Source organism: Sebastes umbrosus, chromosome 1 (genome assembly GCF_015220745.1).
Source record: "Sebastes umbrosus isolate fSebUmb1 chromosome 1, fSebUmb1.pri, whole genome shotgun sequence".
NCBI classification, from domain to species: domain Eukaryota; kingdom Metazoa; phylum Chordata; class Actinopteri; order Perciformes; family Sebastidae; genus Sebastes; species Sebastes umbrosus.
In genome coordinates, this window is record NC_051269.1 from 10,481,384 (window position 1) to 10,541,417 (window position 60,034).

Below are 60,034 nucleotides of genomic sequence, written 5' to 3' on the forward strand. Positions count from 1 at the left end.
AGATTACATGTTCCACTTGTATCCGATGTTGGCTGCTTTTTGTCCGTAAAGGATCCTTTCCTAAATAGTAAGACTGAAAATCCGTTCTGTGAACCTGAAGGTAAGATTTTACTTGTATCTAGTTTTACTCTTGAAAGTCTTTTGAAAGTTTTATATTTTGATGGACTACATGAGGTAGAAAGTAAGGGATGCAAACTATCCGTTCCCCTGACTTTTCAGCAGCATCCCCAAAAACCAGAGCATTAAGATAAGTATTAGAGCAACAGATGAAATATTCTAATAACATTTTAGAGAGTTATATGCTGTCAGTATTTCAAAGATGTTTTTAAAATGTGAATCGTTTCTCAGGCTTGAGAGCCATACATTACAGAAAAAAAGTTTGAAATGTGGTTAGGCTATTGCACTGGGGCTTTTTGACGGTTTAAAATACGTTGTGCTGTGTTTAGCACTCCTACAATATGTACAACATGTAAGCATGTGTATTTCCCGGTGGTCACAGCTTCTAAGAAGCAGGAGTACATCAAATGCATTATGATGTGTAAAGAATTTACTGCTGTCCACTTTGGTTTGTTGACATTTGGTGCAGGAGGGGGGGAGTTTCCTGGCAAATGCTAAACACTGCTGAGTGGTGCTGAAATGATTAGTAAGTCAAATTGACAGAAACTCAATCATCAACAATCCATTAAATCATTTGTCAGTTATTCAATTCAATTCAATTTATATAGTGTCAAATCATAACAGATGTTATCTCAAGGCACTTGCACCAGACTCTGTAATTTAGAGACCCAACAAGAGATCCCCCATGAGCATGCATTGTTATGCAACAGTGGCAAGAAAAGACTTCCCTTTAATGGGTAGAAACCTTGGGCAGAACCCGGCTCTGGGTAGGCGGCCATCTGCCTTGATCGGTTGGGAGGAGTTATGAGATATCAAGCAACATTTGCTGGTTCCAATTTATCAAAATTTGGGGATTGGTTGAATATCTTTGGATTTTGTACGGTTGATTGTACAAAACAAGCAATCTGGAGACATTTTCTTGACCTCCTGTAATGGAAACATTTTATATACCACACTATTAAAGTGGCAGTAGGCAGTATATTTTTTGGCATCATTGGGAAAGAATTCTATAATAACCTTTCAGCATATTGTAGTTCAAGTGTTCTGAGAGAAAAATAGACTTCTGCTCCTCCTCATGGCTCTGTTTTCAGGCTTTAGAAAATCTAGCCCGTGACCGGAGACTTTGGCCAATCACAGGTCAATTCAGAGAGAGAGCATTCCTATTGGCTGTGCTCCGGTCATGTGACCGGCGTTTGGCGTTCCTTCAAGATATCTCAACATGGCTGCCGGGTCAAAAACTTTCTCACTTTACAGCTAAACCGTACACTACCGTACACTTTGGTCGGATTTCGCGATTGATTGACAGCCGGCTCTCATAGACAGCAAATGGACAGAAGATCCCAGATCAGCTCTGACTGCTTGTTTTCCTCCGTTCTGTGAAATCTTGAAGATGCCGTTAGGAGCACCGGAGGACACCAGAGGACACAGAGGAACAGGATTTTTTTTTCAGGTTACCTGTTTCATGTACTACTGTCACGATATAGCGACCGTTTTATAAAAATAACTTTTTTTAATGATATTTTCTCCAATCTCGCCTACTACAGCTTTACTCATGTTATCATAAGATAATCAACAGACTAATCTATAATAAAAACAATCATTGGTTGTAGCCCTATTGTTGTTGTTATCAGGGTGTTGTGCTCCAGAGTATATGCTGATGAATAACGTCTGATAACTCTGATTATGTGTTCACACTGACTCATTCTGAAAGCTTATAAGTGATTAATATTGATGCATGACTTGTGGTTCTGTACATTTTTACATGAGAGCCTGATGTTTGCTGTGGTTTTCAGTCATTTGCATGGATTCTGAGTACTGAGCTTCGTTCTGTAGAAGTAATTGGTGTGGAGAGGGCACTTCAACTTCACCATGTGCCATTGGTTAAGCTACTGCGTGCCACCATTGGCCTAAGTTTGCCAACTCCTGCCTTAGATCATGTATATTGTCTTATTTTGTTAAATGTATTAGTGACATCCCCCAGCTGGACTCACACCAATCAAAACCTCTTTACATATGAGCCGTACCACCAATCAAACACATTTAGCTCTCCCTCTGTCACTCACACTTACTCACAACCACACGGTCGCATGTTTGAAATCTCCCTCACAATGTGAGAGAACCATGTAGACGTACTGATTATATGCAGTTCTCAGGACTGTGAATCGTCATTGTGTAGCCACAAAGGGCGATTTAGACACTGTAGACAGCTGGATTTCCCTTCACAGTGCTCTCTGTGGGCGTTGTGGTGAGGGTGGGCGGAAGACGTGCTGCTGTAGCTGAGCGTGATAGTATATAAACTAAAGGTTACAGCATGGCATTTGATGACACTGAATACTGAAGTAGGCTACAGTAGGCATCACCCAGCACGAAAGATCTTTCTCTCCTTTGAAATCTGACAACCACAGAACCCACAGCTTAGTATGGAAAATACAGTAAACTATTCACCACCCTTAGAAGATTTCATGTTTTACTGTCTTAAAGGGGAACTGTTTATGTGTCTTGTGCAGCAGGCTACTACTGCACATGTGGGGGAAAAGTTGTGTAAACCTTTCCGTGGCTCTAGGGGGAGCTGTGTGCAATCTGATAAATCAGAAAATTGATAAGAATTTGGGGTGAAAGAAGTGATCTCACCAGACCTCTGTAGCCCACTCTTCATCTCTCAACAAAGAGATCAAAATCAATTACAAACAGAAATAAGCTACAAAGACAAATGAACTCTCCAAGAAAAGTTTTTTATTGAAACAGTAAGAAACAAAGAAAAACAATACTTTAGGTTTATATGAGTGTGATTGTTTCAGTTAGCTGACAATATGGTCTACAATAACAGTCGTCTGGAGGACAAACACAACTGTTGCCTAAAGTGACTATTTAATTAAATCAAGATATAAGCTATAATCACCTTTACAGAATTAATAGCACATACAAAAATAGAATAGCCCCTGCAACCTGTTAAAAAATGCATAATAGAAAAAAATATAAAGATATGTACAGTATATGCACAAGGGATGCGTGTTATCTATAATCACCTGGTGGCATTAATTATTGTTATTCAATGAGTTAAGTTGCAGCTATTTCTACGAAAACAGAGGGTGTGGTTAACGTGCTGTATGTCTTTGAAACCACACCGACTTCCTGCATTCACTGAAAGTATCTAGAGGAACTGCTTCCATTGCACAGAATACAGATAATCAGACTCATTTAGGTAGTTTAGTTGTACAAAAACCTTTATTCACACACTCTCAGGACATCACAGCACTGTTTGTACTCAAGTAATGTACTTAGGTACAATTTTGAGGTTGGCCTGCTTGTACTTTACTCGGGTATTTCCATTTTACGATACTTTATAATTGACTTCACTACATGTCAGAGGGCAACATTGTCCTTTTTTACTCCACTACTTTTATTTGACAGATACTGTAGTTACTTTTCATATATATATATGTACTTTTATTTTACTACTTTTATTTGACAGATACTGTAGTTACTTTTCATATATATAAACTTTTATTTTACTACTTTTATATATATATATATACTACTACTTTTATTTGACAGATACTGTAGTTACTTTTCATTTGAAAAGTAACTACAGTATCTGCCAAATAAAAGTAGTAGTATATATATATACGTATGATATGTATGTGATTTCTGTAGATTTAGATGTAGATTTAGATTTAGTAGATTTTCTCTGTAGAGTACTTTTACTTTTCATATTTTCACATTTTACTGCTAAAACATTTATACTTTAACTTGCAATAAGCAGTATTTTTACATCGTTGTATTAACACTTGTACTTAAGTAAAGGACCTGAATACTTTGTCTACTGCTGTTTTTAAGAAGAATTGTTTATTTCTTATTTCTTCCAAAGTATTCTAACAGAGGTCGCTGTCAAAGGAATCAATGAGTTGGAAACAAACTGCACATTGCCAGCCAGGTACACACCGAGCCACCTGTGATTTGAAGGCGTGTTTATCAGATTTCTTTGCAAAAACAGAAGTGAATAAAATAATGAGGGCATGCTTTCATAACTCCTCTGTCTACTGATCTGGGGAAAGTCTCCAGTGAGGTATAAACAACATGAAAGACTTCACATTTACAACATCAATCTTTCCAACGGCTGAAGCGAAAACATGAGAGGAAGTATCTTTCAGTGGGAAAAAGAGGCACATTTAAATCCACATGGGGAACTCCCCCAAGCCCACACATCACTGAAAGCATGTTTTTTTACTGTTCTCAGCTTTACAGATGTGCTACCAGTGGAAAAGAACTGAATGAACAAAACATGACAAAAATAGAGACAGAGAGATTACACAAATTATAGTAGAATGTTTTTCTAAGGCTCTCCAGCAGTTCACAATCAGTGGTTTTGATTGTTACTACCTTTACTACAATACTATTCATATCATACTGTATATTTCTCAGAAACATGTCATTTGCCCCATTAAACCATATCACATTATATAATGTCATAGGGCTTAAAAAAAAGCTTCAAATCATTTTTACATATGTGCATTTTAGCAAGAATGGTAAATACTATACGGTATTTAGTGGCAGGATCTCTGAGGTTATTATAAAAAGTAGTAAAAACTACCTACTTTAAATTGATCTAAAGTTAAATGACAAAAAATTAGATATGATTTACACAAATCTTTCACATTATTCACCCAATATTCTATTACAACGGAACAAAGAAAAGTCAAATATTGACGATACTGCAGATTGTGAATACACCTGCTACAACACAGACACAGTAAATAGTTTTTCTGATGTAGCTATTTTCTAATGTAAAACCAAGAAAATATAAGTGATCAGTCTGAAAAGATTCATATGATGATTATCTGATCTAAATATTCACAGTCTTAGCTAACGTATTTGAGATTTGAGACCTCAGTGCCCGCCTGGATTCAGTTTGAGAGAGGACAGACTGTCGTCGCCGCTTTCCTCCACTGGCCTCCGACACAAAGAGTCATCTCCTGAAAACAAACATTAAAACATATTAATAAAGAAAACAAATACTCTTTATATCCACAATTAATATAAAGATATTTCCTTGTCTTTTAAAAGAAATCATTTGGTATTGGCACAAAGTAAAGAATGAAGGAGCAAAGGTGGTTAATATCATGTGAACCATTAAAAAAAGAATAATGCCTTTCACTTTAGCATGTGCAAGGAGTTTAATGTGCAAAGGAATAAAATGACGGGAAATGTGCTTATTTGCTTTCTTGCCGAGAGTTAGTTGAGAAGATCGATACCTCATGTCCGTCTGCGTGGCAAATATAAAACTACAGCCAGCAGCCGGTTAGCTTAGCTTAGCAGAAAGACGGGAAACAGGATGCTGCTGGTTTTACGGTAACCTCACAGCAACTCCGGGAAGTTACCGTGAGTGGAAATAGTCCTGCATATATAAATAGCTTCATATTTGGCGTACAAACACCAGAATGGTATCAATCTTCTCAGCAAGAAACCAAACACCATGTTTCCCAAAATGTCATTCTATTCCTTTAAGTGCTTTACTCTTAATCCTGTGACATACTTGGTGCTGCTGGTTGACGAGTGATGTGCAGCTTGCAGGTCACAGCGGTCAGTACTACAAGCAGTCCAACAATTACCAATATGACGATGGCCGTACCTGGACAAGACAAGCAAGCTACAGGTTACTAAATATTACTTTTTATGAGCATAAAAAGATAGCAGCAAATGTTTTACCTGTACCAATGTTACCTGTCTCTGGAGTGTGGAGAGTTTGCCCTTTGGTGACTCTGTGACCTGGAGCAGCCGTGGTGGTGGTGGTGGTGGTGGTAGTGGTAGTGGTGGTGGTTGCCCCCTCATGTAGATGATGAGATGTTGAGGGTGGGATTCGAGAAAAAAATTTCTTTGATGTGGGGGGAGGAGTGACGTAAGTGTTACTTGCATCACTACAGCCCTCTAACTCTGCCTTACAGATGACGTCTGTGGTCTTTGTTCCATTTCTAATTACTCCACATTTACATCTAGAGCGAAGGATAAAGGATACAGCCGTAAATAACAGGTACTACTTTAGACATTGTTGTGATTCATTTTTTATATATAGTTTATATATTTATATAATGCATGTACAGAGTTTTAAAAACACTATGATATGATACAGCGGACATACTCTTTCCATTTTTGACAGATCGAGTTGATACGTGGGCTGAAATATCCATCTTCACATTCTGAACATTCTGGCAATGAAAAATAATGAATCATTAAAACGACCATTTTCTTTGACATACGTATGTGGTATGCAGTGTTGTGTGAGCCATCTTATGTACCTCTTCCAGGTTTTAGTCCAAATCCAGAGTTACATTTGCAAGTGGAAGAATCTATGTACCGGGGAACAAATCCTCCGCGACACTGACATTTTGTGTTTGTCTCTTTTGTGCACGTCCCTTTAACAAAACTTGTTTCTACAAAAACAAGAACAAAAAAAACATCAGATCACAGGAGACTTGAAAACCAGTCACTTCATTTGGAGAAAAGACAAAGAAGCTTTCTTCTTCAGCACAAAGGGAACCACATTTTTTACGAACCAATTTGATCAGAGTTAATAGATTCATTAGTAATTCCAGCGTGAGTGAAATAACATGTAGGTTTCTCAGCTATTGCTCACAGTATTGTGTTGTTGTTTTTTTTTTTGTAGAATACATCAAACCAAAGCTTCAACACTTACCCTCATCACACTTTGTACACGGTTTGCAGTATTTGGAGTAATTCACTCCAGGCTGGTAAAATCCATTGAGGCAGATTTCACAACCAGCTCCGTCAAGAGTTACTTGTTGACCTTGATTTGTTTGAAAGTCAAAAGCACATGAAGAAAAGAGGAAGTTGTAAAGCCAAAAAGTGTTAGTATATTCTACAGCATTATGCCGAATGAGGAGGATAATTACTAGAAAGTCATACTTTACCTTTTTGGCAAATCTTCTTAGCATCCAAATCAACAATGAGGTCATAAAAAGTTAAAGTGAATACAAGCAGTTTGAGCAGAACCATGTTCAATACTTGAGTGCTGACAACGTGTAACTGAATGTTTCCTGTGGGAATCGACACCTTATATAGACATCCCACACACATTTACAACATTACTCATTCACTGAGCAAAAACCCCATTTTCTTTACATTTAAGGCTTGATTTAATAAATAGGAGTGAGGACACTAATAAGCCCAAACTTATATGTCTTAATTGTAATACTTTGCAATCAGAATTAAAAACAAAACAAAATAAGGATAATAATAAGTTACAGTTTTAAGTTAGCACTCATGCATTATTCTGTCTGTGTGTTATCTGTTTTCAGATTTTAAATCAGCAGAAAATCTCGAAAATATCTTGAAAACTTTCATAAACATTTACAACATTTAATCTTGCAGCATAATCGTTGGACAAAACTAACCAACTGGACCTTAAGATAAGTTTTGTGTTGTAGTTTTTTTTGTCAAACTACTGTTTCCAATGTCAAGATCGGACTTTACTGTAACACTTAACATTTTAGTTGTTCTTATTTGCCATGTTGTGACTTGTTTGGCTCAATTCTTGAATGAGAATTATATATATTTTTTAAAACAATAAGCTCAACTCTCTGAACAATTAGTTTGCTGTCCACAACATATTATAATTTCTCATTCGTTAGAGCAAATTGCACTAGTTTTGGCACGTGTGCAAAAGAGTCAGTACAATTGTCTCCAATGTCATGCTGTTCAAAACTGATGAGTTGATTCTCAGTGAAATTGAGAGTCATGCTTTTCACAACTTCTAAACAATCTTTCAACGTTTTAGCCATCACATACAAAATTGTGCAAATTAACAAAATATGCCAGACATACATGTGTATTGCTTAAATATCCATTACATGGTGTTACGTACTGTGAAGAGGTACAATTATTTGTTGTTTTTTTACTGAACTACAGCAGGCTCTTTCATTGTTGCGGGGTTTGTTTTTTGGCCTAGATGTACTATTTACAGTACATGTAACACATTGCTAAACAATTACATTTACTGTATACCACACATGTACATATCCTTTTTCTGTGTACTACAGTATTGACTTTTCCCACTAAATGTTGTCCTATGTTAAAATGGGAATCTAAACAGCTCAGTGCGATACACATTCAGCCAGACAAAACTGACATGCTGGTATCGTACAGTAAGTAGTCAGTGTGAACAAAAAAAAGTAGAACAAAACAGTGATTTTTCATATGAGAAACATTTCCAGGCTCGCACGATGACAAAACAACTTTTCATTTTGGTGACATTGGCCAGTTTACTGACACAATAACTGGGTTTTGAAGCATGAATGAAATGTTTTGGGTGAGTTACGACCTTTTGCAGACATGCAATAGAGTTCTGATTTTCCATCAAACAGTTATGACTGTTGTACTTACAGTTTAGAGAAAGTTAAGACTGTTAAGACCGAAAAATGAGCCAAAGAAAAACTGTAAAATAGTGTGTTCTGTTTCGAAATGTTTTAAACAATACATGTATATTAAAATAAATTTCAAACTGCTAATTCATATAAAATGTTCTTGAAATTAGAAAAAAAAAAACATTTTATATAACAGACATACATGACACTTCAGTAACAAAATAATTAGTGCTTCTCCATAATAGATAGATAGATAGTATTATTTATAGTAGTAGTACTTTTCTGCCATGATGAAGGAGGATAAATGCTTCTTTCTGCACTCCACTAATGAAGTATTCAGTTCAAACAGCCATTACATTTCTGACTCAGCTTTTAACTTAAATATATATTTTTGATTATGGTACTTGACAAATAATTAAATACCAAAGTTAATTTTGTTGTTATGAAATAAATGAACAGAATGTTATCAGCTATAATAAAAAAAAGAGCCTTAGAGCTATTTTGGCATGTTTATTAACCTTTATCTTATTGTTTCAGGATTACTAGGAAAATAGGTAAGAACTTTGTGGTTTAACTCAATCGGAAACTATGCAGCTTCATGTTTTTCTGCCAGTAAGAACATGACATGGTACCTTTGCATATGGACTCAAAGAGCAGATGGAAATAAAATAACCACATATCCTTGATCATTTTGCAAGATACAACCACTCAAATGCTAGCTTGCTACTTGAAAACGGATGTTGAAAATACACCTCCGCTTTAAGCTGGCTGTTGCTCAGTGAAATAACAAAAAAAACAAAAAAAACAAAAAAAACTTTTAATTAGGGCATCACAAAATTCTTAATATGTCCATGTTCCTGTGACAGGTTGTAATCGTAATACAATATTAACCTAAACCAATATAACAAGCTAAAAAAATGAAAAAGTAACTTACATGATGTGATGAGTCAGGCTGAGCTATTTGCCCAGATGTTTATCAGTAGAAAAGCCCATTGTTTGTCTCTTTCTGACATCACAGAAGGTTTTAATCAGGCCCCTACTACTGTGGTTTCTACTGCAGGAGAAATAGTAATAATAAATAATTCCTGTATAGAAATAGTGTACAGGAATCTCCCTCTGTCTCTGTGCAGAAATGTTGAACCCGAGACAAAAGCAAACAAACTCCAAGACAGGATTCATAGCATGTCAGGGAAGTAAAACTTTCAACACTGTTCTTATAGTTTCACAACACAGCAAGCTTCCTCCCTTTGTGGCAACGTGATGATGTACCATGACACTTTTTGGAGTTGTGGTAACGTTTCACTTTGTTTTTCTGTATCAGTCAATGTATCTAACTAAAGTCAAATTAGTGTCCTGTTCATTTACTCTTTTCTTTATAGTTCAGTCAAACCATGATGTTTCATTCATACAGACTTCTCTTTAAAGACCCCCAGCTGTTTTCAATCACAATCACAACTCAGGTCAGGTTGGAGTTATGGTGGGAGTTACGCTGTGTCACCACACTCTGTGGACTAATACGAATGATAAAGGTGTCCCTGGTACTGTTGATCAACCTTTCAATTCAGAAGATTGTGTGGAAAATATTTATATCGGATGTACTAATGTACTGAAAGAGAAGTGCTCTAACAAAAATATTAGGAACACACTCAGTATATGTTTCTGTTCCTTCATCTAGATATTTTTGGTCTTCCTTATCTGATGATAGTGGGGGAAAGCTTGGGAAATTTATGATACTGTATTATTAACAAATTTAAGGAAAGTGTCTTTCAAGATATTGCATATAATTTACCCGGTAAAACTTGTGTTAGAAAGATTCAAGCTGGATATTGATTATAGGTGTGATTTCTGTGGACTTGAAGAAGAGAGTATTTCCCATCTATTTCTTCATTGTATATATTACAAGAATGTTCTGTAGCCAACTTTCTACAAAAGAAACTTAAGATGAATGTTGAAATAAATATGTTTGATGTAATGCTATATTTTAGTCAAGATGAAATTGGAAATAACATGCCGTATATCATACAATTATTTATTATTTTTGGAAAATTTCATATCTAAAAATGGTCAGGAACCAAGCAAACTTTCCTGCATTTTATTAATGAATTCAAACAATATAGCACCAAAAACAAAAAAAGCCATTAAGACCTCTAAATGATTAAATAATTATAATATTATATTTATAACATAAACTCTGGCATTATGAAATGTATATGTAATTATTTTTAGTTTTGTCTTCTTTTTTTTCAATTGTCTATATATCAATGAGCATGTGTTCAATAAAGAAAGAATAAAAAAAATGATAAAGGTATCAATAGACCCTTTTCACAGCACACATTTTGGCTCGTCAAAGCGGGAAAAGCATAGGTGTAAATAATCACATTAATGCAGCTAACTGGAGACCGAAGGAGACGTCAATCAAGCACAGTCTTTACACGCCCACACAATCTTAAGAAGCGGGCTAATCAGGCAGCATACTGTGTTGTTTGACTGTTGGTGTGTGGGGGCTTTAACACATCCTACTGTATATGCTTTCTCATGGGCATACACTTTTACATTCCCATAATTCTGCAGTAAGATGGAGCATATGTGGAATCAATGTTGTTTCTATTTACACACAAATATATGGAGTTTTTGTCTTGTTCCGTTGAATTGCAAAAAGTTTTAACAGAAGTTAAAATTGACATTACGACACAAGACTGAGAAGATAAATGAGCCAGCATTAGCAATCTTCTCATCCTCATTACCAATACACCGAAAACTACCTCCGCAGGCCTAGATAATGGGACTGCACCCAGGTTGAGAACACAGAAATGAAAACTGAACATTTTCTGTTTCTGCGTGGTGAGTAAAATATAGATAGCTTATACAGCTAGAAGTTTTTCTCCCTACTTTTTGCTGACGAGCAGGCGATAGTGATTAGAGTTGATTACTGTCTCTATAAGAAATGTCCTTTTTACCTCTTTCACACTGAAGGAGATCTTTTACATTGAAACGTTGTCTCGAAGAGAGAAATAACCTGTTGATTTGGAGCCTAACAGTGTGCAGACCTCCTTTGTGCCCTGCAGTTCAGTCAGTATAGTGCCATAGTGACTATAGTAGACCTCTGAATGCATTCAAAGCAGTATAATTTATTTGCTTTTGGGCTCAAAACGTGCCACTGACTGAAAGTAGGGTGTATGGAGGAGAGGTTTCATGCTTACCAGAATAGAAAGTTCACTTATCTGTGGCTGTGGGATTTGTATTAGGTCTTTTTGAACTGCGTATTTCTGAAATCTGTATGTAGGTTACCATTACCACCCAAACAAAGGTTGTATAAGATCACTCATACAGAACATTCATGGTCAATTACACCACACAATTCATTGTTCATACATGAATCTGCATCTCCCATATTCCCTCAGGTTGACACTGAACTCACTTACCTGAAATATGATACAAGTAACATGTGTAACATTATGTAAATAATAAAAACAATGAGAAGCACTCTTCATTACTTAGGCCACTGTATTCCTGTCATATTTAATCTATATATATATATATGTAAATATATACAGGACTATTATCGTAAAAAATATGTATATATAAGTATAACTTTCTGCTGGAGAACTGTTGTATTTATCAATTTATATGTTTTTACTAGGGCTGTCAAAATTAACACGAGTAATGTGTTAATGGAAATTCGCCCCTTATTTCCTTAATGCATTAATGCTAGAGTGAAGATACTGATATCATTTGAAACTAGAAAACCTAAAACCATTGGTACCAACCCTACTAGTTTGTCACGAAGGAGGCTAAATAACGATCCAAACTCAATTTTGGCAAGGAAAAACTGTCACGGCCATTTTCAAAGGGGTCCCTTGACCTCTGACCTCAAGATATGTGAATGAAAATTAGTTCTATGGGTACCCACGAGTCTCCCCTTTACAGACATGTCCACTTTATGATAATCACATGCAGTTTAGTGTAGTCATAGTCAAGTCAACACACTGACACACTGACAGCTGTTGTTGCCTGTTGGGCTGCAGTTTGCCATGTTATGATTTGAGCATATTTTTTATGCTAAATGCAGTACCTGTGAGGGTTTCTGGACAATATTTGTCATTGTTTTGTGTTGTTAATTGATTTCCAATAATAAATATTTACATACATTTGCATAAAGCAAGCATATTTATTGATAAGAGTATTAAACACTTGACAAATCTCTCTTAATGTACATTTTGAACAGATAAGAAATGTGTGAACAATAAAAAAAATATATATATATATATACATATATAAACTGGGAAAAGAAAGTTTGGAAACTTGTGTTTGGTTGATTATTTCTCTGTTGTTACAATGCTAATTGGCATTGTATTTTACATCGTTGGAAAGCCTGTTTATTTACCTTCACAATGATGTCCAACTTGTAAGGATCATGCATTTGTGGGATGAGCAGCACAGCTGATTATGTGGGGAGCGCCCAAGAAAAATTTGCCAAAATGCTCTGCCAATAGTAAACAGTGTATTCTCCTGTTGGAGTTGACTCTTGTTTTGAGTTGTTTGGTGGATTGGATGATTGAACTCTCTATCAGTAACAAGGAACAAACAAGACATATTGGCTATTTTACACTTTATTCATTTAATACACCGTCAGGAGCCTCAGTAGCGGTGGAAGATTCATACGCAGCCACAACAGCCTGGCACCTCCTCCTCATGCTGGTCACCAACCTGGTCACACGTTGCTGTGGGATGGCGTTCCATTCCTCAACCAGGATTCGTTGCAGGTCAGCCAGCGTGGTTGTGTTGGTCACTCTAACACGTACAGCACGCCCAAGCTGATCCCACAACTGTTCAGTTGGGTTTAGGTGTGGACTCTTGGCAGGCCGTTCCATTCTCTCTACTCCCACATTGTGGATGTAGTCTGTGATAACGCTGGCTCTGTGGGGGCGAGCGTTGTCATCTTGGAGGATGAAGTTAGATCCCAGATTGTGGAGATATGGGATCGCCATTGGCTGCAGAATCTCATCCCGATATCTCACTGCATTGAGATGGCCTTCAATGATGACAAGCCTTGTTTTACCAGTGAGGGAGATGCCGCCCCACACCATGACACTGCCCCCACCAAAAGCTGTTACTCCATCGGTGCAACAATCAGCATAGCGTTCTCCGCGTCGTCTCCATACTTTGACCCTGCCATCCAACTTTCGCAGACAGAACCTGGACTCATCACTGAACATGACATTCTCCCACATGTTCAGGTTCCATTGTCTGTGTGGTCGACACTGTTTACCATTGGAAGAGCATTTTGGCAAATTGTTCTTGGGTGCTACCCACATAATCAGCTGTGCTGCTCATCCCACAAATGCATGATCCTTACAAGTTGGACATCATTGTGAAGGTAAATAAACAGACTTTCTAACCATGTAAAATACAATGCCAATTAGCATTCCGAACTTTTTTTCCCCAGTTTATATATATATATATATATATATACACATACACTTGCTCTTTTATGAGAACAGTGTTGTTTCATGTGTGTAATTATCAGATCTCTCCAGGAGGTGGTGGACTCTGGTTGTCAGTGTTTTAAACAGTAGAAGAAGAAACTTCTCACGACTGCAGCTTCTGTAATGCGACATGTCGTAAAACCATCCTGATGAAATGCGGCACTCCTGAGCTGAGCAGTAGACTTGATGTTGTTTAGTTGTTGTTGAAAGAGAAACTGTCACATCAGGCTTTTACCCAGTAAGTGCAAAGCAGTTTCGGTTTAATAGTAGTTCCCCTTTGGCGCTTTTTGTTACTGAAACACGTCTTAAAACTGAAAATCCACATAATAACTGGGTGTTTCTCCTCCTGTGGAACAAGGAACTCCACTCACCGCAGTGTGTAGCAGCAGCAGCGGGTTCGTCTAGAGATCCAGACCCGAAACAAGAAGCGATGCTGGTCACCGTGTTCTGCGCTCCGAGGGACAGCCCAGAGACCACCTTCGCTCTCGATGTGTCCCCGGAGCTGGAGCTCAGAGACTTTATAGCACTGTGTGAGCTGGAATCAGGCATCCCAGCTGGGGAGATACAGGTAAGACCCACAGAGCTAACCTAGCTAAGACCCAGACTAGACCCAGACTAGACCCAGGCTCGCTGCCATGTAGCCACAGAGCTAACCTAGCTAAGACCCAGACTAGACCCAGACTAGACCCAGGCTCGCTGCCATGTAGCCACAGAGCTAACCTAGCTAAGACCCAGACTAGACCCAGACTAGACCCAGGCTCGCTGCCATGTAGCCACAGAGCTAACCTAGCTCAGAGCTAAGCTAGTTGCCGTGCTAGCATGAATCGGACCTTTGCCTTGTTGTTGGACGAGGTGTTGCGAAATCTTCGTTTATCAACAACAGACAGATATGTCAACGGTTATTAACGGTCACAAACTGTAGCTTGTCGGTGGCCGTAACCTAACTGGAAGTCAAACTAATGTAGCTAGTTAACAGACCGTTAAGGCCAACGGTTACACGAAGTTAACCTAACGGACTGGTGTTCTAACGGCTTTATCGAGCCGAATGTTTAAACTGATGTCAGTTGACGTCAGTTGACGTTAACGGCTCTCTAATGTTACATTAACGTTTATTCAAAATGTGTGTTGAACTCTACATGGATACAGTGAAGGTCACAAAGACATGTTAGCCCAACACACCTCTCACAGTTTGATGGGTTAGGGGCTGTGTGATGAGACTATTGGTAACGGTAGAGTTTTAAAGTTTATTGGGGAAGTGGAGCTCTCCGATGTCTAGTCCTAAAAACATTTAACGTTAGGTTAACGTTACGCAATGACCTAAACACATTAAATGTCAATGTTGGATTGGTGCAAAGTAACCCAGCCAACATGGGTATGTGGGCCCCACATGGGTTATGCTGGGGGTAACCGGGAACCAAGTGGGTATGGGCCCAAAATGGGCATCTTATCTGGGGCCCACTTGGATCAACTAAGTAGGTCCATGTGGCCTACCCAAGTGGGTTCTAGGTGGGTCACTAATGGGAAATTAGTGCATGGGCTCAGAATGGGCAACACAAATGGCGCCCACTTGGGTCGACTAAGTTGATCCCACATGGGCTCCCAATGTGGGCCCCCCGTGTGGGTCCTAGTTGGGTCACTACTGGGAAATTAGTGCAAGGGGCCGACATGGAAACTGTGGACAAACCCACCTACAACCCATATTTCAGGCCATGTAGGCCCCATGTAGTTCCCACATAGAACTTAAACCTGGGGCCGAGATGGGTTTTGGTTTATGTTGCCCAGATTGGGCCCATATAACACCCATTGTACCCATTATGGAACCCATGGGCAATCCCATGTACGGCCCATTTTTCAGCCCATTTACTACCCACATGGGCCCCACATACAAATGTTGGCTGGGTAATTTGACCTTCTAAATTATAAGGATTTGCTGCTTTTTTTGTACATGTTGTTGCATATACTTGCTTCCAAAATGCCTCACCTCCCTTTTGTAATTAATACAGCTTGGTCTGTTGTGAAATATGTTAGTGGGCACGCAGGAAACTGAAAGTGAAGGTGATACATTAACCTGAAACAAATACACTGACACCATGACAGTCACAGTAATATAACTTTGTTGTTCTGGGTTGTAAAGTAGTTATTGCAGTCAGGTAGACCAGTGAAATTATAGGTCTATAACATTTACAGCACAGTCTGGTTTACTTACTGAAAGGTATAGAGTTTGTAAAAGCAAGTGCCACCTAATGAGTTGTGGCAGTTGAGCTCATGAAATATCCTATCTGTGTTAAGCATGCTTCTCTTATTCAGTCATGGATTCTATTCATATGGACTGTTCTCGTGAACACGGTAAACACGACCCCGTTTGAAGGCACCAAAATATACAACGGAAGCAAGAATCTCTTAATCTTCTGCATGATGATATAAAATGTAATTCTGTATTTTCCCATAAACAGATCACATATGTAGAACAGCACCTAAAAGACACCACTCGTGCCTTGGGGAACTATGGTGTTAAGGATGGAGATGTGGTGGTTCTCAGGCAAGCTGACAGAAGGCCACCACCAACTCAGCCAGCCTTTCCAGGTAACACTCGTGTTTTATTGAGATTATGTGAAAGCTATAGATTTAGGTCTGTTGCCAAGTTCCAGTTAAGATCACAATTTCTGTACATGAAGGTCCCTTGAAATTATTCTAAGGGATTCTTCTGTGGTTTGATGTTTTTCCACAAGAAGACAGATGATGGGTTGGGACTTGACTTTGAGAGTTCAGAAATATTATTCACAATGTTGTTGACTAGTTTACTAGTCACTAGTTCTAGTTAGCAACCCTCTGACCAGCATCAAAAGTATGAGGAAAGTTAAATGCAGGTTACAGGAAGAGAAAGGGTTGATTTAAAAAAAAATATATGTTATACAGAGTTATACATCTAGGGACACAAGGCATCTAGCATCTATTTAGTGAGTTTTTGAACTTGCAAAATGTTAATAACTAGTTCACACTACTCCACTTTAGCCCTGATTTTCCACTCCCCGACAGCTTTTTGAGCTCCCCGACAAAAGCCCCAGATCAGAGGCAAATCGCCGTTGGCTCGCCACTCGCACACCGCCATTTGAGCGTCATATGTGAACTGCTTAAATACGCAAGCCGAGAGGCTCGCCGATGCCCCACAAACACAATTCCAGATATCTAGCATGCTAAATACCTGGACCTGTCGGGGACTCCGGCCACGAGCTACAGCCAGTGAGAGCGCAAGACACGAGTTGAGGGGAAACCTGAGGGAGGAGGGGTCACCTGTAACAATAGGAACTTACTGGATGTGTTGCATGTGCAACACAGAGCAAAGTTGTTGTTTCACCTTGAGGAATAAATAGTAAAAAAGAGTGTGGAAACAGGCTATATTGAGAACACGTGCCAACAATAACATCAGCATGTGTCTCACGTGTGGTATCAAATCATTTACCGTGTATTACTCACATGTTTTCGTGATAAAATGCTAGTTTGGAGACCTCATCGGGGATTCCTCCCAGTGAAAGATCTTGTAGTGTGTGCCCCCTGACGCCAGTCATCTAGTGTGAAAACCACAATGACTCAAAAGACTCCCGATTACAAGACAGCAAGTTTTATAGTGTGAACAAGTCTGCGATCTGACAATTTTGAAAGTTGTGTAGTGTGAACCTAGCTTAACCTCTCACCATTTGTCCTTTGTGCTCCTTAGGTCTGCCCCATATTGACTTTCGTTCCATCACAATCCCCGGCACCTCTTCCTCAACTAGTCAACGTGGTGCCATAAGACCGCAGCAGCCACAAACTTCACAGCAGCAGCTGCCACCACAGCCTCAGTCGCAGCCTCAGCCTCAACAGCAGCCGCAGCGCGCCACACAATCTTCCACGCCAACGGCCTTTCGCGGCTCCTCTCCTCAGGGGCTGGATGACCCCGCCTTACTCCAGCAGATGCTATTATCCAATCCACATGAGCTTTCACTACTCAAGGAGCGAAACCCGCCGCTTGCTGAGGCCCTGCTGAGCGGAGACTTAGGTAAACAAAGAAGAGTTGTTGATGTTACATGCCACGGTTTCTGTTGATGCTCTTTTACTTTTAATCAGATTTGAACCGGTCATGTTGTAACCGACTATTTCCTCAGAGCGTTTCACCAAAGTGCTGGCAGAGCAACAGCAGGATCGAGCCAAGAGAGAGCAAGAGAGGATCAGACTTCTGACTGCTGATCCTTTCGATTTGGATGCCCAAGCAAAGATTGAGGAGGACATCAGGTATGGGGCGGAGACCATAGGTTGTGTTGACCACTTGTGAATATTCATAACACAACACATAATACCCTTCGTCTTCAGCATGGTACAGCCTCAGTTTTTCCTTCCGTAACAAGATATTGTGGTGTAATAATATGTCATATAATGATATTTTCATGAATTTGACTGTACTATTTAGAACTAACATAAAGGAAAGCAGCATGTTTTCATTCTTTTTAAAAAGTCCCTTACTGTTGGATTTGTGCTCATTCCAGGCAGCACAATGTGGAAGAAAACATGACCATTGCGATGGAGGAGGCCCCAGAAAGCTTTGGACAGGTGGTTATGCTCTACATTAACTGCAAAGTCAATGGGCACCCTGTGAAAGCTTTTGTGGACTCAGGTAATGAGCATTAAATCCTGATCCCATTTGTAGTAGTTACAATTTTCTGGCCATGACCCGGAATGGTTCTGAAATGTTGGTGTGCTACGTTGTGGTTTAGTTTTTGTGTGTGGCTTAATAGATAAACAAGATAACAGTGTATTTAGTTTTGCATTTAATGTGCTCAAATAATAGACTGATTCACGCAGGTCTGCATGTCTGTAAATGATAAACGATTTCAGCCGCTTGTATCTGTGTATTCATTCCCCTTGTGATCTTTACAAGACCCGTATGACTCAGCCAATGTCGGGAAGAGTAACCTCATCCTGGAGCACAGAAATATGATCCACTTATATTGTACCGTCTGGATTTACACAGCATTGTATTCCCCTCTTCATTGCAAAGGCCATTTTCTATTTTTGTTTAGAGTAAACATTTTGTAGAGCCCTGACGTTCCTTGTTTTTAGGAGCCCAGATGACCATCATGAGCCAAGCGTGTGCTGAGCGCTGTAACATCATGCGGCTGGTGGACCGTCGCTGGGCCGGGATTGCCAAGGGAGTGGGCACCCAAAAGATCATTGGCAGAGTTCATTTGGGTGAGTGTTGGGTTTTTGTTAAGTAATAGTAATACACTCCATTATAACATCAGATTAGTTCCCAGAAAAACATTAAGGTAGGATACTCTCCTACTTACCAACAGTCAGACAAACTCTGCATGCCATTTGAAAACGTGCTGAATGGTTGGATAGCCTAGCTCAGTACAATTACTGTATGTCTTTGTGTCCACTTCCTATTTATGCTCACCCATAGTTATGGAGTATTTGATCTATTCCTTCAACTGCATCCATATTCAAGTCTCTGCATGACATTTCAGTGTAGTTTAAATTGTGTTGTCTCGTTGCGTTCATGTAGCTCAGGTCCAGATAGAGGGGGACTTCCTTCCGTGTTCTTTCTCCATCTTGGAGGACCAGCCAATGGACATGCTGCTTGGCCTGGATATGCTCAAGAGACATCAGGTGTGATTCCCTTTTTTTATCTGATCACATTTTGACATAATACAGGGCTTTCTATTTCCTGTTCTCTGTATACTGTAATGTACAGGAAAGTTGGAAGAAAAATCAGGGAGCATCATTTGTCCTGTTTTTCTTGGTAGTGTTCGATCGACCTGAAGAAGAACACACTTCTAATAGGCACCACAGGCACCGAGACTCGCTTCCTGTCTGAGGCGGAGCTGCCAGAGTGTGCCCGACTGGCATACGGAACAGAGGGGCGCGAAGACGCCCGTCCGGACGAGATAGCTGACAGAGAACTGGCAGAGGCACTTCAGAGGTCCATACAGGAAAGCGGTAAGAAACAGTCTCCCATCTCTGCACTTCAGCCTGTTTTTCATTGGGCTTGTTTCAGCTCTGTTAGAACCACATTTTGCATGTGCCACTTAAAGCTTCTTACTCTCAACCCCATTTTATGCAGTCATCTGAATTTTCAGTCACATGATCACTTCATGTCATCACCTCAGCAAATTAGATGTGTTTTAGAATAAGATGAGGTCTGGAAATTGAGAGATGTCTGTCAGCAAAAATATAAGCAGCACATGTAAGAAAAGAATCAAGCTTTTTAGGCTTAAAGGGAAACACTCGTGATTAGGTTTGGTTTTCGCTCGTTTCCTGTATGTAGAGTGTCCTTGGGTTATGTGACAGGGCAAATTTATTATAATGATTTGAAAGCATTTATTAGGGCTGTCAATAATAACGCGTTAACGCAAATTAGTTTTAACGGCAGTAATTTCTTTAACGCATTAACGCAACTCGCGATTTTTAGTTTGCAGCGGGCTCAGTTTTAAATTGATTGACAACCCTAGTATTTATATTTGGTGGTTATTTAGCTAACGCTTCATTAGCAGTCATTGTCTCTATATGATAGTTAATATAAACTATATATACCACAGAACAGTCTTCTGTATGCCTTTGATTAGTTTTTAGCTGCCCTTTGTGTGTGATGTTTTCGTCATTTACTATGTTTTTAAACACCTATATCGAGAGGAACTTTGAAGAAAACACTTCAGCACCGATGGCTCCGTTATCAGTGCTAATCAACAGTAGTGAGCGTGTCTTATTGCAGTGAGTTCAGCATTGACTGGTACATTTTGTCAGACTCTGTGTTAGCCAGCAGTGCAGATGGATCTCTGAAGGAGTGTGAGAACCAATACCAATAGAATAGTGCCAATAGAAATGTAGGTGGTTATTTGTATGAGCAGGACAATCACACACAGTAAGTCAGTAGGAGACCACAGCAACGCTACAGAAATGTATTTAATTCTTCAAAGGATAACAAAACTGAGACCCTTTCTCATAATTACAATTTCTGTATGAACAGGTTGAACAATGACTGAAAAAAGCCTGTACAGTGTTGACACACTAATGACTATCCCCCAGTGTTTCAAACAAAAGACTTGCAAGTTAAATCAAGTAGAGTTAAACTGTTAAAGTCACATTGTTTTCTCAGATATGTGAGATAGCTTTCTAGTGATTATGAAATGACAGCGGTCTCATAATTATGAGAGGTTTCTCTGTATTAATAGTTTGTAACTATAATAGTTTGTTTTGATTTTTGTCATGATATACTGTATAAGAATATTGTGATATATAAAGTTACATATTCTGTAATAGAGGAGTTTCTTTCCCACTCCTACTTGGGTATAAAAGTAACTGTCCGAGCTGTGAGCAGAAAGTGGTGTCGTCTCCACCGGTTGGAGGTGTGTTGTAACATTGGAGACTGTCAAAATCACGTTAAGTGTTTCCCTTTAATGCTTTTAAGGCTTACATTAACATTTGTGCGATCGCCATTGATACACTCAGTCTTTTATTGTTTCCATCGACCAGTCATGTCCGGTAATGGCTGCACATTGCAAATGGAATTCAGACAAAAAGCTTAGAGCAGTAGAGTTGCAATGAATTTGTGGGGCCATGTTGTGGAATGAGCAAATCCTCCACTAGAGAAGAGGCGTCAATCATATGTTGAATCAATTTTAGTCTTGATTTTAAGGGATTTTGATCAAATGTCTTACTGACGTGACCTCAATTTTCTGAGTTGTGACAGGTCATGTGATTACACTGTGACCTCTCGGTTAGAACCTGTTAGGCTCAAGTTGTTTTTTTGGATGACACTTTTCACATCTGCGCGTGTGAAAAGGCTGACAGGTTGGTGCATGCTCTGTGTGTGACCGCTAACTTTCTACCGTCCCTTTGCATGATGTGTGTGTGGTGTGTGCCCTAACCCCTGAGCAGGACAGCACTGATGCATTTGGAGACAGCTGGAGAGAGCCCGACCAACCAGGTACTGCAAATTCACAAGTCCATTGCGAGTGCTAAGTCCATTGCTATTTATGTTTTTTAATTTGCTGTTATTTTGCTGCTGCATTGGTTAATTGATGTTGTACTTTTGTTTCTACATATTCATGTATTTATTCTGAATACATATAACTGTTAAAAATAGGAAAAAAGTAGCACAAACTACGTATATATGTGCGCAGCAGGTATTCAAGAATTTGACATGAGTGCCTGTAAGGAAATTTGTGTTTTGGGTTGTTTTCTTAAATCCAAAGTCCACACACTGTTTCATTCCCAGTTATATTTTCTCTTACAATAGACACTGCAGATGGACAAACTACCTCACCGCAGCCCCCACCATTTACATTACCCAGAACCTTAGACCAAATGTCCTCATCCACCTCCTCTTCCCAAAGCCCTTCCTCTGGCCAGCCCCAAACCCTGGATCGCTCTCAGTCTGCCCCGGGCGCCATGGAGCAGGCCTCAGCACCAGGGCCATGCCATGACCAACCTGGCATCCAGGAGCTTCCTCGGCCTTCGTCCTCAGCAGAGGATGCTGGTTCTACGTCTCATCAGGTCCACCCTCACCCTCTGCCTGTTCATAGCAACTCCAAAGTGCCCCCTGCACCCAGTCCATCAGCAGACGTCCTCCGTACATGTACCCCTCCTGCGGACATGACTACAGTACCCCAGTATCTGGGGGATGAGGTACAGCCTGGCAACACAGAGGGGGATACTGAATCAGATGAGGTGATGAACAGCCCCATGCGCCCCCATCCAGAGGAACTTTCCCCCATTCAACCCATGGAGCAGGAGGCGACTGAGTCCGACACCGCCGACGCCACAGAAGCCTGTCCGGGTGCTCCGAGCCAACCGGACTCGGTCGAGATGGAGTCCCCAACCGCCTCCCAGGGCGTCGCATCCTCTGAGAGGGACCAGCCCGAAGGAGAGCACTGCTCCGGCTCTGACAGTATCCCGTCACTGGCGGCCGCTCTGATGGAGCTTCACGAGCTCCTGGTGTCCAACAACCGCGCACAGTCCCAAAACCGGAGCACCTCCTGCTCCCCCTCGCATCCATTCAAACAGGAAACAGACGAAGAAGCGGCTCCCGAGCCGCGTCAGCCGTCGCCCGAAAACCCCCAGCATATCCCCTCTACTGCCATCACAGCCGGTGCAGAACCAAGCGATGCCAAAGCCAACCATGCTGCTGCTGTGTCTGATGAGGGACCATCTAAGTGTCTTGCGCCTGACCTCTCTGGCCAGGATGAGCATCTGGGCGGGGATACAGCAGAGACTGTGGAGGGACAAGGACCACCACAGTGTCCAGATGGCTCCGGGGAGAGGAGGGCAGATAGATGTGGGCAAGATGAAGCAAATAACATCAGCAGTTGTCAGCCTGAGCCAGAGGTTCCTCCTGATCCCGCAGGGGACCTGGAGTTCAGGGAACCTCCCGAGGGGCAACAGGGGAGAGGGGTCGCAGACGGACGAGCCTCTGGCACCAACACCCCAGACACTCTCGGCCTCCAGACTGAGCACACTTTCCTCAGCCCTCTGTCTATGGCAGTGGGCTCACCGGAGGAGGTCTCCAGCACCTCCTCCCCCTCTTCCCCTCCTCTCGCTCAGGCTCCCCAGCTGACATCTCCAGCCCCTCTTCTCCCTTCTCCGCATCCCTTTATAGAACAATTTCCAGCTGAGCACATCCAGAGAATCCAGGCAGCAGGGTTTTCTGCCGGGGAGGCTGCAGAGGCACTGGAACAAGCCCATGGGGTCGTGGAGCTAGCCCTGCTGGCACTACTAGCCCGCAGTATCACTGTGCCCACCTAAGACTCATAACTACGTCATACGAGTCCTCAGCCTCCCACTCAGCATCTGTCTTATTTATACCTTGTTACTGATCCAGATGTCTCAGTCCCTTCTTAACAGGGAGCACGTATAAACACAGGGAAACGCTGTCTCTTGGTTTTGTCGTACAGAATATCCAAGAACAAACAAGGACAACTGGTGATAACTTTTCTGGATATTGCAGATATGTGAGGTGTGTTTGCATGCAGATGTTTTGGGTGGCCACCATTGGTTTTTAGAGATTTGGTATGGTAGATTGATTTTTCTTCTTGTTTTGTCGTCCAACATTGACACATTATTAAATGCCCAATGTATGATTGATTTTTTTCGCCATTAAACTTTATTATAATTTCCCCCTTTTGATACGTCACAAAAAAATAATATTGTTTAAGTTGTGGAACAAAATCTAAAAAACGGAGTAGCGTTACTCCTACTCGCCGTTCCCGAATAACTGTCTGGTGAGCTTTAGATTATTCAGCACAAATATGGATTATATGAATTGAAGCAATTTGCTGATGAATAAAGCATCATGTTGATTTTTATGTTTGGAGCTCCTTCAATTCACAAATCAGAGCCCAATGATGGAGATGCTAGATTGTGGGAAGCGCCGCAGTTTAGAAGTGTTGACCATTTATGATCAAGTTTACAAATCATTTCTCCAGATAAGTGGAAGCCCCCCTTTTATCCACGGTCGTCATCGCACTGAAATATCAAGTGAGCCACAAGTGCGTTTGTTGACGTATGATAGGAGATGGCATTTTTTCGATTCAGTATGTGTATTACAGAAGGTATCTTGTACTGTATGTATTATTTTCCACAGTTTGGAAGCTTTGCCATGTGTAGATTACAAAACCGTTTGTAGCTCCTGTTCAGAAAGTCCTTTTTATTTTGTGTCAAATCATCACTGTGTGTGTTCAGACCTTAAAAACATCCATTTTCATTTTGTAATTGTTAGAATATTGCCATGTCAGTACGTCATATATCAAGGATTTTAATGGCTTTATTTGAGTCATATACCAACAATGTTCAGGCAGATTGAATTATCTACTTTTATCTTGTATGAAATTTTAAATTGCAAATAAAATGGAACTAGTATTTGTACACTGCGTGTGAATTTATTTAGTACTTCCTGCAAATAAATGCAGTGTGATTAGAGCTGCATTTTAATAATCAAGTCATCACATTCTTCATATATATATATATATATATACACAGTGGTAACCACAAAAAAAATCAATGTGCTCAACTAAATCAACTTTTCCATGCAACAGGAAACAAACAGGAAATGCTACAATATGTGCACCAATGCACCAACAGGGTGTGAACAAAATGTTCAAGTGGAGTGACAGAAATGCTCTTCAGATTAACACAAAGCAAATGGAAGAAATTGTATTTGGTTCACTATCTGATTCTCATAAAGTTCCTATTGTTTCATTCATAATGAGAAAATCCAGCAGGTATTTTCATATTAATATTTGGGCGTAATGATAGATCATCTGTTATCTTGGAAAGACCACATTGAATTTGTCTGTATAAAGACAAAACAAAGAATTTACTTTCTCTGCCGCCTCAGGTCTTTTGGGGCGAGTAAACAAATTCTTCTTTTGTTTTTTACTTCTGTGCTTATGAGTTCTACAGTATTGTTATACTAGATGGTACAAGAGTTTGTCCACTACTTTAAAGTCAAAACTGCTCCACCAAATGAAAATCTGCTCAAAGATTGTAGGTCAACCCCTTGAGAAACTCTATGAATCAGCCTATCATAATAACATAATAAGGCTGGCTAAAACACCATCGTCTCTGACCTCCAACCATGTTTTGAAGAGTGAATATGAATTGTTACCATCAAATCGGAGATACAAGGTTCCACGATTTAATAAGGTTAGACTGAAGAAGCACTCTTTTGTGCACCAATCAATCCTAAAACTAAATATGGAGCCTAATCCCAGATCAAATGTACATTGAAGGGCCCTGAAATATTTTATTCTTTCCCTAAATGTGAGAAGCTCCTTTGTGTAATGCATTGTGGGAAAATGGTGTTTCTCAGGTATGCAAACTGACCTTTTTGAATATATTTTGCCACTTTTGTAATGTGGACACCTTACTTACTCAAAACCTGCTAAGAATTAGGGCTGTGACTAATATCAGTTCATCTGCCAATCGTCTTTATTTTATGAATCATTTGGCCTATCAAATGTCTGAAAACAGGGAAAAATCTGAATTTCTCAGAGCCCAAGGCGACATCGACACATTGCTTGTTTTGTTCAACCAACAGTCTAAAACCCTAAAACATTACATTTACATCCATAAAAGACCAGCAAGCCACCATTCATTCAATTTTGAACTGGGACACAACTAGACAAAAGAGCCACACCTGCTTCCTGTTTCAGTGATTGCTGCTCAGTGAAGCTCAGACTGCATCTGACGACGGTGTGGCTCTGGTGCAAATGAAGAATGCTTCAGTAGATAAACACATCCACTGTTGCACTTTGGTCATAGTTTGAATATAAAGAGTCCTGGTGGTGGCGGCCTTGTGTGAAAGAGCAGTTCCAGACTGAGGCGTTATGGCTCAATTTGACTGTACAGATGAAAACAGCCAGTGTTTCTCCAATCAACACTCCTACTTTGGAGATAGTCATCCAGTGAATCATTTGATTTCACAATTACAAACCATGAAGACAAGAGAGCCACTTTCTCCAGGGTTTTCTCTGGAAACAAACAGCACAGAGGAGGACACCGGAGGCCTTGGTGAGGGCAGTGACTCCCTGAATGAGGGTTGCAGGTAAGGAGGACCACATGGGGCATCTAGAAAACGTCAGTAAACTTTGTTTGTAAGATTGTGAATATGAAATATATTTGTCCTTTTTTTTAGTCCTCCCACAGACATGTCTTCAGCTCTCAGGTCGGTGGCCTTAATGCGCACGTTGGATTTGAAAAAAATGCACGGTGCATATGTGCCCAAGCTGTTCTCCGTACCGAGACTTGAGGAGGACAATCCAGCTTTGTCTCCATCAGATGATGAGGATGAAAGTACAGAAGGGTAAGAGATGCTGTAAATCTTTATAATCTGTTCTACTTTCAACTAAATGTGGCCTGCTTAATAAACGCAGGGCAGCAGATCCAGCTGAGGAGGAAGCGCTGACTTTAACATTCCAGTCAAAGTACATTAATTTCTGTAAGTTTACCTTTCTCCTTGTTGTCTGTTATTGAATAGTGTAACCTTTAAATTACCTAAAGTCTGCATTTGTTCCTGCAGTCCCACTCTATCAGGACTACTGCCTGCAGGCGGTGAGAGATGATCTGTACAGACTGAGCAAGAGTTTTGTGTCTGAACTGATAACGCCCCAGCATCTGCCAGGTCTGCAGTCCCGTCTTCTCGATCAATGCAGCTCTGAAGCTACATCCCCTCAATTAAACCTTCGAGCTTCAGCGACTCCATCCTCGCCTCTACCTCACACAGTCAGGGTGACTCCATGCACCCTTTGGCGAGATCTTGAAGAGGTGAAGGCGTCCGGCCTGCTCGGCAGCTTGACAACCAGAGAGATTTGCCTTCAGGAGGTGTGGAAAGCTCATTATTTCATGTTTTACACTTCATTATAACCAATATGATGCATTCTAGAGCAGCCTTATCTAATTGGAATCTTGTGACATTAAAATCAGATGACATAAAAATGAACAAGACAGAAGTGTAAAAAAAAATGATTGGCCTTGTGGCACTGAAATGCTCAGAAAAAAAAACAAGCTATTTGCTACTAATGTCATAAGTGTAAAGTATGGCAACACTGAACAGACCTATAGCGTGTCATGCTCAGCTTTATGGCTAAACCTGCTGTACCCATCTTTTCAGCATGTTGACGTGTATGTTAGGCTACTGTTGGATAACCACGCTCATGATCAGCATACAGCATTTTGGATCAGATTTTGCGAGTGATTGACAGCTGCCTCTGCTGAATGAACAGCCAACAGGAACGCTCTTTCTCTGAAATGACCTGTGATTGGCCAAAGTCTCCAAAGAGAGCCTTTAGCGTTTTTACGTTACCTGAAGGCCACCGTAGTTCTCCGTCACACTTGTGAAACTGCAGTAACGTGAGCCGCAGAGTGCAAAACTGTGGTACCATCAGCCGCCGTCTGACTTCCGTTGCTCCTAAAGTCGTGTTATTATGGTAAAGGTGACCTCTGAGAGAGGCAAACAGTCTTACCATGGTTTTGCTCTCGGCGGCTCACATTACCGCAGTCTCAGAAAGAGAGAAGTGAGCGGAGGGGTACTCAGTTGGTTGCATTCTGCAACCACACCCCCAGATGCAGTCAAATCCTACACACTATACCTTTTAATACTTTCTGCCTTCCCTGCTGTATCTGGTGCACTCGGCCTCTGCATGCATTCAGCTTCCTTTTTTTAAAGGCTCAGTAGCTTCATAAACAGATGGCCACTGTAGTTTCTGGGAAACCTTTGTCAAACAGGAGTTAATAGTACATTTAGCTGGGGACTATTTTCAGCGACGGAATAATACACGTTATGCATTTTTTATAGTTTTTGGAAAACAATGGAGGTTTATGGCAAAGAGGAATGAGCTTTGAATGCACAGGCATTACTTGTTGGTAGGATCAATTCAAGTTTGTGTTTTTCATGCGATTGCCTGACAACAAGAAACAGAACCATCAGCCTCATCTCTTCACTGTTTACAATGCTTTTGAAGGTTTAGTGTGACAGTTGAAGTCTGTCTTAATTCTTGTTCTCTCATTTTTCTCCCTGTGAAGTCGATGTTCGAGTTGATCGGCTCTGAGGCGTCTTACCTGAGGAGCCTTGGAGTTGCTGTCAATCACTTCTATGCGTCGAAGCCCCTGAAACGGACCCTGAAACAAATGGAGCATCACGTTTTGTTTTCCAATATTCGTCGCGTGATGGCAGCCAGTGAAAAGTGAGAGCTCCACATACCAGTACCTCTTCTTCTATTTTATTGGTGTCTGAGCATGGTTTCCTGTCTCTTCTAGGTTTCTTATGGATCTGGAGATTCGACTGGGAGAGAGTGTGTTAATATCTCAGGTTGGAGACATTGTGCTGCAGCACTGCTCCGAGCTTCGCAGCCTCTATGTGCCGTATGTGACTAACATGATGTACCAAGAGGCTCTTGTCAACCAGCTGCTGTAAGTCTCTGTTCTGTACTTGATATCGCTGCTGGTACTTATCATAAGACACATTCAATCACATGACATCTCTTCTTTTTTCAAGGCAGCAGAACAGAGACTTTCTGTATTCAATCAAGAAGCTGGAGAGTGACCCAGTGTGCCAGAGACAGAGCCTGAAGTCATTCCTCATCCTTCCCTTCCAGAGAATTACTCGTATTAAACTCATCCTTGAGGTAGACGGCTGATATTTGAATTAATATGCATCCAAATATATATTTTTTTTAACTTCTTTCAGAAGTCAACTAAGGTTTCTGTTGGGTTTTCTTTCATTTCAGAGCATCCTGAAACTGACTGAACCAGGCTCTGACTCAATTTCAAACCTCGAAAAAGCAATAGAAGCCATCCATGAGGTAATATAGTTTTACATTCAAGTGTTCGGATCTGTGCATTCATGCTGAGACGGAGCTGAACAGCGGAATGAGCTGAGCTTGTTATTGATCAAAAAACGGTGTCTCTTGTCTGCTCTGACCAGATTGTGACTGAGTGTGACAAGGGGGTCCGAAAAATGAAACAAATTGAGGAGCTGGTCTGCCTGGAGATGCTGCTGGATTTTGGCAAAGTTAAGGTGACAAGTTTCTTTTTTTTTCTCACTAAGATTTCTAACAGAATTGATTGCCATCTGCAGGTTACATAACAGAATCAAGTCTGTTGTAAATTCTGCCTCTTCCTCCATCCAGTCCGTCCCTCTGGTCGTAAGCGGGCGTTTTCTGGTGCACCAGGGTCCCATGAGACAGCTGACTGTGGAGACCTCTTACAACTCAAGAGTGTCATCCATCAGCGTGTACCTCCACCTCTTCAGTGACCTTTTGATCATCTCCTCCAAAAAGTAAACGGGGCTATTACTAACCATTACTTTTCTTCTTTTTTTTTTTTAACACCACACATCCTAGTTTTGGTAATACACTTTAAACCAGACTGTGTTTTCTCTCTCTCCACATCACGTCAGGGCTCAGAGGTTCATCGTCATGGATCATGCTGAATTCCCGGGACATGTGCACGTTGAGCGTCTGAACACTGCGACCCTGGGTCTACCCTCAGACTCCTTCCTGTTGCATCTCTCTCAAAGTCACTCAGGACAGCCGATCGCCATGATACTTGTTGCACACACAAGGTACGAGTGGACATCTTTTTATACAGTTTTAATGACTAATAAATCGCCTTTAGCAGCCAGTCATCCATCTGTTTGTTTTTTATTTAATTGCAGGTCAGATAAAGAGGCGTGGATGAAAGCGCTGTCGTCTAAACAGTGATGGAAACCTGATTCTGCCATTTTGATTTTATACATCAAACTTGGGTCGTTTTAACTTGCACATTACTAATATATATTTTGATTTTTATTTATAATTGAAAGACTTTGATAACTTGTTCACTCTTTAGATTTATCTTAACGTGACTGTACTTAGTAATCTTGATAAAGGCACTCTAGAGCACCATACGACACAACATGTAGGATTCAAACATGCACTGAATTTGTCACAATTAGCAGACACAAAATGTGAAGGGATACTTTTTTATTATTGGGAATAGATTTTTTTCACTTGTATTAAAATGACAGCCTCTTTTAAGCAATGTGCCCTTTTATTTTTCTAATAAAAAAAGATTTTCTGACCTTGTCATATCAGCCACAAAAATGCCTCAAACTGAATAAAGATGGTAACGAGTACTTGACAACAGTCCCTGATCTTCTCACTGTGAAATACTGACAAAATACTGAATACAAAACCACTAAGCAAACAATGTTTTGACTGTGTGTTGGTGCTTTTAGAATATATTAACAGGAATCCCTGAAACACTGGAAAGATGCCAGGGAAAAGAAAGCATTTTAGCTGTATCACGTTGATATAACCACAGTCCCAGACAATATCTGGTCTCATATCATGATGAACACCCTGCTGACATAAGATGGGAGAATTTAAGACATTTCAGAATTAAAAATCAATCTCGACAGCAGTGATTACAGCCTTAGAGGAAATAATCTATTTAATCTCAACAGCAGCTTCTTCAATCTCATCCTGAGGAATCTGAAACACTCCCAGTTCAGCTGTTAAGTGTAATCCCTCAAATGCAAACACCCAGAATTACCTTATTTAGACCTCCAGTTCACCTCAATGGCCTCCTTAAAAATCATGTTCAATATTAAAGGGGGACATATTATGCTTATTTCCAGGTTCAAACTTGTATTTCGGGTTTTCTACTAGAACATTTTTACATGCTTTTGTGTTAAAATAACATTGAACTGTCTGAATATACCTGTATTCACCCTCTGTCTGAAACGCTCTTTTTAGCGCCTGTCTCTTTAAGACCCCCTCCCTAAAAAGCCCAATCTGCTCTGATTGGCTTGTGAGGAAAAATATGGTGCACCTTTGCAAAGGTAGTTCTCAAACTGTGGTCGGTATATTCTAATGAGCCTGCATGTGACATAGAAAGGGAAACCAAATCTGAATGGCTTGTTGAATCACATGTCTTCTGACCTAAGCAGCCCACAAAAAACATGTAACAAATGTACTGTATGTGCACAAGCCCTGAAAAAGTGAGTTTTTCATGATATGTCCCCTTTTAAAGTGGAGTCACTGCCTCCTGCAGTGAATGGTGGCTGGCTGATGCAGCCGTAACACAGTCCTGATGCCACAGGTTCTCCGCCAGGCAGTTGAGGAGGGGGGCCACGTCACCCAGCCCGTCACTGACCTCCCCGCCCACGCGCAGCACCGGTAAGCTCCACGTCTCCTGGAAGTCCTTCACGTCTCTCTCTGCCACATCACAGTGCATGAAAAGGTCAAATCTGAAGGAAACATTAAGGAGGAATGTCCATCTCTGTATTGATAGTAGTTATAAAGTAAGTCCTAAACTGAAACTGTCTCATAAAATCGACATTTTGACAAGAACACCAGAGGATACTTGGTGCCAACCACCAACTTCACGACACGATCCTCAGATGTTCCAGTCCATTTTGCAATTTGATTTGACAGATCATCAAAGGATGTCCTGTCAGTGAAGGAGAACAGGAAAAGGACGGCGTCCACCTGCTCCTTACAGGCCTGGAAGACATAGGGAACAGTGATATGACCAAACGTCTGGTAGATGGTGTTAGGGTACTTAGTTATTTTTGATCTAGATCTTTATATTGTATACATACTGGGAGCAAATGGTCAAATCTGCGCAAGGCGTTCTCTCCACAGTCCCACAGCTGCAGACGGAAGAAAAGCACTCTGCCATTTTCTCTCAGCTTCACTGGCCAATACACCACCGTCGTCTCAATACCTTTAACAACAAATTGAGAGAAATATGTGTTTGATCTGATTAACCTTTAAACTGAAGGATTTTTAATTGTGTTAATGACTCTAAAAGCAACTAACTCTCATTGATTCTGGACCTACCTGTGGTTTCATAGTGCAAGTTAGGAATATTCAGTCCTGCAAGACGTGCAGCGAGAGAAGTTTTCCCGACTCCACTCTTGCCAGAGATGAAGATCTTATAGTGAACAGTGTCCACAGCTACGTGTGGGGGCATCACCGGAGACTCCAACAGGCCTGCAAACAAGTTTTAAAAGAGACGCCTAAATATTTACTTTTGTGTACTGCTTGGTATTCATACTTTACACAATCATACTCTTTTACAGCAATAGCTTTTCTACATGGACCTCTAGAGTTGTGTTGTTGTATCCCAGGCGGCTGATGCTGTATTTCAGTGTCAAAATGGTGTGCTGGTCAAAGATCACAGTGTCACTTAGAGGTCTTAAAATTCTTTATATTCTACATGACAGCATGAAAGTAACTCCCAAACAATTACAGTATATAGAAATCCTGAATTATTTCAAGTTTAAATTATTTTAACTCACTCTTAGAAATCTGGAAATCAATATCCAGAGTTGAAAAACTGAGTCATTAGACATCATCACAAATTCTTTAAAACAGCATTTAACATACACAAACCACAATCTGAGACTGTTTTGTTATGCCATCTTGTAATTAGTGATTTCATGTTGATTGTCCTGTAAAACAGAACACTGAAACACTTTGAGACAGGCTTGTTACATGTAATTTCTTTACATAGTTCTGTTTCCTCTTTACACAACCTCAAACATAAGTTACGACACATTATTTGTATAGCCTCATAAGACAATTTAATGTTTATAATCAGGGACGTTTTCCTTTATGGACACCTTTTATGGTAGTGGTAGTGGAGATTTACTATAAGAGATGCATTTATTTGTGACTGCTTCCCACTGAAGCACTGACTCAAATGATGAAATGACAACAAAAGTCTCTGGTTAAGTTTATAAAGTGTCAGCATGTGAAGTCTCAAACATGTAGCCTGAAATACTTAGTTGTCTAATGAAAGCCTGGTTACACATGAATGATATGCTGCTTTTAAAAACCACTGTGATTCAACCAAAATGTTACAGTTTATTTATCATACCGAAGTGTTTGCGTCTCTTCTTGTGTAGGATTTTGCTGAAATACTCTTTGCTGTCTTTACATCGATGCCAGTCAGCTACTAGGATCGATCCGGAGGAAGGAGGAACTAGTGCCATGCTGTTATCACTAGTTAACGTTATCTGTGCTGCTCAGCTAAAGCTAGCATCACACTGCTACGGTCAGTTTATCATCACATAAAGTCAGACTTATAGCAGCAGAAGACAGCTAATGAAACCACTGTTACTATCAAAACACTGTAGACAGTCTTTTGTCACCATAACGCGCTTTAATGAGAACAACTGTAGCCGGTAAATAGCATGTTTTAGTGTCAGAGTGCAGCCAGCTGATAACTACTTCCGTCAACTAAAACATCCCTTGACAACCGCTTCCTGACGTCACGTCTCCATGCAACACAAGACGTCACTTCCGGTAAACCACCATGCATGGGACCTTATTATGGAAACAAATTAATATGTATGATAGTCAAATATTTCTTTTATCCCGTTTGAATTGCTTTTGATCACAATAATTGCTCGTTCTGTGATGAACACATTGAAACTACAGAACATTTATTTTATGAATGTATTTTTGCTAATGCTTTCTGGGATAATTTGCATTATTGGTTGTCTACTAAATTTGTAATTGTTTCTAATCTAACAAAGGAAAATGTTATATTTGGTACGATTGTGAAAGATCCCGTTACATGACCTGGCAATCAATTCCATAATCATTCTTGGAAAGTTTTTTTATACATAAAAATAGATTCCTGAAATCAAGACCATGAGGAGCTGTGTCTTTACTTTTCATCTCTGAAACATATGAAGAAAAATAATGCTATGAAGCTTTCAATGTTAGTTGAGGATCTTAACCTTACAGAGAACCCCTATAGCACTATTAGCACTATTCACACATTCCCTTACTTTTATTTTTATTTTGTTGTGTTTGTTTTGGAGGTGTTTTCTCTCTTCATCCACACTCTTATGCACTGTATGCCAATTTCCAGGCTAGTCTGTTCCCTTGTAGTTGTGGACTGTTCTGTACGATGCCATATTGTAATGTAAATGTATCAATACAAAATAATAATAAATAAATCCAGTTTGAACTGCACCATGATTCACTCATATGATGTTTGTCTATTTAAAACATAATATTTCAAGTCAATAAAGTCTCAGTTTGTTGTAAAACTGTTGAAGTATCAGACTGTGAAAATACGAATAAGAAAGACTACAAATGTCGCGTAAGTGACGTCACTCAGTGAAGCTGGGATTATTGTGTTTTTAACGGGTCTCGCTCCTTCTTTCTCTTCCCAGGCTGATAATAAAGAGCAGGAGTCTCTGGATGAAACACAGCAGGTCAGATAACGTTTCATTAGTGGAACATATAAATTAGCTAGCTAGCTAGTGTTTTGTGACGCACATTGTGTGAGACGAGAAGTGTAGTTCAATGAGCGGTTTCACACTAAACTAACTGATACAACGACAAACTGAGACTTTATTGACTTACAAAAGTGTCTTTTAAATTGACAAACATCATATGTGTGATTCATGGCGCATTTCAAATGGGATGAAATCAATATTTGTGTCTCGTCGTTGACTACATGGATGTATTAAGGTTGACTACTCTTCATGTGTTTGTGTGTCCACCTCTGCCTCTCTGTAGTTTATCATGTTGCCTTCAGGTGCTTCAAAAAGTCGTCAATCACGACTTTGTTTCTGGCACTAACCCCTAACACAGGGGTCTCTAAACAACCTGCGGCTCTTCAGCTCCTCTCCAGTGGCTCCCTGTGGATTTATAAACATGGAAATTAATAACTGTTTATTGTTTACATTTTCATTTGTATTTATCATTGTTGTAGGTCTATAGTACGACGGTACGACGGAATATTAGGGCCACATTGAGGAAAAAAATAAGAGATTACGAGAATAAAGTCAAAAGTTCATGAGAAAGAAAGTTGTAATATGAGAATAAAGTCATAAATTTAAGAGAAAAAAGTCATAGTATTGTGAGAATAAAGTCAATATTATAAAGTAGTAATTTTACGAGTTATTTTCTTTTTTCTCGTAAAGTTATGACTTTATTCTCGTAATATCACGACTTTTTTTCTCGTAATATTATGACTTTATTCTGTATATCTCAGATGTTTTTTCCCTCAATGTGGCCCTAATACTCCGTAGTACATTTGCACTTTGGCCTTCACTGCATTAGACTTATATACTATATACTTAGACTATAAACTGTGTTACCTTCATCACAATGATCAAATGTTTTGCGGATCCAGACAGAATTTTTTATTTTTTTATTTTGACTAAAATGGCTCTTTTGATAGTAAAGGTTGCTGACCCCTGACATAACCTGTCGTTTGGGGATGAGAACAAAAAGTGAGTACATACTGACATTAAGCCAGTTGCAGCAGACGTGTTGATGACGTCTCAGTTAATCTGTTAACAAAAGATGTGTAGGCCTACATTTATTTCAGCAATCATTCACAGGTTTCTGTGCCGTCCGCTGCTGTTTGGCCTCAATTGCCACATCACGTTTATGAGAGCAGCCTTATTAAAAGGATAGAAAATCACACTTTTTTGAAAATATCATTTCCAATGTTGGGTTCAAATCATGGATGGTTTTCATATTTCCGGTAGTACATGAATGGTGCAGTGGTTCTCTTTGGCCACCACTAGAGGTCGCTGACCTCCAGCGTTGAGCTGCAGGGAGGAGAGATGAGGCCTTATTATAATAACACCCTGTGAGGAGATATGAGGCATTATAATAACACCCTGTGAGGAGATATGAGGCATTATAATAACACCCTGTGAGCTCTGACAGTCAGGGCCCCACTGCTCTCCACAGTCATGCTCACAGATGTGGGGTCCACAGTCGATGGTAGTTTGCATCGGTGGCAAAAAGTGTTTGTGACTGCTCCATCTGCTCCCAGCTGCATGAAGAATGAGAATATAAGGAAGGCAGAAATTAGTGTGTTACAATAAGTTACACTCAAAGAGGTGTTTAATTTTACACATTTCTTTCTACACGTTGTAAGCACAGGTAACCTAACCTTTCAGTTCTTCTAAATTTACAGTTTAAAAAATGTTAGGCCCTAAATCTAAGTCACTTTGAGATGTTCTGTATCCTAATCCAACTCCAGTAATCAATCAGATTCAAGCTATTAAAGTGACTGTTTGTAACTTTCAGAAATGCTTGTTAACAGCGACACCTGTGGCCGTTAAATCCACGAAAGTCAGCGTCGGGCTCGCGCTTGTGCTCGCTCTAAATAGACATGAACGAGCATCGCTCAAAACAGTGAGGCGACACACGTCAGCTAAAACCACAATATCACTCTATATTTCACCTGCTTGGCAGTAATGTTAGCTGACCAGACGAAGATCTCTCCATGAATCAATGCTGATCCGGTCGGTAACGAGACGATAACGTTTCTCGCTGCGGAGCCTCGTCACTTCACAAGACACGGGAAACCTCTGTTGGTCTGGAGGAGCTGCAGCATTTATTTCTGCATAAACGTCCGCTGTACATTCACTAGATATTCTCAGAGCTACTAACTCTCCTGCAGTGTGTAGTGTGCCGCATGCACGAGCGCGGCGTGTGAGTGGAAGCAGGCAGGCGGGCAGAGGAGCAGAGGAGCAGAGCACAGCAGAAATCTCTGGCCCTGGAGACCAAAGCTACGGTCTCCTCCGCGTCCTCCACCCGCGGCCAACACTGTTTTGCAAGACGGGCTTCACTAGATATAACTTTATGGTTTTGGTGCTTCCGTGTAGTTTGTGTCGGAGTCTGAGTCTGAACAGCGTAGCCACATGCGAGCGTGCATGGGACACCGGCCAGGATTGATTTATACGTGTAAGACGTTACAAACAGTCCCTTTAATTAATTTCTGTCGATATTATCTTCATCTGCATTCACGTAGGCTGCGAAGAATAATCTGCAGCTGAAATTCAAAATACTTCTCTCATATTACCTATAATTCCTTTGAAGCAATCAAACAACAGGCCTCTTTACTGTTTTGTGGTCACTATTACAGATTTTCTAAACCAGACCGACTGCCTGACTGCATGGCTCACCTTCTCAGCGTGCACCTCTATCAGGTTGTTGGAAGATGTGATGATAACATCCTCTGGAGAAAATTCACTCACATCGACTGTGAACTGGAATATGTCTCCAACGAGCTGGATCTTCCCCGTAGGACACGAGTGGCCTGAAACAGAAATCATTCACAGCCTGTAAATCTTGATGATGACTACATGACACAAACTGAAAGGCCGGCAGTCATCAGGTTTCTAAAATTCACTGATTTTATTTTATTTAAAATCAGGTAAAACATGCTATATAAAATCAGTTCTTTGTTTATCTGACCTGTAAACTTGCTGTCTCTACAGGTCTGCTGAGGTGATCCTGAATCTTCAGAGGAAATACCTCGACCTTTCTCCATACAGGCTCAGGAAGTGTCTCTATCTGTATCTCCGGTAAGAGGTCATTCTAATCTCCCTTGTGTCACTATATATGAGTCTTTTATAGTCTACCGAGAGCCACTGCGTGTGTGTGTGTGTGTGTGTGTGTGTGTGTGTGTGTGTCTGCGTGTGTGTGTGGTCGGTGCCTGAATGATTCAGCTGCACTGGAACATGACACGGTTTGTAGATATTCAATGTGTCAGAACGGTTGTTGAACTGTTGTCCAAGAGGTCCTAAATTTCTAGCCGCACCCCAGACCTGGAGCCTATGAGTCTTTGTGTAGGTGTGTGAAAGGGTGTGGAGCTGTTTCAGTGTGATGGAATAAACTATAATTATCAGGTGAGATAACCAGCATTCACAACTTATGATAAAAGTGACAATTTGACGCAAATAAAGTATCTTTTAGATCAAATTTATAATGTAATTGGGCTTTTAAGGCAAGGATTTGTCACAAAAATGACACTGAACTCCCCAGTGAAAACCTTACAGAGGGGGAAGTTAACATGTCTGAGTGACGGTGAAATGATGGAGCACAGTAATGTGTAGGTGTGACATTCTGCTCCACCTTGGCAAAGTCATCGAGGTTGATCAGCTCCGTCCGGATGGCAGGCGTCACCAGAATGAGCTCTGTGAGGCTGGTAAATTATAAAGAAAACCAAACTTTCAAGATAGATACATGTTGAGGTCTGAATTTTGTTCTTGATTTTCACCAGTCGTGGTGAAGTAATAGAATGAAGAATAGTTCATCATGGTTTGAGCATGAACGTGTAAAGAGCTATGTACTGTATGGCATCATTACATCGTTTATTTGTGTGAGGATGTAGGCAGAAAAGGTCATCATATATTAGGTCACTTCTGGTGTTGCGTGAGCAAATAATATTAAAAGTTGGCCAGACAGATGTAAGGAATACAGTTTTTATGTTTTTTTCTGAACATTTAGGCTTAAAGTATTCGTAATATGTTTTTTTATTGGCTGTCATCAGTGTTTTCATCACGTTACTATCCTAGTTTCATGTGATAGCAAGCTAAAAGTTGCTTATAAGCACAAGGGACAGCTGAGGCTGATGGGAATGCCAGTCATTTTAAGGTAAGTATTGGACAAATTACATTTTTGACCTGATGAAAAGTCACAACCAAAGTTCACAAATAGTGTGAATGTCTGTAACAAATTTTATCGAATACTTGAGACATTCACTTCTAAACAAAAATGTCAACCTGCTGGTGGCGCTAGAGGAAACGTCAGGGGATCACCAAAGTCAGTAGGGTTCATCCTCTGGGGACAATACATCTGTTAATATGTCAGTTCCAAAGTTCAATCCGTCCAACAGTCGTTGAGATATTTCAGTAAAAACAAATACACGTTGACTACCGAGTACAAGAAAGTGATCCAGTCATGAGGAAACACTGATTTTATTTAAACACAAAAATATACTGCCTGCCTGGCAAATATGCGCCAGATCAGAATTATTTCTCATGTAACAAATGACATAAATACAAAATTAAATAAATATTAAATAAAAATGGACAGTTGTATTAAGACATGATGTAAACAAACAAAAGACTTGCGATAGCGAGACTAACTACAAAACATAAGAATGTGTGATTCTTTGCCCTGAGTGGAATAATCATCCCAAATTTATAAGTAAGTCTCATTGATCATAAAAATAAATGTAGAAAAACAAGCAGATTTAAGGATCCAGAGCCGCTGGCAGGATAAAAGGGAGTGCTTGGAAGAAAACGCCCTTAAGCATGAAGAGCATTAAATATTTCAGTCATTCAGTAAATGCAAACCAAGCACTCTCACATTGTGTCACATTTTGCCCTTACTTTTTTTTATAATTGTTTTATTTACTACATCACATAACTGTTCAACATATAACACATTTTTACATAAAGATAAATTATTCGTCTTCTGTTATCATAAAGTACATAAGTGTTTTTGTTTTTTTATCTCAGTCCTTTCTGAGTGGTTTAGAGGGTCCCTTTCAGTCCCGCCACAGATGAAACGCCCCGCTGCTGAAGGGTAGCTCAGTTTCACTGCAGCCGTCTTCGTCCGTGAGTGAAATGGCATGGTCGGTCAGTGCACTTTGATTTGGAGGAATGCTTAGATCATACTGCAAACACGCTGAGGGAGCTGGTCTCATCTTTCAGACCCAGGATGCTGTACGCTATCCTCTTCATGTGACCGGGCAACCGCACTCCGATGTTCCTGATGTCTCTGAAAGGACAAGATAAATGAGAACACATGAGACCCCCGTGGGACTGGTAGAGCAGTGATTCCAAATATGAAGTATCTCAACTAATTTGGGAAAAAAAATTTAAATTATGTTTCGATTAGAAAACAATATCCATATATTGCCGCTAAAAGCAATTTTTTGTAATTATTTGATTTTAATAGCACATATAAATAACATTTAACAAATCAATATAAATTAAAAAAAAATATATAATAAATAATTATTTATTTAACAAATCAATATATATATATTAAATAAAAAAACATATACATATATTAAAATAAAGAAATAAAAAATTGTCACAGATAAGAAAAGTAATATAAAAAGTAAATAATCGTAGCAGAAAAATAAAAAAAAAATAACCAAAACTAAATCTTAAAGTGGCAATCTGGAAGATTTTCATTTAAATTAATGTCTGTTACGTCACCATCCATCGCCAAATGAGGCAACACAAAGGTAACTGAGCTCATGGCCCACCAATGAAAGCACTGCAATATCTATACATTTGCAGCACAGCAATCTGGACGTCTGTGGCGACATTCCCGGAAAACATGAAGCTCATGTACAATGTATAAATGGTTGAGATAGATTGCTTAAAGTAATGAATTAAACAATTCAAATAGTGAGCTAAAAGTAACGGATAACATGTTGAAATAGCTCATTCATGTGACAGGGCTCTGGGGTTACATCAGATTTAAAAAAAGAAAAAAGGCCCCTGCAGTAGAAGTTGTGGTGGTAAAGAATGAGAGGAATGACATGGAGAGAGGAGGAGTGGAGAATTTCTGCATTCACAAACTAACAAATGGTCAAGCTGAGAGCTCAATACTCTCTCTGTGTTACTACAAAGTGTGGCCCGGTGCCAGATAAATCAGAGCTTGCACCTGTGCCATCATGTGTCCACTTACTCGTGCCTCAAGGCGAGCACCTGCTCCATGCTTGTGATCCCGGCGCGAGCGAAGCTTTCGTTGTACTGGCTCATTTTGATGGACTCCAGCCACTCCGGCACCGACCTGAACATGGTGCCGTCACAGCCGCTGGTGCTGGGCAGGCGGATGGAGACACTGTGAAGGGACAGCGGATATGACTCAGATTACTCATCATTTACTGCTACATTATGTACAGAGTGCATTTGATGATGTTTGAACAAGAGGGAACCAGTTGTACTGTCAACATACTGCGGACTGTTTTAAGAGATGTTTCAATCATTTGTAATTTTCTAACGGTAAATACCGAGATTAATACTGCGTTAGTTAAAGAAAAAGTGGGAGGATTAGTGACTTTTATAGTAGTTCTTTGTCTCTTTTACTTTGTTACCAAACCATAAACTTCAAAATAATGTTCATACCGTGGGTCGAAGTCAGCGATGGTTTTCAAAGACTCCGGGCTTCGGAGCAGTTTCTCCAAAATGTTGACGATGTCTGAGAAGCGAGGTCGCTTGGAGCGGTCATTCTGCCAACACTGGAGCATGAGCTGGTTGATAGCAGACGGGCAGTCCATCGGAGCAGGAAGCCTGAAGGCCTCGTTGATAGCCTTCATGACCTGGGGAAGAGCGAAAGGCAGCGCTTAGATCTAAAGTGTATTTATGAGTGTGGTGACAGACGGTCGGAAAGAAGTGCTGTGTTCGTATGTTGACATTAACAGTTCATTTGAAGACGATGGTCTGAAACTACTCTGGATGTCAGAGCACAGACTTTCAGCGGTTATACACATTAACGGTTGACCTGCACAGGCCAAAACAATCCTTCATCTCAACCGTGAGAGCTGGAAAGACGATGTGACAGATGAAACATACCTCATGGTTGCTCATGTCCCAGTAGGGCCGTTCTCCGAATGCCATGACTTCCCACATGACGATGCCGAAGCTCCACACGTCGCTGGCTGAAGTGAATTTCCTGTAAGCGATGGCCTCGGGGGCCGTCCAGCGGATGGGGATTTTACCTCCCTGACAGAAGACAAACATTAACAAATCATATTTAATGGGTGAAGGGAGTTGAAACACGAGGCGCTGACAGACCAACACTTTAGATTGGACACTTGGGAGTGAAAATACCATTAACAGTCTGGCATTTGTTACTAGCTCTCCCTGTGCTCGTAGGTTGTGAAATGTAGCCGATGATATAAACTCACTTTTGTTGTGTAGGTGCCCTCAGCATCGTCCTCCAGCACGCGCGACAGCCCAAAATCAGACACTTTACACTCCAGGTTGCTGTTAACCAGAACGTTTCTGGCTGCCAGGTCACGGTGGACGTAGCTCATGTCTGAGAGGTATTTCATTCCGGCAGCTATTCCACGCAGCATCCCCACCAGCTGGTAGCATGGAAGCTCTCCATCACGGTCCTAACGGGAAAACAAGACAGCTATTAAATAACCTTTTTTTTTTTAACTTCTTTGCTAAAAGATTTTTAATGTGTCATAAATTAAAACCTTGATTAATTATGCAGCCCTACTTTTAACTGTATGTGCTCTATATGCATTAAAGGAATAGTTCGACATTTTGGGAAACACGCTTTTTAGACTTAGATGGTAAAATCATACAACCACTTTAATATAATCCAATATAAGGAAATATACAGAAACATAATTTCCCTTTGCTCTTAAGTCTAAGTCATTTGACCTTCCCATTTACAACTAAACGCATGCACGTACCTTCAGATATGTGTCGAGAGCTCCGTTCTCCATGTACTCTGTCACTATCATGGCGTGCTTGACTGAAAATTAAAAAGTTAGGTTTAGTGAAGGCAAGGTATAGAAGCAGTTGATACAAATGAGTTGAGAGCGATTGTTTGACTTTTCTCTGACTGACTCACATTTGGTGACGACTCCCTCCAGGCGGATGATGTTCGGGTGCGAGAACTGGCCCATGATGCTGGCCTCGCTCAGGAAGTCCTGCCTCTGTTTCTCCGAGTACCCCGGCTTCAGCGTCTTGATCGCCACGGCCACCTCCCCTCGCCCGGGAGACTTCATCACGCCCCAAAACACTTCCCCGAACTCTCCTGATCGGCAGAGGGAGGAGACGTTAGAAACTGCGCTCTGATACTTCACTAAATGGAAGTTAAAAGATTTTTCTTTTTTAAAAAACACTTACCAACACCGACGACTTTTTGTTTGCTGATGGCACTGGGGTCAATTTCTGTGACAAACTTCTGGATGGCCATGTTAGGGTCCTCATACATGTGTGGATCAACGTAAGTCTGCAGAGGCTTGAGCTGATCTGAGGAGAGGAAATAATCATCAGAATATTAGACTAAATAATAACTTTAACTTTAATAATAACTACTATTGCATGTACAGGATTTGGTTTTCTAACCTTGTGAGAAGTAGGGATCTTCAGGTCCTCCCCTGCCGCGAGAGTTCAGTCTCCTGAGAGGAAAATATGAATAATCACTACCGGACTAAACAGGATACAGGCTGGCTATTTTAGTAATTGCAGGTCAGCCTCCAGTGAAAAAGACCAAAGCTGTATTCAATAGCAGCACCAGCTATTACTGATAAACCCTCCCTGAGCTGTCATACCAGAATATCTTTAATTTACTCCAGCTTGTGGCGGATAATCACACAGTTGGCAGGACTGTAGATAACATTTATGTGAATGACACAGGCGTTGGATGTGGATATGAAGCATGTTGTTACCAACCGTTTACGCAGCAGCAGGAAGGCCACCACAATCATCAGAATGATCGCTGCTCCGACTACGGCTCCCATCACCATGGTGGAGTTGCCCTGGATCTGAGACTCAGCTGTGAAAATCACAGAGAACATTTATCAGCTCAAATATGTGACGTTTATACAGAGAGACATTTGAGAAAGTAGTTTCTGTAGATTTTAAGGTACCTAATGATGAAGTGAGGAACTCTTGCTCCACGCTGTAGCTGCCGGGGTGTCCTTCAGGACTCAGCGCCTGGACCCTGAACATGTAAGTAGTGTCTGGGGTGAGGTCATTAATCTGGACGGAACTTTTCTCCAAAATCAGCACCGTGTAGGTGGTCACATCACGCTCTCCCTCATCATCCTGCGAAAGGAGGAAAAGTGGATGGATTAGAATAAGTTTGGAATAATTTACAACTTTGACCAAGGGGAAGGGGAAACAAAGGAGCACAAAGCACTCTGTCTTACTTTTCTGCGGTACATAAGCTCGTAGCGGTGATTGATGTGGGCCGGAGGCCTGCGAGACAGAGTCCAGGACAGAGACAGGCTGGTGGGGCCGCGATCATCCAGATGGATCAGCGTCACCTTTGGGGGATCTAACGGTCGGTGAGGGACAGAGAGCAAAATAATGGTTAGTGACTAATCATAGTCTTTGGAAATGAAAGCCTCTGGGATTCAGTGGGTCAGACTGGATTTTCCTCTTTGTGTAGTAAGCCCTTCTTTTGTATGCTGGTTTTATTGACAAATACAATATTATATGAAATAATGTCTAAATGTCTAAAAAAGAAAAATGTATGTTCTAGAGACAGCAGACCCTTTAAACAGCTCAAAAAACATATTTAGAGTAGTTTTATAGTTCCTGACTTTTGCTTTTTAACATAATTTTGAACAGATGACATGTTTCAGAAGTCCGCTACAGAAAAATATGAAATATTAATGAATAAAATATTTAATTATTTGGTGTAATAATTAAGTTTTACGGTCACTTCTTTACCAACACGTTCAGTTTGTGGCAAAGGGAAGTGTTTTTTATAAGGTTTTTTGGTTTTGTTTGATTTCAAAATTATCAATATTATTTTTCACTAGAGCTGCAACAAACGATTAATTTCATTGTCGATTAATCTGTCGACTATTTTCTCGATTAATCGTTAAATTGTTTGCTCTGTAAAATGTCAGAAAATGGAGAAAAATGTCAATCAGTGTTTCCCAAAGCCCAAAATGACGTCCTCAAATGTCTTGTTTTGTCCACAACTCAAAGATATTCAGTTTACTGTCATATAGGAGTAAAGAAACCAGAAAATATTCACATTTAAGAAGCTGGAATCAGAGAATTTTGTACGTTTTTCTTACAAAATTAATCAATTATTAAAATAGTTGGTGATTAATGGAATAGTTGACGACTGATTGATTTCACACATAGAGCAGGGGGGTTTGTGGGACCCCAAACAATGAGGAAGTAAAGCCAATTTGAGCAGAACACCAGGTCAAGTCAAAGCAAAAAGAAAAAGCTCTCCACGTGATTGAGCTCACCTGTGTAGTCCAGAGCGGTGGTGATGGTCGCGATGGGCCTGTCGGTGCCGAACTGGGACACGCCGCTGTGAGCCTCCACCGTGAATGTGTAGTTGAGATGAGAATCCAGGTCACTAACGACGACCGTGGTGTCCCGCAGGTCTGTGGGACCTGTCTCGAAACGGGTCTTCTCGCCACAGGGCACGCACGAGGCCCCGTCGCAGTGCTCGCACACCACGCTGTAGGTGAGGTCACTGCGGCCCCCGGTCACCAGCGGCGGGCTCCAGGACAGCTGCAGCCTGCCCTCTGCTGACAGCGTGATGGAGGTCAGGTCATGCGGGGCGCTGGGCGGAGCTTGGGGAGGAAGTATAAGACAGAGAACAGTTAGACTGATCTTCTAACACGCCTGTAATGACCTCACAGTTGACTTTGACACAGTAACATGAGCGTGGTTGTTACCAGAGCAGGGTGACGTAGGAGGGTCTGAAGGCGAGCGGAAGAAACCTTCCTCACATTGGCATTCGGTGGCGCCGGCTGCAGAGGGCTTGGTGTTATCAGGACAAACCTGACAAAAGTCGCTCGATACAGACGGCTTGAAGTAGCCTGGTTTGCACACTGCGAGAGAGAGAGAGAGAGAGAGAAGGTTTGTGTTAGTTTAAGCTTGACATTAGGAGTAACAGACAAACACAGGAAGGGATGACTGATCTAAATGCAAACAATGAAGCTGTCTCTATAACGCCAGCCCGTTCCGCCCGACAGGAAGCATTTGTTGTGAGCAACCTATAATCACCGAGGCTTTGTATCCAGAGGAATGAAAAGGGATTTCCCTGACGATCTGCCTCCACTCGCCTTTTTCGCCTGAGGGCCTAATCTCAGGTCACACTGCCAGCGTCAACCGGATGACAGTGGCGCATTAAATCCGTCAGGTGATCTGATCTGCCTTTCCGCTGTGAACTCCCAGCTCATATTCTCTGGCAGATAATATTGGTGTTTTCGCCAAAGGAAACTGGTTGAGAGTCGTGATGAACATTTCAGCACAAAACAGCCTTTCCAGGGCATGGGAGGTTAATGAACGTGCAGAGTGGACAGAAACCAGAGCGCAAGAGCTGCAATTCAGTCCGAGGCTGATGTTTCCTCCCTTTCTTCCTTCCTTCCTTCCTTCCTCCTACTAACATCAGTCGCAAATTACAGCATCCAAGGTTGAATAGTCAGAGGACGACAGAATCAGGAAATAGCTGCTGGAGACGAGCAGGATTTTCAGAGTGTTTATGGAAACACGGGGCGATAAAGGGCTTCAGCACAGTAAAATAAAAAAACCTTTAAAAGAATGGATCTTATGACAGATCTCCTCTCTCTGCTCTCATTCTGCTGTCTCCCTAGGGAGCGGCCTTTCATGTGGCCCCTGTGCTGGTGGCCGTGAGAAGAGGTCGGCTGAACCCTGGATTGAAGACGTGGTCGCGTTACTTCGCCATTCAGGCAGAAGGACCTTTGCACTCCAAGTACTGCCACGGTGGAGGAGAAGGAGCAGGTTGAGTTTGAGTAGGAGGGATGAAGATGAATAGATAGATGGATGGATGGGGGATGGGGGATAGGGGGGTAAAGGTCTGGAGCACCAACAGAAGTTCTCTCTGGGGAGTCACTTGGCGGCAGTGGGGGTGTAGCGGAGGTCCTTTCGCATAAGAAAAGGGGGCCAGCCCATTTCATCTTGAGCTGCAGCAGCAGGACCTCTGTCACGTACCAAAGAAACTCCGGCCCCATTCATCTATTGTCTCTGAGATTGGACAGAGTGGTGCCATAAATATGTTGCACCGTTCATTATACAGCTCGCAAATGGCGGCATGTGTGCAAAGTATGAATACAAACAATGGATTCTCACAATTTAAAGTTTTTAGGGTTGAAATATTTTCAAAAACTTTCATTCAACTAACTTTTTCTCTTCTTGATGGAATTTGTTTGTCTAATTGTCCCACGCTCCTTTTTGACTACGACACACACACATATGTGAAAAGGACTTGTGATCCGCACCGGTGCATCTGTTAATTGAATCTGTTTTATGCTCTTTGTGTCGGCCCATTGTTCTAACGAGTGGGAACACGGATTAGGGAGCTCGTTGCGTGTGTTAACAACCGGATGAAAGAGCAAAGGGAGGCGAAGCGGGGCATGTCATTGGCTAACAGCTGTCCTGTTGCTCCACTAATCCTCTTGACTAAATTACACTCCACACCTAACTAAGCAGCCACGAAACCAACCACCCTCATGCGCCAACTGTCGACCGACTCCCCCACCCTCTGACTCCGAACCGAGGACAGCCTTCTCATTTGTGTCAGTCAGCATTCCTCCTCATGTCGCTTCACTTCCTTTTCCCACAACAGTTGTGCTCCTCAGTGGAATGCACATGAGCCTGTGAGGATATCACTTTCTCTGCTAAAATGGGGAGTTGGAACAAACTAGAACATAACGATTGTGTTTTAACTTCTGTTATAAAACAGGTTTCCTGCGTCCTAATACTCCAGACTTTGGAATCGCAGTTTTTCCTGTCTTTCTCTGCCAGCTTCCTGTTCAGGTGCTCGGCTCAGAGTCCACCTGTGGTCAGAAACCTCAAAGACTGAAACATTCCTCTGCCGTGACTTCCTCCCCGCCTTCCTCTCTTTATTCTGTCTTCATTTTTACAACCTCGGTTCAAGATCCACTCTTTCAAACACTGTACTTATCCATCGATGGTATGTCGGGCTGCAACTAGCAATGACTTCCATTAACTATTAATCTTGCAACTAAAAGATTATTTGTTTGGTCTATATAATATAAAATAGATAAAAATGCTTGTCACAATTTCCTAAAGTCCAAGGTAACATCTTCAAAAAAGCTAGTTTTTTTTTTTTCCTTTTTATTAGAAAATAAAAAGACTTAAACGATGAATCAATCATCAAACTAGTTGTCAACTATTTCCTATCAACTAATTAAATTCTTTAAGCTGGTAAGAATGATCCGCTTTCATGTCAAAGGAACTGACTCAAAGAAGAGAGCAAACTCTGCCAGTCAAGGTGACTCGGATAAACCGCAGCCTGACTCAGTCTAACCCCTGATAGGCGTGCCGGTCCCATCCCTGTAATCTGTGGTTCCTGTCGCCTTAGCAACGGGCTCAAAACAAATACTTGCGAGGAGAAGACGCACCACTCAGGTAGTTACTCTGACACATTCACACGGCCCCTTCCTTTAGTCAATCACTGCTGTAGGTGACGTGAGGGTGAAAGAATTCCTTTCAGAAAATCCCTGCAGCGTACTGTGCCCTTCCTCCCTCCCTTGCTCCTTCCTCCCTCCCTCCCTCCTTCCTCCTCTCTCTGTACCCTCTCTCCTCCCACGTTTCCTCCAGACAGCTCAACACACCACACCCGAGGAAGCCAAAAGACAAATTCCACATACAGTATGAACACCGCAGCTATGTCTTTTACTGTATTTGTTTTTGTGTATATGTACTCACAGGTCTTTCTCGAGCTTATTTGTTTTTAAAAACAACCTGGATGGTTAAAAAGTTTACCCTCCTGTCCCTTTAAAGAAGAACTTTTTCCCTATTTCATACTACATACCAATACTATACAGTATTTCGATTTGTATACAAGAAATGATTGCGCTTTACTATTTTGGAAAGGTGCTGTACACTTGAAATCTCTTCCAAACAGAAAGTAGAAAATGTTTTTCCAAACATTTAACACCTTTTTTTTTTTGGTTTCAACTCTTTTCCAGCTTTAATTAGCTTTTCTAGTTCTACTGAGCAGTGAATTGTGGGACGACATCAACACCACATTAAAAAAACAATCTAATTCAATACACAAACTGACTAATCTTTGAGTATATGGTGTCAAATTTCCAGTGTAAATATGGGAACTGGGACACAGCTTCTTGTACTGTACATTATCGCCTCCAGCCATCGTCCTATCCATAAAACAGCCCAGCCCCATTCCTGCGTCCTGAGAAAAAGACAGCGGAAAGAATGCGCTGTTGGCCAACAGGTGAGGAGATGATGCATCGACTCTGTGGTTCTTATCTATATCACATGGGGCAATCGAAACAAACAAACCGGTTCAGACATCCTCCTTTTCCCATGATTGCATCCTCCTACTGTACTCACTTCTACACAGATATGACACAGATTTAATTTTGTTTTTGTGATAGATTTTTTAAACGAACCAAACACAATTAACATTCCTCCGTGCTCATTCCTCACACACCTTGCCAAAGTGGTGGTTGGAGGAGTTTCATTCACTACAACTCGCATGGCAGCACGTCTCAGTTGAGTGCGTGGCATATTTCTGGCAGTGCTTACCTTGGCACGAGTCCCCGGTGGTTTCGTAGCCGGCGAGACACTGGCACTGACCCACAGGAACCACCCATTCGCCCTCAGCTGTGCAGTAGATGCGCGGGGTGGCCTGACTGACGGCATTCTGCACGCAGGCTCCCTCCACCTCCCTGAGAGCGTCCGCCACCGTCTCCGGGAAGGCCGCCAAGCTTTGCACCGTGGACGGGCAGGTCTTGTAGTACACTCTGACAGACAGCAGCGCCACACAGGCGCCCATGTCCTGAAAGGCCAGGTAGAAGCCCTTACTAGACAGAGGCCCCACGGTCCTCGTCTCCGTGTTGACCTTCTGCACGCGGTCCCGCGTGACCTCATCAGGAGCGATGGTGGCCACTTTGCGGAACTGGCCTTTACGGAAGTTGGTTCCCACGTCGGCATCGGCCTCTGAGATGAAAAGGTTGAAGGTTTCTTTGCAGGCGACAGAAGCACCATCAAAAGTGTTGCAGTCGCGCACGATAAAACGGAGCTCCACGGAGACTCGTGTCGTCCCCGGGCGCCGCTGGATGAATGTTGTGCGTAACCAGTTGTCCTGTTCAGTAGAGTCTATGCTGCAAACAGTGTAGGTGTAGAAAAGTGAGCCGTTCACCACCGTCTGGACTATCTCCCACTGTACAACAGAAAAAGATAAAGACAGAGGAAGGGGATTAGTTTAAGGGGCAAAAGTCGCGGTTACCAAGCTACAATAATGAAAGGAGAGAAATATCAGTAAGTATACGGTTCAGAGGCTTTGTTCAGGCTGAGAAGCAGTTTTATTGATGAGACACCTCTTCCCTTCATGCTGACTGAGGAGCTCATAAAGTGCAGAAGTGAGCTGGAGCTTTTTTCCACACATTAACATTATTGGCCTGGACATGTGCCGTGCTCACGACGTGTGTGGTTTTCCACCAACACACGATGAGGGTCCATGTGTGTGTCACACACACACACAGAAAAATCCAGCAAACACTGTAGACTACCAACTAAAATTTATGGCAGCTTAAATGAGGTTTATATGCACAGTGGCAGCAAAATTGGCAGCAATTAAGAGTTTTTAAGAGAGGGAAGCAATGACGAGCAGGAAGATTAAAAGCCTCCATTTAACATTAAAATTTAACACCTCATATGTTAGCGCTGCAGTGGGCTACTGGGGTGTTTCAAGAAATACATCAATGCTCAACCTTACCTGTTGTTAGAAAAGAGAGGCAAAAACATATATTTACACTGTTTCAAATAAGTTAAAATGGTATCATTAGATTCTTTAAAGTCTGGGATTTTCATAGTTACACATATTATATTTTGACCAAATTGAATACTAAATTTCAGGCAATTACTTGTGATTACTAGGCTGTGTATTTGTAAGAATCTGGCGATATGGTACATATCATGATACAGGGGTTATGATTCAATATATTGCGATAGTGTAAGCAAGGCGATATATTACAAATTTTTTTAAATCTAATTTTAGGAAAACTGTCACAGTATAAAGAACACAATGCCATGTACATAAAATTAAGTTAAAAAAAAGTTGAAATCAGAACAGTGGAATCTGTATTTGCATTTATCACAGTCCCTGTAACATCCAACATCATAGCTCTACTTTGAGAGGGCACATAACTTTGCAAATTAAATAAAGTATTAGCTGAGTTAATCTTTGCATGTAAACTGTTAATTAAAACTCAATACAGTTTTTTTGAGAATCGATACAGTCTCATAAAACATAATATCGCACCCCTAGTAATCACTATCCAACTTCTATAGTCTACACTGCATTTAGGAAATAAACTGTTCAAATTTGCCGAAGCCAAGACCACAAACAGTCATCCCTGGTGCACATCTAAGAGTAAGGAAGCCGGATTAGAACAAAGCAAAGTTTGACGGACGAGGGGGAAATCCCATCAGATAAAACGAGAGCCCTTTAGATCTTTGAGAACGTAAGAAGAAACGTGGCCCACACAGTGGAAGTGGCCGTGTCCTGCTGCTTTTTTTAGCTGGAAAGCCACTGAACTATAGATAGAGGGATGGTTCTCCACACATGGACCAGTCTCTCTTTCTCTTTTACTCACGTCTGGCCACGACTTACTACACGGATCAACTCGCTGCTGTTATCTCTAAAATCAGAGAGGAATCACAAGGAAATCTTAACATTTAGTTCAGTGTTGGAGTGAAGTCCTGTGAATCGGTACTGTAAATTTAACTGTAGGTTGACAGTTTGATGGCTTTCATAAGTTCTTTATGAAAGGGTAGCGTTAACACAAGACTAGATGAGCTCTGCCAAACCTCATGGAGCTGCCACTCATTCCATCTGTCCCTTTGAGAGCTTTTTAAGTGGACCGAATGAGCAGAAAGAGGCCTCGCTTATTGTTAGCTAAATCAAATTCTCACACATCTTCATTTGTTGTCTTTCACCAGAGAAAGTCAGTTTCAAGTCCTGGACCTGAAGGCTTAAAAATGCCTGTTGAGGTATAAATACTCACTCCGTCCTCATGTGGCAACGTCAACCAGCCCAACTCTGATCCTGAAGCTCTCATATCCAGCAACACTTCTACAGAGACAAACAGAAAAATATACGACATAGTTATAGGACAAGCACAGAATGACACTCGATGCATTAAAAACAAATAAATAGATATTGAGTTATTAGAGAAAATGTTTAACAGAATACACTCTCTGGCACAGACATTGTATTTGTTCATACAGTAAAGGCTGTAAAGTAATTAGAAAGTGACTGTGATTTGACTGAATCCTCTGCCTTGATCTCAGGGGCCAGCAATTTTATGGGGGGCACATGCCAGGCTTTGACAGACTAATCAAGCATGTCGGTCGGATTCAGGACTTCATTTACCGTGTCCTCCAGGTCCAGGATACAGGACTAATAATGTCTGAGAAAGGCGTGGGCAGTTAAATTGCCATGACTGAGAGAAATACATGAATCTGTAGCACCAGTGACACAAAAAAAGTCTGACATGTTGAGACATCTCACAGATGCCCTTTAACCCTAACTTGACAAAGGCCAGTATGACAAATAAGTAATTCACTTAAAAACACTGGTAGGCCTATATTAAAAAGTGGTAATTGGTTCGCTGACAAGAGTAATAGGCACCCACTCCTTTGTCATTTTTAAAAATATTTTTAATATTATTATTTATTTTATTTTATTATTACTTTTTTCTTTTTTTCTGTTGGTAAGGCACTACACTCTTCTGTGAACCATAAATTAGTATTATATGACAGAAAAGTCCGACATGTTGAGGCATCTCACAGGTGCCCTTTAACCCTAACTTGACAAAGGCCAGTATAACAAATAAGTAATTTAATTAAAAACACTGGTAGGCCTATATTAAAAAGTGATAATTAAAAAGGGTAATAGGCACCCACCCCTTTTTCATTCATATTTTTAATATTATTATTTATTTTATTTTATTATTACTTTTTTCTTCTTTTCTATTGGTAAGGCAATACATTGTTCTGTGAACCATAAATTAGTATTATATGACAGATTGTTTATTACAAATGTATAATTATAATTCTTATACTATACTATACTTTTAATTTATTCTAAATAGTTTAGACAAAGTTCAAATAGTAAAGGAGTATTTTCAAAAGAGGCATTCACCACACTATATTACATGTTTTTGTACTGACTGAAAAACAGAAGTAAAAGTCCTCTATAAAGCACCTTTAACTAAAAACAGAAGTAAAAGTCCTATAAAAGCACCTTTAACTAAAAACAGAAGTAAAACTTGAAGCAGGCTCTCAGATTCCAGCCTCCTGACTCACTATGTGCGGTTAAAGCCAGGCTACACTTTAAGTCACTTTAACAGTCTTATTACACCAGAAGAGTGATAAACTTACGTTCTTTGGACTGCAGGCTGATAAATACTTGACTGAAGGATAAAAACAGGAACAGGACGAGCCGACGGAGCGCCATGATTCCACACAACTTGTATAAAAGCCGTGTTTTTGCTGCTCTCCTCCGTCTAGTCCCGCAGGCTGCTCTTACTCCAGATCCTTGACTCTACCGGCTCAGTGAGCAGCAGCTCATTCACTAACAGGTGGCGTCATCGCCCCGCCCACCGCCAGCTCTGGAATGTTGAAGGTCTCCATATAAGGTCATAGAGGGGCGGGGCCACAGGGCTGGTAGACCGCACCTGTTTCATTGAGAAGATATGAAGGCCTTCATAAACTGCACTGTCACTGCAGGGATGTATGTTTGATTAATAATTCAATATCAAACTCTTTACTATAATATAATGTATGTTCTATATATCATACACATTTGTAAATTAAAGTCAGCACTAGTTAAATTGTAGATAGATAGATAGATAGCAACTTTATTGATCCCGAGGGAAATTCAAGTTTCCAGCATCACAGTTCCATAGTGCAAAACATGTTAGTAAAAAGGCAGTAAAAAAGTTAGTAGTGCAAAGTACAAAAAAATATACCAGATATAAAAATACAAGGAGATGAAGAAAACTGTTAAAAGTGAATATAGTGCAGGGTGACAGCTTTGATACATGACTATTAAAAAAGTGAATATAGTGCAGAAGAGACTGTTAAAAATGAGTATAGTGCAGGGTAACTCCAGTAGCTTAGTCTATGAAAGTGAACTGTGTGCATTATTATCTGTCCTTTATTATTCTGTTAACAACAACAAAAGATTAAAGGTCCCATATTGTAAAAAGTGAGGTTTTCATGTATTTTAAAGCAGGTTTAAGTGCTGTATAAATACCGTGGGTAACACTTCAATTTCATGGTAATTAGGCGATAATTAGCAAGTAACCTATTTGAAATTAAATTACCCCAATATTTACCTCAAAATGTATTGAAAATTACTTTATAATGAACATTATTCAATAATCCGCTATTTCCAATAGCTGGTAATTTATTTAATACATTTCCAGGAAAAAAATACAAAGTTAATTGATATGCCTTATTTCCATGTCTGCTGATAAATAGATAATAATTAGCAAATAATTTCTTTGAAATTTCTTAAAAAAAAACTCCCTGAATCATGACATTAGCTACCAGGTTACATTTGTGTAAACAATAAGTCACACAATGGCGAGATTTGTGCCTGATTAGAAGTGTCTTCCATTAGTTTTGTTTTTTCCACCTCCGATGAAGAGCAGCGCACAGCCGCTTCTCAAGCCTAAGGGCCCTATTTTAACCATTATATGCTATTTTAGTATATAATGATTAAATCATGTTTATAATAAAGTAATTTTTGATAATTTTGAGGTAAATATTGGGGTAATTTGGCAGTAATTCCAAAGAAATTTGAAATAGGTTACTTGCTAATTATCACCTAATTAACATGAAATTTTCGGACCTGAAACATGAAGTGTTACCATACTGTGAATGCATCGAAACACTCAATCCAAGGAGAAATACACACAGCCCATATTCAGAAACTGTGCCTTTGAAACAAGCTGTCAGGATTTCTGTAATTTTGTGATGTCACAAATATACAATATATATTTACCATTACACAGTTATAAACGTAAACATTCTAAATGTGTCCCAGGTTCCATGCTAACATGCTATTTAGTACGCTAAAACAGTATGTGAGATTTTTTAGTGTTTCCGAAACCTTAGTATGAAACCAGTAGTATGCAAATTGAATACTATTTCCGGTGAAATGTAACAGTATGTACAGCTGGACACTACAGCAGCATAAATGTCCCACAATGCAACGCAAATAACTTATTTGAAATGCATTGACGACAACGTTCATAACAGATTTTGACGGACAGCTCTGTAACATCAATAACGCCTCAATTTAACTGTAAATAATGATTTCACTTTGCTATAGGCGTAATAAATTGATATATTTTAAATTAATTCAGACTTTGATTCTCACAAACCGTCGTTTTGGTCACATTAGGTTGGCACGGGTTACCATGGTTACACGTCTCCAACCAGCAAGGAGGCTCTCAGGAAGTGACGATGTAAATTACTGCTCAGCGCGTCCAAAAAGATACATACTGCTGTTTATTCACACAAAAGTGTGTTGAATGATAGTACACATATTGAGTATGTAGTGCATAGTATGTGATTTCGGACGAAGCCGAAATCCGATAAAAAGCGAAAAGAAAGCCGATATAAACTGTTTTAAAAATCTGTTAAAGTCTATTGTTTTATGTTCAGACATATTGTAAAATTACAAAGAAAAACAATATACAACTAAAATTACAATATATTTACTTATGCACTGAAAAATGAACTTCCATGGCCTCTGCCATTTCTGACAACATCAACAAACACGTCACAACTGTGTCAAGCAGTGATGGAAGAGGTACACAGATTTATTAAAGTAAAAGTAGAAATACCCCAACGTAAACCAGCATTTAAATGTGCTATCAAAGTAAATGTAGTCTATTATCAGCTCAATGTGCTTAAAGAATCAAAAGTTAAAGTTTTTATTATGCAAATGAACCCTCCCAGAGGATGTTATTGTATTTAATCAGTGGTAGACTTAGATAAGTAAATGTTGTACTACCACAGTGTTAATACTCAAAATCAAAAATGTAGCCTACTTAACTAAAAGCACATAAGTGTTACAAGCAAATATGAAATATACTTAAAGCGTCAAGTTATATTATATTATAGTCATTATGCAGATTCACCTTTTTTAGAGCTGGCGTGGAGCTAAGTTTAAATACTTTACATATTATTGGGTAGATTGATCGATATCAACTCATCATTCTTTAGCAGTTGATCATCTGTTTTATATAAAATATTATCCTGTAGAGTAACTATTACTACAACTATAACTAATATACAACAAAGAAGAAAATATACAACAATGTGGAGTGGATAAAGTACTGACATATGGAAATATTCATCCAAATACAAGTATCTCAAAGAAAGGCTACAGTAATAAAATGGAAATACACAAGTAAAATGTAAGTCCCATGAAACTGTACTTACACTAAATACAGTATAGTGGTGTAAATATATAGTTCACTTTCAATAGAACAATAGTTCTAAACTTGGTAGTTATTAAAAGATTAAAATGAATAGTAAGCTTTTGAAATATGATTTTCTTAAGGTGAATAGTTAATATTTGATGACTTGTTTCTTGTGCTATTGTTTTATGTGTATTATGTGCAAGGAGAATGTGAATACACTGAATTGAACTCAGTTGCATTATTAAAAGCTGAGCCTGAAGCATTTTTAAACAAAGCAATAGAAACTTTTTTTTCTAACATACATTAAAATGTTATCATTCTTCATTTGAGTCTTTCTTTGAGTTTCTCAGCATGAACTGTAGAGTTGGTGTCTTGCACATGGCATGATAATTGAATTAAAGATAGGCCACCAAGCTGTACCATAGCGTGGATGTAAAGGATCCATTCTAGTCCTGCTTGGGTACATTTTGCACTTGGTGTTTAACTATACATTTAGAAACCTTCTTGGGTGTTTTACCGGTGCTGGGATATTAAGTCCTGGTTGTAGGCTAAATGTTGCAAACAATGCGTGTCATTAATACAGTACAAATATGTTTGGGCTTTGCTAGTCTTTCAAAGTGAAAGTGTTTAAGCTGGACAATCTTTTTGGACCGTCTTCCAAGTAATTGCCTGAATCGTCCACATCTCGTCCAGGACTTGTCTTTCCCACGACTGGTAAAGGAGGGGTCAAGTGGGAGGGGGTGGTCTGGTATGAATATATGACTACTAATGAGACGCTCCTCATAAAGAACCTTACAATTTGGGTATGAATATGCGACCACAAAGAAGATCTGACAATAGCATCACCTAGCAACTCTTATCTGGAGGAATTTCAGAGTCAAGTCTTCTCTGTGAAGCGCCGTGTACTTGGAGAGAAGAGCCCCTCCATTTGAGAGCCAAACACAGCCCGCCACCCTGACAAAGACCCCCCAAAAAAACCAACTGAAGAGGCGGACATTGTCTTGTCCAACGTTACCATACACAGACATTAATCATACAACAGACAGAGTGAAAGATGTTGGTGAAATAATAGATTAACAAGTTAAGTGTGGGCTGAATTATGGCTTCCTGACCTTCAAATGACAATTACTTCAACTGCTTACAAACACAAATTGTAGTTTAACATGATAAGTTTCATTCTGACAGGACGGGAAAAGCAGGAGTAAACTGGCGCCTTCCTGTTGAATCATGCACTGCAATTAAAGATGAGTCGCTTTTCTTATAAGGACATTTAGTTTCAGGTTGAACTTGTTTCTCTAAATGGTGAGAGAGGTTTCATTTTTAACACGATTCCTCAAGCAGAAGAAAGCGTGTTTGAATTCTCTTTTCTTCGACTGTTTGTCAACTTAAGCTTCCACAAATATTAGTTTGTTCATTGTTCAAATATCAGTTGTTTTTAGTAACCAAATTTCAGTTTTTATGTCTCAGATCTGCTTTTCAATCCCACAAAGCCCTGACACAACGCTTTAAGATCCAGATATCCTTCACTTTCATAATGATCCGACACACTTTGTTTTGAGTGTGAACTGCCACTTGAAGGAAACTTCCATCTTAAGCACTCGAGCAGCCCTTTCTCTCCTGCTCTCTTTATTGGTTTTGATACACACTGAGGTGCGCTAAGGTGTTATTTTCGAGTGTGTTAACGCTCAGACTCCGAGAAGTGGTTTCTGTTGTCATCCAGTTCTCGGCGGTGTCAAAGGTTAACACCCCTCTCTAACACACAAGTATGCAAATGCTTTCATTACAATACAGGCTTCTTTTTATTCACCTCAGACCAGTGCATGCGTGCTGCTGGAGAGCAGACCTCACATCGGCGCTGAGCCCTCCGGGTGCCCAAACACCCCCTCCCCGCTGCCCCTCTGGTCCCGAGCTTCTGAGGGTGATGACAACACAAAAGTGCTTCACACTGGGGGCTGGGTCTGCATTTTGTGGGTCAGTGAATAGCAGGCTGAGGCAGCAACGCCATGTCATTCAGACCCGACTCCCCTCGCACCCCCCTGCTTTCCTTACACTTCTCGTGGTATCAGCAAACAGAGAGGTGGGAACACTACTGAAAGCACCGGGGAGTTTTTGTGTACTGCCAACATAAAATGCTCCTACTGTTTTCCACCATTCCACCGTCTCAGCGAGCGCCCCCCCCCCCAAAAAAAACCCTTGTTAAGAGATGATGGATTCACGCCTTTTGTACGTTTTCATGACTATAGTTTAACCATCAGTGGTGGAAGAAGTACTCAGCTTATTTACTTAAGTAAAATAGCAACGCCACACAATAACCAACAGCAAACACAAATAAAAGTCTTACTTTTAAAATTTCACTTAAAGGGACTGTAAGTTTTTACGTGTGTAAACGTTTTTTAATCATTTTTTTATTGCTAATGTTTGAACAGATTGTAACCTAACCTAAAAAATTAGACTCTCCGCGACTTTCAGCCTGTAGACTGCTTTTAATGTAAAGAATGCAGGCGTTTTTTTCCGGGAAAATCCAACGGATGTGACGTTGCGAGTGCCTTTATTTTCAGCTCAACCTCAGGGCTAACAATGTGCAACTAACCACTAACGCCAACAAACAACCAGCCCCAACTCAGACTCCAACTCAAACTCCACGGAAGCCTGAAAAAAACAAAGTTATATCTAGTGAAGCCCGTATTGCAAAACTTTGATTCATGGAGGGACATTCATTCGGATTTGTTTATCAAAACGGACCCCAAGCTGACAAAATTCCTATTGGACAGGTAAGCTAACATTACCGCCAAGTATTTGAAATATATAGTGATATTGTGGTTTCAGCTGTCAATCACGTTCATTCTGGTGTGTGAGTTTTGACCGATGCTCGCTTGCGTAGTGCGAGCACAAGCAACAGGACGCTGTCTTAACAGCCACAGGTGTCACTGTTAACAAGCAATTTCTGATTCTTATGTAGAGCCCCTTTAAGTAAAAGTACAGAAATATTTGCAACAAAATGAACTTAAAGTATCAAAAGTATTCATTATATAGAATAGATTGTCGGTGTTTCATTATTCTGTTATGCAATTATTTTTATTGATGCTTTAACATGTAAGCGTACTTTAATGTTGTAGTTAGCTAAGGGTTTTAACTCCTTCATTGGGCAGTTTAACCCATAACAATGCATCATATTTTGCAAAATTATCACATGTTTTGAATGAAAAAATTTGAACTGGAAAGTAACTACTAAGTGTAACTGTTAAATATATGTAGTGGAATAAATAGAGCAATATTTACCTCAATGTACACAGTTACACAGTTTCACCATTTCTAACAGTGCCTGAGTATATTTATTTTTTATTCTTGGTGCTAATTCAGTCTTTTCCTACTTGTTTTTATTGTTAAATAAAAAAAATCCCATTTGTCTCAGTATATGATGCATCATAATTTCATGCAGTTTCGGAAAAGCTAAATTTCTCAGAATTTGGAATAAACAATTTAATCTTTTTAGTCATAGAAATCATAGTAATTATACTTGCGATGAAATAAAGGAGAGCTTTCTTCTTCAACTATGTATCCTGGTGA

The 60,034-nt window shown here is 40.4% G+C and overlaps 6 protein-coding genes across 11 annotated transcripts; 2 read left to right on the forward strand and 4 right to left on the reverse strand.

Annotated features, from left to right (window-relative positions):
* Positions 1-3,320: 3,320 nt before the first annotated feature.
* Positions 3,321-7,192, reverse strand: si:ch73-361p23.3 (tumor necrosis factor receptor superfamily member 4). 3 transcript variants are annotated; one of them, XM_037787126.1, is made up of 7 exons: positions 7,044-7,192; positions 6,809-6,919; positions 6,411-6,545; positions 6,254-6,320; positions 5,824-6,107; positions 5,651-5,746; positions 3,321-5,090 (listed from the first exon to the last, which is right to left on the reverse strand). In XM_037787126.1, exons 1-7 carry the CDS (start codon positions 7,126-7,128, stop codon positions 5,005-5,007), a joined length of 864 nt encoding a protein of 287 aa, XP_037643054.1. In that variant the 5' UTR covers positions 7,129-7,192; the 3' UTR covers positions 3,321-5,004. The 3 variants fall into 3 exon arrangements, with proteins under 3 accessions (XP_037643054.1, XP_037643045.1, XP_037643036.1); XM_037787117.1 differs by having other exon boundaries at positions 5,839-6,107; positions 6,809-7,184; XM_037787108.1 differs by having other exon boundaries at positions 6,809-7,184.
* Positions 7,193-14,061: 6,869 nt separating this feature from the next.
* On the forward strand, positions 14,062-24,877 carry ddi2 (DNA-damage inducible protein 2). Of its 4 annotated transcripts, XM_037773793.1 has the most exons (11): positions 14,062-14,219; positions 14,340-14,549; positions 16,435-16,564; positions 17,697-18,017; positions 18,124-18,250; positions 18,502-18,629; positions 19,076-19,204; positions 19,521-19,624; positions 19,762-19,954; positions 21,893-21,941; positions 22,254-22,354. In XM_037773793.1, the coding sequence occupies exons 2-10, from the start codon at positions 14,412-14,414 to the stop codon at positions 21,901-21,903; spliced, it is 1,281 nt and encodes a 426-aa protein (XP_037629721.1). In that variant the 5' UTR covers positions 14,062-14,219; positions 14,340-14,411; the 3' UTR covers positions 21,904-21,941; positions 22,254-22,354. The 4 variants fall into 4 exon arrangements, with proteins under 4 accessions (XP_037629721.1, XP_037629701.1, XP_037629713.1 ...); XM_037773773.1 differs by lacking the exon at positions 21,893-21,941 and having other exon boundaries at positions 22,254-24,877; XM_037773785.1 differs by lacking the exon at positions 21,893-21,941 and having other exon boundaries at positions 14,081-14,219; positions 14,334-14,549; positions 22,254-24,877.
* Positions 24,878-26,131: 1,254 nt separating this feature from the next.
* Positions 26,132-30,636, forward strand: si:ch73-15b2.5 (rho guanine nucleotide exchange factor 19). The gene is made up of 12 exons (XM_037764372.1): positions 26,132-26,558; positions 26,649-26,816; positions 26,887-26,951; positions 27,033-27,334; positions 28,535-28,695; positions 28,769-28,921; positions 29,007-29,136; positions 29,239-29,313; positions 29,436-29,528; positions 29,641-29,789; positions 29,910-30,074; positions 30,168-30,636. Exons 1-12 carry the CDS (start codon positions 26,341-26,343, stop codon positions 30,211-30,213), a joined length of 1,725 nt encoding a protein of 574 aa, XP_037620300.1. The 5' UTR covers positions 26,132-26,340; the 3' UTR covers positions 30,214-30,636.
* A 758-nt stretch (positions 30,637-31,394) lies between these two features.
* On the reverse strand, positions 31,395-34,108 carry cplane2 (ciliogenesis and planar polarity effector 2). The gene is made up of 5 exons (XM_037787680.1): positions 33,380-34,108; positions 32,338-32,490; positions 32,097-32,221; positions 31,859-31,998; positions 31,395-31,742 (listed from the first exon to the last, which is right to left on the reverse strand). Exons 1-5 carry the CDS (start codon positions 33,492-33,494, stop codon positions 31,520-31,522), a joined length of 756 nt encoding a protein of 251 aa, XP_037643608.1. The 5' UTR covers positions 33,495-34,108; the 3' UTR covers positions 31,395-31,519.
* Positions 34,109-35,656: 1,548 nt separating this feature from the next.
* Positions 35,657-37,856, reverse strand: LOC119498708 (heat shock protein beta-7-like). Its single transcript, XM_037787781.1, has 4 exons — positions 37,741-37,856; positions 37,449-37,582; positions 36,185-36,310; positions 35,657-36,151 (listed from the first exon to the last, which is right to left on the reverse strand). The coding sequence occupies exons 1-4, from the start codon at positions 37,814-37,816 to the stop codon at positions 36,140-36,142; spliced, it is 348 nt and encodes a 115-aa protein (XP_037643709.1). The 5' UTR covers positions 37,817-37,856; the 3' UTR covers positions 35,657-36,139.
* A 1,352-nt stretch (positions 37,857-39,208) lies between these two features.
* epha2a (eph receptor A2 a) lies at positions 39,209-53,594 on the reverse strand. The gene is made up of 17 exons (XM_037784180.1): positions 53,409-53,594; positions 52,031-52,098; positions 49,548-50,184; positions 45,686-45,841; positions 45,248-45,580; positions 44,186-44,313; positions 43,904-44,081; positions 43,707-43,809; positions 43,380-43,432; positions 43,158-43,283; positions 42,880-43,065; positions 42,719-42,780; positions 42,200-42,409; positions 41,865-42,014; positions 41,418-41,611; positions 40,978-41,133; positions 39,209-40,053 (listed from the first exon to the last, which is right to left on the reverse strand). Exons 1-17 carry the CDS (start codon positions 53,482-53,484, stop codon positions 39,945-39,947), a joined length of 2,925 nt encoding a protein of 974 aa, XP_037640108.1. The 5' UTR covers positions 53,485-53,594; the 3' UTR covers positions 39,209-39,944.
* Positions 53,595-60,034: the final 6,440 nt, after the last annotated feature.

What these genes read in the sequence shown, in the direction of transcription:
- si:ch73-15b2.5 (XM_037764372.1), top strand. Translation starts at nt 26,341, where the DNA reads ATGGCTCAATTTGACTGTACAGATGAAAACAGCCAGTGTTTCTCCAAT. An exon ending in GAGGATGAAAGTACAGAAGG is followed by an intron (nt 26,817 to 26,886) that starts GTAAGAGATGCT and finishes TAATAAACGCAG; the next exon opens with GGCAGCAGATCCAGCTGAGG. An exon ending in GAGAGATTTGCCTTCAGGAG is followed by an intron (nt 27,335 to 28,534) that starts GTGTGGAAAGCT and finishes CTCCCTGTGAAG; the next exon opens with TCGATGTTCGAGTTGATCGG.
- LOC119498708 (XM_037787781.1), bottom strand. Translation starts at nt 37,816, where the DNA reads ATGGAGAAAGGTCGAGGTATTTCCTCTGAAGATTCAGGATCACCTCAG. An exon ending in TAGAGACAGCAAGTTTACAG is followed by an intron (nt 37,583 to 37,740) that starts GTCAGATAAACA and finishes TTTCTGTTTCAG; the next exon opens with GCCACTCGTGTCCTACGGGG. An exon ending in TAGAGGTGCACGCTGAGAAG is followed by an intron (nt 36,311 to 37,448) that starts GTGAGCCATGCA and finishes TTCTTCATGCAG; the next exon opens with CTGGGAGCAGATGGAGCAGT.
- ddi2 (XM_037773773.1), top strand. Translation starts at nt 14,412, where the DNA reads ATGCTGGTCACCGTGTTCTGCGCTCCGAGGGACAGCCCAGAGACCACC. An exon ending in TCCCAGCTGGGGAGATACAG is followed by an intron (nt 14,550 to 16,434) that starts GTAAGACCCACA and finishes TCCCATAAACAG; the next exon opens with ATCACATATGTAGAACAGCA. An exon ending in CATTGGCAGAGTTCATTTGG is followed by an intron (nt 19,205 to 19,520) that starts GTGAGTGTTGGG and finishes GCGTTCATGTAG; the next exon opens with CTCAGGTCCAGATAGAGGGG.
- si:ch73-361p23.3 (XM_037787108.1), bottom strand. Translation starts at nt 7,088, where the DNA reads ATGACCTCATTGTTGATTTGGATGCTAAGAAGATTTGCCAAAAAGGTA. An exon ending in GTGTACAAAGTGTGATGAGG is followed by an intron (nt 6,546 to 6,808) that starts GTAAGTGTTGAA and finishes TTGTTTTTGTAG; the next exon opens with AAACAAGTTTTGTTAAAGGG. An exon ending in ATCTGTCAAAAATGGAAAGA is followed by an intron (nt 6,108 to 6,253) that starts GTATGTCCGCTG and finishes CCTTCGCTCTAG; the next exon opens with ATGTAAATGTGGAGTAATTA.
- cplane2 (XM_037787680.1), bottom strand. Translation starts at nt 33,494, where the DNA reads ATGGCACTAGTTCCTCCTTCCTCCGGATCGATCCTAGTAGCTGACTGG. An exon ending in GAAGAGACGCAAACACTTCG is followed by an intron (nt 32,491 to 33,379) that starts GTATGATAAATA and finishes ACTTGTTTGCAG; the next exon opens with GCCTGTTGGAGTCTCCGGTG. An exon ending in CTTGCACTATGAAACCACAG is followed by an intron (nt 32,222 to 32,337) that starts GTAGGTCCAGAA and finishes TTGTTGTTAAAG; the next exon opens with GTATTGAGACGACGGTGGTG.
- epha2a (XM_037784180.1), bottom strand. Translation starts at nt 53,484, where the DNA reads ATGGCGCTCCGTCGGCTCGTCCTGTTCCTGTTTTTATCCTTCAGTCAA. An exon ending in TCCTACGTCACCCTGCTCTG is followed by an intron (nt 45,581 to 45,685) that starts GTAACAACCACG and finishes TTCCTCCCCAAG; the next exon opens with CTCCGCCCAGCGCCCCGCAT. An exon ending in GTTCCTCACTTCATCATTAG is followed by an intron (nt 43,810 to 43,903) that starts GTACCTTAAAAT and finishes TGATTTTCACAG; the next exon opens with CTGAGTCTCAGATCCAGGGC.